Source organism: Bufo gargarizans, chromosome 10 (genome assembly GCF_014858855.1).
Source record: "Bufo gargarizans isolate SCDJY-AF-19 chromosome 10, ASM1485885v1, whole genome shotgun sequence".
In the NCBI taxonomy this organism is placed as follows: domain Eukaryota; kingdom Metazoa; phylum Chordata; class Amphibia; order Anura; family Bufonidae; genus Bufo; species Bufo gargarizans.
Window position 1 is genome coordinate 8,141,612 of NC_058089.1, and position 72,089 is coordinate 8,213,700.

General features: G+C 44.7%; 2 protein-coding genes across 2 annotated transcripts; one reads left to right on the forward strand and one right to left on the reverse strand.

Moving 5' to 3' along the window:
• Window positions 1–279: 279 nt before the first annotated feature.
• Window positions 280–40,912, forward strand: SLC22A18 (solute carrier family 22 member 18). Its single transcript, XM_044270224.1, has 10 exons — window positions 280–463; window positions 2,527–2,624; window positions 6,755–6,900; window positions 12,502–12,634; window positions 25,824–25,939; window positions 26,027–26,128; window positions 28,423–28,523; window positions 36,110–36,211; window positions 38,417–38,537; window positions 40,450–40,912. The coding sequence occupies exons 1-10, from the start codon at window positions 353–355 to the stop codon at window positions 40,635–40,637; spliced, it is 1,218 nt and encodes a 405-aa protein (XP_044126159.1). The 5' UTR covers window positions 280–352; the 3' UTR covers window positions 40,638–40,912.
• Window positions 40,913–47,883: 6,971 nt separating this feature from the next.
• Window positions 47,884–50,078, reverse strand: PHLDA2 (pleckstrin homology like domain family A member 2). The gene is made up of 2 exons (XM_044270293.1): window positions 49,505–50,078; window positions 47,884–48,289 (listed from the first exon to the last, which is right to left on the reverse strand). Exon 1 carries the CDS (start codon window positions 49,926–49,928, stop codon window positions 49,545–49,547), a length of 384 nt encoding a protein of 127 aa, XP_044126228.1. The 5' UTR covers window positions 49,929–50,078; the 3' UTR covers window positions 47,884–48,289; window positions 49,505–49,544.
• Between the last annotated feature and the right edge of the window lie 22,011 nt (window positions 50,079–72,089).

The window sequence follows — 72,089 nt, forward strand, 5'->3', positions numbered from 1 at the left end:
GTGCAGTGAGAATTTCAAATTCTCATAGAATACAATGTACATGAATGAAAATCCGCACGCAATCCTGACCGTGTGCATTTAGTCTAAAAGGTATCAAGTTACAACCTTGTATATTGTTTCTCACTACTGCTAACAGGGCACCAAACCTTTTTCTTCCTGCACAGCAAAACAACTGCAGCATTAGGAAGAAAGGGTTAAAATTCTGCGCGCTCTGCACTGTAATCCTGTCATGGAGGGCGGAGTCAGCTCTGAACTTTGCACTTAATGTGCAGGAACCGGAGTAAGAAACAGCGAGAGCCTGATGTATTCTCAGGAGTCACTGTCCAGCGGCTGCACCGTACGATAATCAGCAATGGCTGCTGATCCGGGGACCTCCAAGTCACAAGGCCGGGTCATCACGGTCACCTACCTACTGACTGCCATCGATGTCTCTTGTCTGTTTATGCAGTTTGCAGTGACCCCGGTAAGTGGTGGTGACTGTAGTGTGTGTAATCTGATGGAAAACCCTCTGGTCACTTGTAAAAAGCTGAATTAAATTATACAGTATATAAATTACATCCTGTATTATACTCCAGAGCTGCACTCACTATTCTGCTGGTGCAGTCACTGTATACATACAATACTTATCCTGTACTGATCCTGAGTTACATCCTGCATTATACTCCAGAGCTGCACTCACTATTCTGCTGGTGCAGTCACTGTGTACATACATTACTTATCCTGTACTGATCCTGAGTTACATCCTGTATTATACTCCAGAGCTGCACTCACTATTCTGATGGTGCAGTCACTGTGTACATACATTACTTATCCTGTACTGATCCTGAGTTACATCCTGTATTATACCCCAGAGCTGCACTCACTATTCTGCTGGTGCAGGCACTGTGTACATACATTACTTATCCTGTACTGATCCTGAGTTACATCCTGTATTATACTCCAGAGCTGCACTCACTATTCTGCTGGTGCAGTCACTGTGTACATACATTACTTATCCTGTACTGATCCTGAGTTACATCCTGTATTATACTCCAGAGCTGCACTCACTATTCTGCTGGTGCAGTCACTGTGTACATACATTACTTATCCTGTACTGATCCTGAGTTACATTTTGTATTATACTCCAGAGCTGCACTCACTATTCTGCTGGTGCAGTCACTGTGTACATACAATACTTATCCTGTACTGATCCTGAGTTACATCCTGTATTACACTCCAGAGCTGCACTCACTATTCTGCTGGTGCAGTCACTGTCTACAAACATTACTTATCCTGTACTGATCCTGAGTTACATCCTGTATTATACTCCAGAGCTGCACTCTCTATTCTGCTGGTGCAGTCACTATGTACATACATTACTTATCCTGTACTGATCCTGAGTTACATCCTGTATTATACTCCAGAGCTGCACTCACTATTCTGCTGGTGCAGTCACTGTGTACATACAATACTTATCCTGTACTGATCCTGAGTTACATCCTGCATTATACTCCAGAGCTGCACTCACTATTCTGCTGGTGCAGGCACTGTGTACATACATTACTTATCCTGTACTGATCCTGAGTTACATCCTGTATTATACCCCAGAGCTGCACTCACTATTCTGCTGGTGCAGTCACTGTGTACATACATTACTTATCCTGTACTGATCCTGAGTTACATCCTGTATTATACTCCAGAGCTGCACTCACTATTCTGCTGGTGCAGTCACTGTGTACATACATTACTTATCCTGTACTGATCCTGAATTACATCCTGTATTATACTCCAGAGCTGCACTGCACCCACAGGTGACTCCTCCCTCTCCCCACAGGTGACTCCTCCCTCTCCCCACAGGTGACTCCTCCCTCTCCCCACAGGTGACTCCTCCCTCTCCCCACAGGTGACTTCTCTCTTCCACCACAGGTGACTCCTCCCTCTCCCCACAGGTGACTTCTCTCTTCCACCACAGGTGACTACTCACTCTCCCCACAGGTGACTCCTCTCTTCCACCACAGATGACTCCTCCCTCTCACCATAGGTGACTCCTCCCTCTCACCATAGGTGACTCCTCCCTCTACCCACAGGTGAATCCTCCCTCTCCCCACAGTTGGCTCCTCCCCCCATATGTGACTCCTTCCTCCCCCCATGGGTGGCCCCTCCCATCACAGGTGACTCCTCCCTCCCATCACAAGTGACTCCTCCCACCACAGATGACTCCTCCATCTCCCCATAGGTGACTCCTCCCTCTTCCCACAGGTGAATCCTCCCTCTCTCCACAGGTGACCCCTCCCTTCCTCCCATAGGTGACTCCTCCCCTCCACATATACACAAGTGACTCTCTTCCCCCTCTTCCTATCCACAGGTGACTCCTCCCCCACCATTGACTCCTCCCTTCCACTGCAGGGAACTCCTCCATTCCTTCCATAGCGGACTCCTCCCCCACAGTTGACTCCTCCCTTCCATCCCTGATGTGTCTATTATTATTTATTATACTATGTATTTTTGCTTCCTTTACATGATACATCCCTTCTCTCTTCCCTGCAGTATCTGGCTAGGAGTCTGGGCTTGGATACGGTCGGATTCGGATACCTGCAGACGGTCTTCGGCGTCCTTCAGCTTGTGGGAGGCCCTGTTTTTGGAAGGTGAAAGAGAAAAAAAATAGATAAATATATTTCCACTTTATGTCCCCAGTCATACAACACAACTTTTGTATGCAGCACAGAGTATTTCAGGTTATGATATTGTGGGGTTAGTGACCTGTCCATTCAAGTGATGATGTTATTGACAGAAAGTTTGTATGTAACAGAGAAAAATGTGTGTCTGTGTGTGTGTGTCTGTGTGTGTGTGGGGGGGGGGGGGGGGGCAAAACTCCACCTCTATGATTGTCGGGGTTCCAATTGAGGTTTTGGTTATGAGCGCTCGGAGAGTGGACACAGACACACTGCTGATGCAGATTCTCGCTCTCCTTTATTCCACACAAGCGCTGCAGATAATCACGGACACATCTGGCGCACCACCAGAGGGGTGGAAAACAAAACTAATGATTTAATTTGTTACTCATAAAAGGCAATACTTCCGCCCCATACTAACAGAATTCTAATAATTAAAACGTTTCTGCATTATCTTATCTCAAAGTTGACATTCTTCAGCAGTACATCCCAAACTCAGAAGGAACATAGCTCTCTCCTGTGTGTCAGACTGGGGGGGAGGAGGGAGCTGCTTACCTTGGCCTTGAAGCTAGAACACATTTTAACTATATACACAGACACAGAGACTCCCGACATCCTTCCAGCTGGCTAATTAATTTTATATTTTCAACATATGCACAGGATGGAGGACATGTTTATTTAAAAATTGATTCTCATCCCTCACAGGGGGAAGGGGGGAATAGGGGGTGTAGTTCCCAGCAGCACAGAGTATTTCAGGATGTGTGTGTTAATCTTGTTGGAGGCAGGGCCGGTGCAAGGATTTTTGTCAACACAAGCGAATCTACATTTTGGCGCCCCCCATCATTTCACATTTCTGCCCCTCATGATTCATGTCCATTTCTTGCCCCCCCCATGTGCTAATATCATAGTGCCATCCTCTCCCCCTGCCCCCTAATGTGCCAGTATCAAGTGCCTCTCTCCTTCCCCCTCCATGTGCCAGTATCATGGCGCCAATAGCCCCCCCCCCCCCCAACCCCAGTAAAGTAACAGTCTGGTATAAAAAAAAAAAAACACCACCAGCCTCTAGTGTTGAAGATTTGGTGCTCGTGTTCTTATTTAGCCCACTTACCCACACAGCTATGAGAGCTTTATAGCCAGTTACTTAAAAAAAAATATATATAAGACTTCTACTGTAGATAACTTTAATACCTAGTGTACATCCATACACATGACAGCTGCCCCAGTACACTGTGTATGGATGTAGCAGAGCTGGGTGTGTTGGGGCAGCTGTCATGTGTATGGATGTACACTAGGTATCAAAGTTACCTACAGTAGAAGTATAATATATATATATATATATATATATATATATATATATATATATATATATATATATTTTTTTTTATTTTAAAGGGACACTGACAGGGCCAATAAGCATATTGAGGTATATATATGGCACTACAGGTCTTATAATGAGTATTACAATCATCTAAGTATCCCCCCTGTCCACATTATACATACAGTAAACTGAAGTTTTATAACCTGCTCCAACGGTCTTCAATCTGCCCAAGGGGCGGCGTTTCACCTCTCTTGCGCCCAGCCAGCCTCCCCCAACTGCCACTTTGAAGCGCCGCCCAGCTCATGAATATTCAGTTTGCTGGGCGGCTTCTGCGGTTCCCGCTCTGAAGCGCTGCGCTGAACAGTACCCGACGCATGCGCCGGATCTTGTGAAGTCCGGTACAGTAAGCGCCGCCCAGCTCATCAATATTCACTTCGCTGGGCGGCGCTTACTGTCCCCGACTTCACAAGATCCGCCGCATGCGCAGGGCACTGTTCAGCGCAGCGCTTCAGAGCGGGGACCGCAGAAGCCGCCCAGCAAACTGAATATTCATGAGCTGGGCGGCGCTTCAAAGCGGCAGTTGTGGGAGGCTGGCTGGGCGCAAGAGAGGTGAAACGCCGCCCCTTGGGCCGATTGAAGACCGTTGGAGCAGGTTATAAAACTTCAGTTTTCTGTATGTATAATGTGAACAGGGGGGATACTTAGATGATTGTAATACCCATTATAAGACCTGTACTGCCATATATATACCTCAATATGCTTATTGGCCCTGTCAGTGTCCCTTTTAAAGGTAACTGGCTATCCAGCTCTCATAGCTGTGTGGGTAAGTGCCTTGCCTCTGATGTGAAAGATCGCGTGTTCGAATCCTAGGAGAAACTTTTCTGAAAGACATGCTAAATGAGGTTTAAATACACCAGGGCCTTGAGAGAGAGAGAGAGAGAGAGACAGTGAGGGCCGGGGGGGCGGCCAGGCTGCCCGGCACACAGGCTCAGCGGTGTAAGTTAGCAAGTTAATTGTTTTCCGCCCCCCCTTCTCTGCGCCCTCAAGCAGCCGCCTGGGCTGCCTTATCATAGAGCCGGCCCTGGTTGGAGGCAGGTGTCATGAAAGGATGAGGGCGATGGAGACAAGTGGGAGGTTCTATATGAGAGATAGTTACTTAATAGAAGGAGCAGTATTAACAGCAGCACAGAGTATTTCAGTATAGGAGGGTTCTTTTCATGTGGGAGCCAGTGGTCTGTCAGTGTCATGTGATAAGTGGTAAGAAGAGGGCTCAGTCTCATTATGTCTTTTAGTGGGCACCCTGAATGGGGAATCAGGACTTTTAGGTGAGCAAAGTCACCCACTAAATTATATGAGGGAATCTAAAGGGGTGTGTCCCAATGGTAGTCAGCCGTGTCTTGGCTGCGTCTTTTATGATACTTCCGAGGCCGGAAAGAGATCGGACAGTGTGAGCGGCTTGTGGGTCGTTGCCCTGACTGAGATTTTATGAGGTCATTCACTTCCGACCTAGAGTCTTGTGTAAAGGGTCAGCAGCCTCATCCTTCACCCAGTCAAATCATTCATTTATTTAGAATGTCACCGTCAGGTGCAACAATGTTTCCGCTGGTTACAGGTAATAAAGCAAAAGGAAACATTGTTTCAAGGAGCAGATTCTATGGCAGATGTAGATTATACAGCCCCTTCTGTGTGCACACCCCGAAGCCTGAGACAGACACAGCAAAGATATAGCTATATACAGGCTCGGACTGGCCCACAGGGGGTCCCCTAGTCCCCCACCCCAGAGATTGCAGGGAATTGTAGTTTTATGATATCATTCAGGAGGAGGGTCCTGGGGGGGCAGCAGGTGGATATCTCCAATCAAAATGACTGCAGCATGACATAAAAGTGCCAAGGAAAGGGGTCAGGATTAGGGCTCATGCACACAACTGTACGTATGTGTGTCCGCAAAACACATCTGTGTTACATCAGTTGTTTTTTTTTTTTTGCGGATCCATTGTAACAATGCCTGTCCTTGTCTGCAAAACGGACAGGAATAGGACATGTTCTATTTTTTTGCAGAACGGACTTGTGGACATACGGATACGGAATGCACACAGAGTCATTTCCATTTTTTGGGCGGCCCCATGAAAATTAATGGTTCTGCATACAGGCCGCCAGAAAAACAGAATGGACATGGACAAAAAATACGTTTGTGTACATGAGCCCTTAGAAAAACATGCCTTCTTCCAAAAACAGCACCACCCTTGTCCACAGTGTGCGTGCAGTATTGCAGCTCTGCAGTGCTGTGATACCAGACACAATCCTTGGACGGCGGTGGTTCTGTTTTTTGATAGAAAGCAGCCACGTTTTTCTAATTCTGGACAACCCCTTGCTGGGGCGTAGCTATAGTGGAAGCAGGGGAAGCGACTGCTACGGGGCCCAAGCTCAGAAGGGGCCCACTAGGGACTAAAATATTTTACTGTCCGGACCCCCTCAACAGCATCATACAATGACATTATATACACTGACATGACATACAGTATATACATGTAGGAAATGGATAGATAAATAGCTACAGAAGTAGGGATTGCAGCGGAGGAGGGAGTTTCAAAGAAGTTGCTTGGCATTAAAAAATTTGCTGTGGCGCTCAGTCATTTCTAGTTAAGCCACTGACCCCATGAAGACCTTTCCAACATATCCTGCAATATACATCTATCTGGATTTGAGCGGTAATTTCACAGGATGACCAGCAGAGGTCACTGGTTACTGCTTCTATAATTTTCTATGTGCTGCTTCTCTCTTCCAGGTTTTCGGATCAGTATGGCCCTCGTGCAGCGCTGACGCTTTCCTTCCTTTCTGCATCTCTCTATTATTTGATCCTCGCATTTACCACCAGCATCCCCTTCTTGTTCCTGTCCCGGGTTCCATCCATCTTCATGCATGGTCTACCAGGTACTGAGCTTGTATGTGACTCCCATTAGCAATGCCATTCAATGTTACCAGCATAGCCCCTTACATAACAGTGCCAGCTCAGTGCTTCCCTTCACACCGCCATAGAAACAAATGCTAAGATTCTGGTTACCTGCAGCCACCACAAGTGGGAGCTCACTGCAAATATATTTATATGGATATTAGGAGCAGTGTGAATACAAATGGAAGGGAAGACCCTATATATCATAAGATATCCAATACCTGTCAATACCAGTGGTAACTCGGGAGTTAATGATATCCCCGGGGTATTATCACAAACGCAATCCCCATGGGTATAACTCCTTAAATTTGTTGCGAGAAACTGGGTGACAGAGTAATTACCATCAGTTGAACCTTCCATCTGCACAGAACAGTCGCCCTTGTGATGCTGTATATCGTTTGTTCACTACAACAATGTTGGACAATGGAATAATCAGCCATTATCCTGTGTCGGAGTTCAGCTCTGAAAACTTCTAAATTGTTGCCACCCTAGCGCCGATGCTGCGGCCTCAAGGCGGTCGGAGCGCATGTTGTTTGTCTGTGAGTCTGTATGTATCCGTCACTCCTGAAAACGCGTAGAGTGCACGAGAGGAGACAATTAGTCACTTACAGTTACAATTACACTGAACAAAAATATAAACGCAACACTTTCGGTTTTGCTCCCATTTTGCATGAGCTGAACTCAAAGATCTGAAAAATTTTCTACAGACACAAAAGACCCATTACTCTCAAATATTGTTCACAAATCTGTGTTAGTGAGCTCTTCTCCTTTGCTAAGATAATCCATCCCCCCCTCACAGGTGTGGCATATCAAGGTGCTGATTAGACAGCATGAATATTGCACAGGTGTGCCTTAGACTGCCCACAATAAAAGGCCACTCTGAAATGTGCACAGTTTTGCCTTACTAGGGGGCAGAAAACCAGTCAGTATCTGCTGTGGCCACCATTTGCCTAACGCAGTGCAACACATCTCCGTCGCATAGAGTTGATCAGGTAGTTGATTTTGGCCTGTGGAATGTTGACTCCTCTTCTGTGCGAAGCTGCAGAATATTGGCAGGAACTGGAACGCGCTGTCGTATACGCCGATCCAGAGCGTCCCAAACATGCTCAGCGGGTGACATGTCCGGTGAGTATGCTGGCCAGGCAAGAACTGGGATGTTTTCAGCTTCCAGGAATTGTGTACAGATCCTTGCAATATGGGGCCGTGCATTATCATGCTGCAACATGAGGTGATGGTCGTGGATGAACGGCACAACAATGGGCCTTAGGATCCCGTCACAATATCTCTGTGCATTCAAAATGCCATCAATAAAATGCACCTGTGTTCGTTGTCCATAACATGCGCCTGCCCATACCATAACGCCACCGCCACCATGGGCCACTCCATCAGCAAACCGGTCACCCACACGACGCCACACACGCTGTCTGCCATCTGCCCTGAACAGTGAAAACTGGGACTCATCCGGCTCTCCAACGTGCCAGACGTCATCGAATGTGAGCAGTTTCCCACTCAAGTCGGTTACGACGACGAACTGCAGTCAAGTCCAGACCCCGATGAGGACGACGAGCAGAGGAGCTTCCCTGAGACGGTTTCTGACAGTTTGTGCAGAAATTCTTTGGTTATGCAAACAAATTGTTGCTGCAGCTGTCCGGGCGGCTGGTCTTAGGCGATCATGGAGGTGAACATGCTGGATGTGGAGGTCCTGGGCTGGTGTGGTTACACGTGGTCTGCGGTTGTGAGGCCGGTTGGATGTTCTGCCAAATTCTCTGAAACGCCTTTGAAGACGGCTTATGGTAGAGAAATGAACATTCATTGCACGGGCAACAGCTGAGGTAGACTTTCCTGCAGTCAGCATGCCAATTGCACGCTCCCTCAAACGTTGCGACATCTGTGGCATTGTGCTGTGTGATCAAACTGCACATTTCAGAGTGGCCTTTTATTGTGGGCAGTCTAAGGCACACCTGTGCAATATTCATGCTGTCTAATCAGCACCTTGATGTGCCGCACCTGTGAGGTGGGATGGATGATCTTGGAAGTTTCCACAGCTGAACTCTGACACAGGATAGTGGCTGATTATTCAATTGTCCAACATTGTTGTAGTGAACAAACGATATACAGCATCACAAGGGCGACTGTTCTGTGCAGATGGTAACTGATGGTAATTACTCTGTCACCCGGTTTCTCGCAACAAATTTAAGGAGTTATACCCATGGGGATTGTGTTTGTGATAATACCCCGGGGATATCATTAACTCCCGAGTTACCACTGGTATTGACGGGTATTGGATATCTTATGATATATAGGGTCTTCCCTTCCTTTTGGTTTTAAGCTAGACACTCAATAAAGATTAATGGTTTTAGTTTTCCAACGTTCCTTTTGGCAGTGATTAGTGACATTTTTTTGGAGGGTAAATTTCTGCAGTGATTTGCAGCGTGAATACAGCATGTCCCCCCACTCCAGAGAGTTCTGGAAACTCCCAGGTAAGTCAGGGGAGGCACCAGTGGCTACTAAGGGGCGCACAGAACGGTGAAGCAGGAAGACTTCTCCCCGCTCCACCATTCAGCCTGCAGGCACAGATCGTGCTGCCGACATGTGTAGGCGGGGCCTGCAGCCCGGAAATCTGCATAAGCTCCGCCCACACAGTGCTGCAGAGCACTGAGGGCATTACTACTATGGAGGGGGCACAGAGCCAGAGGGCATTACTACAATGAAGGGGGCACAATGGGGATTATTACTTTGAAGTAGACACAATGGGGATTATTACTGTGAAGGGGGAACAATGGGAATTATTACTATGAAGGGGGCACAGTGAGGATTATTACTGTGAAGGGAGTACAATGGGAATTATTACTGTGATGGGGGCACAATGGGGATTATTACTATGAAGTAGACACAATGGGGATTATTACTGTGAAGGGGCACAGTGGGGATTATTACTGTGATGGGGGCACAATGGGGATTATTACTGTGAAGGAGGCACAATGGGGATTATTACTGTGAATGGAAGCACAAAGAGGGCATTATAACTGTGAAAAGGGCACAGAGAGGGAATAACTACTGTGAGAGGGCACAATGTGGACATAACTACTGTGAGAGGGCACAATGTGGACATAACTACTGTGAGAGGGCACAATGTGGGCATAACTACTGTTAGAGGGCACAATGTGGACATAACTACTGTGAGAGGGCACAATGTGGGCATAACTACTGTGAGAGGGCACAATGTGGACATAACTACTGTAAGAGGGCACAATGTGGGCATAACTATTGTGAGGGGGCACACATCTGTACAAAAATACTGTGAAGGTTGTACAATGAGGGCAATACCACTGTGAGGGGGTACAATTATTTTAAAGTATTGGGGGGGGGGGCAGAGAAAGGACCCGCCCCGGGTGCCAAACACCCTAGGCACGCCACTGGGAGGCACCAAATGTCCTCGGACTGGTCATGTAGTGGTGGGACCCTAGCACCAAGTTCAGAAGATGAATAAAAATGTGTGAAGCATAAGACAAGTTTTGAATATAAAACGATATGCATTAACTCAAGTAGAAAAGAAGTGCATGCGATGGTGGAAGGAGATATGCAGTATTAGTTGTGTCCACTAGATGGAGACACTGCACCATTGTTTGCTTAGGCTAGGTCTGTCTGCTTGTAGAGCACAGATCTGGAAATTCTGTTATCAGTTTCTCACAGTTTTCAAGATCTCTGCTTGCTGTCATTCAGTAACCTGCATTGTTTACATCCAGTGGGTAAAACTCCATGAACAATCCATACATACACAGCTACTTATAGTTAGACCGCTTTCATGTGAGTGTATTGAAATCCGTCAGTATTCTGGCTCTGGAATACACACGGATTCCAGAGGATACACCAGCAGTACTCTTCAGGATTTCATCAGGATTTAGGGCTCATGCACACAACCGTATGTATTTTGCGGTCCGCAAAAAAAAAAAGAATGACTTCTGTGTGAAGTCCATGTTGCATCCATTTTTTTTTTTTTTTTTGCGGCTCAGTTGTAACAATGCCTGTTTAAATGTCTGCAAAATGGACAAGAATAGGACACGGAATGCACACGGACTCGGTTCCATTTTTTTTCAAGCCCCATTGAAATGAATAGAACGGAAACGGAAGAAAAATACGTTTGTGTGCATAAGTCCTTACATGCAGATTCTTTCCTCCTTCCATCCAGGCTGCGGATTTCAAATACTGATGGAACTTATACGCCTATGTGAATATCTCTATTCATTACCATGAGCAGCGGATTCCGGTACATAAAATCCGGGCCATATACGGATTGCAAATACACTTGTATGAACGCGGCCTTACTGTGCAGATATCGGAGCAGCACCTGTGCGTCTATCACATAACCTGGACAGATTCTAAGCTGCTGAGAACATTGAAAGTTTCTTTTCAATAACAGCAAGTCAGGGGAGTGACAAGCAATCGTGGGGCCCCGTGGCAAAACATGGAAGGGGCCCCTAGTCTACTGTAACCACCTTTTGTGTCAAGTTCAGAAAATGAAGAGCTTATGATTATTTTGTTCTCCCTATTCCGCGCAGAAATATAATGAACACACTAAATAATACAGAAAATAAATCGGAAACTTTTATCACTTTTAATTGCACAAAAAAAAAAAAATAACGTATTTACTGAAAGGGGTTTGTCCAAGTGTTTCACAAAGCGTTTTTGTTTTCCGGGATTAAGTTCCGTCCTAGGGGCTCAATACTGGGAAAAAACTAATCAGTTTTATCCTAATGCATTCTGAATGGAGAGCAATCCGTTCAGGATGCATCAGTTCAGTCCCTCTTACGTTTTTTTGGACGGAGAAAATACCGCAGCATTCCGCAGTTTTTTTCTCCGGCCAAAAATACTGATCACTTGCCGGAATGCCGGATCCGGCATTAATTTACATTGAAGTGTATTAGTGCCGGATCTGGCATTAAGTGTTCCGGGAAAAAGGGATCCGGCTTTCCGGCTTTAAAAATGCAGAAAAAATTAATACCGGATCCATTTTTCCGGATGACACCGGAGAGACGGATCCGGTATTTCAATGCTTCTGACAAATGCCATCAGTTTTGCGTCCGGATGGCTGGATCCTGTAGGCAGTTCCGGTGACGGAACTGCCTGCCGGAATCCTCTGCCGCAAGTGTGAATGTACCCGTACTGATGACCTATCTTCAGGATCGGTGGGGGTCTGACTCCCAGTACCTCTGGCGATCTGTGTTTGGGGAGACCATGGCATTCCGGTAAACGCTGCGGCCTCTTCCTTGGCCAGTGACTTCACAATTGTGGGTCACATAGCCTACGCAGAGTTCTGTCCCATTCAAGTGGATGGCGTGGAGGTACAGTACCAGGCACCGCCACTACCCAATGGACGGCACCGCGCTTAGTAAGTTGTGCGGAGGCCACAGCGCTCACCAGACCGCCACAGCCTGATGAGTGGGGGTGCCGGGTGTCGGACCCCAGCAAATTTGATATCGATGACCGATCCTAAGGATAAGTCTGCAATATCAAACACTAAGAAAACCTGTCACCTGCCTTGTTACTATATGCTATATAGATGATTCTTCTCTGTCTGATAGGAGCCCAGATGATTGTAACGGACCTGACCACGGCCCAGGAACGCGCTGGAGCCTTAGGGAAGCTCGGCCTCTGCTTTGGATTAGGAATCATTGTTGGATCTTCAGTCGGAGGCTACCTGGCCACCAGATTTGGGTGAGGACTGGTTAATGTGATCATAAAATGTGTCTGATATCAGAACCTGCTCATAGCTTGTATACAGTCTGGACTGCAGATACATTCCACCAGCGCTGATACATTGTAGCAAAGTATCAGAACAGTAGAGAGTTTTGCGCTGATTCGTTTACCTTGACAGAAGATTTTATGGACTTGATACAGTGGTAGCAAACCCTCAGCTGTGAGCAGGACACGTTATGTGCTGGTTTTCAGACTCTGGATAGACTTAGAGGGGTTGTTTAGGATTAGAAAAACATGGCGGCTTTCTTTCAAAAACAGCACCACCCCTGCGTGGTATTGCAGCTCCGCTCCATTGGATTCAATGGGACAGAGAAGCAATACCGCGCACAACTTGTGGAGAGGGGCGGTGCTGGTAAATGTAAGAAAGCAGCCATGTTTTCCCAAGCTTGGACAACCCCTTTAAGAGTCATCCTTTCTGTTGACATGATGCAGAGATGGTGCGAAATTGAAACACAAACTGGGTTAGAAAGTTACAGAACTTTTCACAGCACGTCTAGGGATGCTCAACCTGCGGCCCTCCAGCTGTTGTAAAACTACAACTCCCACCATGCCCTTCTGTAGGCTGATAGCTGTAGGCTGTCTGGGAATGATGGGAGTTGTAGTTTTACAACAGCTGGTTGAGCATGCCTGGGTTAAACTACCAGAAGAGCCACCATGACACAGCTTTCCTTGAGTCCAAGATGGTGGATCCCCTGAGTTAGGCCTCCTGCACACGAACGTTTTTTTACACGGTCCGCAAAAACGGGGTCCGTAGGTCCGTGATCCGTGACCGTTTTTCCGTCCGTGGGTCTTCCTTGATTTTTGGAGGATCCACGGACATGAAAAAAAAGTCATTTTGGTGTCCGCCTGGCCGTGCGGAGCCAAACGGATCCGTCCTGAATTACAATGCAAGTCAATGGGGACGGATCCGTTTGATGTTGACACAATATGGTGCCATTTCAAACGGATCCGTCCCCATTGACTTTCAATGTAAAGTCTGGAGTTCTGTTATACCATCGGATTGGAGTTTTCTCCAATCCGATGGTATATTTTAACTTGTAGCGTCCCCATCACCATGGGAACGCCTCTATGTTAGAATATACTGTCGGATATGAGCTACATCGTGAAACTCATTTCCGACAGTATATTCTAACACAGAGGCGTTCCCATGGTGATGGAGACGCTTCAGGTTAGAATATACAAAAAAACTGTGTACATGACTGCCCCCTGCTGCCTGGCAGGTGCTGCCAGGCAGCAGGGGGCAGACCCCCCCCCTGTTTTTAACTCATTGGTGGCCAGTGGGCCCCCCCTCCCCTGTTGTTAACTCGTTGGTGGCCAGTGTGCGCACCCCCAACCCCCCCTCTATTATTTTAATACATTGGGGCCAGTGTGCGCGCGCCCCCACAACCCCCCCCCCTCCCTCCCTCTATTGTTTTAATACATTGGGGCCAGTGTGCGCGCGCCCCCCCAACCCCCCCTCCCTTCCTCTCTCTATTGTTTTAATACATTGGGGCCAGTGTGCGCACCCCCCCAACCCCCCCCCCCCCCCCTCCCTCCCTCTATTGTAATCATCATCGGTGGCAGCGGAGTAGAAGATTTTCATACTTACCTGCTTCTTGCTGCTGCGATGTCTGCGTCCGGCCGGGAGCTCCTCCTACTGGTAAGTGACAGCAATGCGCCGCACAGACCTGTCACTTACCAGTAGGAGGAGCTCCCGGCCGGACGCAGACATCGCAGCAGCAAGAAGCAGGTAAGTATGAAAATCTTCTACTCCGCTGCCACCGATGATGATTACAATAGAGGGAGGGAGGGGGGGGGGGGTTGGGGGGGTGCGCGCACACTGGCCCCAATGTATTAAAACAATAGAGGGAGGGAGGGGGGGTTGGGGGGGGGGCGCGCACACTGGCCCCAATGTATTAAAACAATAGAGGGAGGGAGGGAGGGGGGTGCGCACACTGGCCACCAACGAGTTAACAACAGGGGAGGGGGGGCCCACTGGCCACCAATGAGTTAAAAACAGGGGGGGGGGGGGGTCTGCCCCCTGCTGCCTGGCAGCCCCTGCCAGGCAGCAGGGGGCAGTCATGTACACAGTTTTTTTGTATATTCTAACCTGAAGCGTCTCCATCACCATGGGAACGCTTCTGTGTTAGAATATACTGTCGGAAATGAGTTTCACGATGTAGCTCATATCCGACAGTATATTCTAACATAGAGGCGTTCCCATGGTGATGGGGACGCTACAAGTTAAAATATACCATCGGATTGGAGAAAACTCCAATCCGATGGTATAACAGAACTCCAGACTTTACATTGAAAGTCAATGGGGACGGATCCGTTTGAAATGGCACCATATTGTGTCAACATCAAACGGATCCGTCCCCATTGACTTGCATTGTAATTCAGGACGGATCCGTTTGGCTCCGCACGGCCAGGCGGACACCAAAATGACTTTTTTTTCATGTCCGTGGATCCTCCAAAAATCAAGGAAGACCCACGGACGGAAAAACGGTCACGGATCACGGACCTACGGACCCCGTTTTTGCGGACCGTGTAAAAAAACGTTCGTGTGCAGGAGGCCTTATATTGTAGCCATTACTGGGGAATGTATCAGCCCTGAGCTCAGTGACAATCTGAGGAGAAAGGTAGGTGAGCGTGATGTGGGAGCGGGGTCAGGGGGAAGAAGAAGGGTGACCGTCCTATTGGATTTCACCCAGCTTTTCCAGAATGAGACAGGACTATAGAAATGGCTAAATAGAATAGAACAGAATATTATATATACACAATATAAAAGTAGCCAAGTTCTAAACAAAAGGTAACATTTCCAGTGCAAGATGTACTGACCTCTAGTGGTCACATAGGTAACTGCATCACAATGGCAGATTAGGTGGCCAGCTCATCTGTACGACCTGAGCTTTGTTAAAGAGGTAGCTCGCGGCTTCGGCTCTTAAAGGGGTTGTCCAGGATCAGAACAGCACAGCTGTCCATGGAATGTGTCTGGTTTTACTGTTCAGCTCCATTGAGGTGAATGAGGCTGAGCTGCGATACCGCACATAACCTGTGGACAGACATGGTGCTGATTCTTAAGCCGCCATATTTTACTCATCCTGGACAATTCCTTTAATTCCCTATCAAGGTGACACAGGCATCAATGTTACAGCTCCTTCTAGGAATGAGACATTCCTAAAAATCCACATCGGCCAAAGGGGTTTATGCTGCCAATTCCTATACAATTTATAGGAGCTCGGTACATATGGAGAGCTATAGTACTGAACTGAATGGGAAAATCTGTATGCAATGAGCTCCCCCTAGTGGTAACTGCAGGAGACCGCTATTTATGTAATATCCTAGAGCAGGCATGCTCAACCTACGGCTCTCCAGCTGTTGCAAAACTACAACTCCCAGCATGCCCGAACAGCCTACAGCAGGGCATTGTGGGAGTTGTAGTGTTACAACAGCTGAAGGGGTGCAGTTTGAGGATGCCTGGCCTAGAGGATTCATTCCCTGAACCTTGTGATCTACAGGGGCTGCCTACATCGTGGCTCATGTTATACAGGGCGTTGCTGTTTTATGTTAATTCCTTTGGGATGATTGTTCTTATTTTGATGGAACGCCCTGTTTGGGTAATTTGGTTTCTATTAATTTCCTAGCAGACATGTAATGCGTTTCTATAGAGAGCCTGTCAGAACGGCCATTCAGGATTCTGGAAAAGCTGGGTGGCTGCCCCTGTAACAGCAGCCATATTGGTTATCACCCCGTTCTGCATAGTGCACGTTTCCCCTTTAATAAATATACATTCGTGGAATGGTTTTCTGATTCTATGAATCATTCTATAGTGAAAGGGTGCCTGTGCTTGCTGTCAGTGAATGGAACACGTTTTTGTTTTGCATACAGAGGTCAAAAACCATTACAGACGTACCACTTCTCACTGCTGAAGGTCTGGCACAGTTGTTTCCAGCCCAGACCATCCTCTGTGGGCAAAACAGGATGCAGTCTAGGCTGATCCTTTTGACCTGCACTGATGCGATGGTAACAAAACCTCAGCTGTGAGGAGTTTCACGTCTGTACAGGTTTTAATCCAATTTGATTGTTTTAGGGGAATCTCTAATACAGGCTGCCACAAACAGTACAGATTCACAAGGCGATGCTATGTACAGTACGTATAGAGAGCAGGGATCGGCAACGTTCGGCAATCCAGCTGTGGTGAAACTACGACTCCCAGCATGCATACTGCCACGGGGCAGGAGGAGACAGCAGGGTTCTGGATTTTAATGACTCTTAGGCCTCATGCACACGGCCGTTGTTTTGGTCCGCATCCGAGCCGCAGTTTTGGCGGCTCGGGTGCGGACCCTTTCACTTCAATGGGGCCACAAAAGATGCGGACAGCACTCCGTGTGCTGCTCCGTTTCATGGCCCCGCAAAAAAAATATAACATGTCCTATTTTTGTTTGCGCTTTGCGGACAATAATAGGCAGTTATATTAAAGGCTGTCCGTGCCGTTCCGCAAATTGCGGAACGTGCACGAACGCCATCCGTGTTTTGCGGATTTGCGATTTGCAGACTGCAAAACACACCACGGTCGTGTGCATGTAGCCTTAAAGGGCTGTTCTATCTGGACATGTATGGCCTTTTTGTACAACATATGGCAAAGATCTCCAGTAGGTGTGAGTCCCACCTTTGGGACCTGCTACCTTCTCAAGATCAGGGCCTTGATACGCACTCTTATTTTCGGAAGCCCAGTGAATGGAGCACAGTCTTCAGATAGGAGTGGGTGCCAGAAGTGGGACCCATACATGTCGGACATTTATGGCATATCCTGCGGGTGCACCATAGATGTTCAGATAGGAATAACCCTTTTGTCATATTATGTGTTAGTATTTCTCCACTTTCAAGATGTCTGCTTGCTGTCAGAGAATGGTAACATTCTTATTTGCATCCAGAGGCTGTACACTTGTCCAGATCTGATACTTTTCACAGCTCAGGGTTTGTTACAATTGTATCCATTCTAGAGAATCCTTTGTGAGCTAAACTCTCCGGCAGCAGCACAGATCTATCTGCTGTCCTCGTGGATCGCTACAATGTATCAGGCTAATTACAGAAGATTGCAGAGACTGGACACAATTGTAACAAACCATCAGCTTTAGAAAGCCTTCATTTAGAATGTCAGAATCTGGACACAGACAAGAATATTTCCACCCACTTAGGCCTCATGCACACAACCGTTCCGTTTTTTGCGGTCCACAAATTGCGGATCTGCAAAACACGCAAGCCGCCCGTGTGCCTTGTGCAATTTGCGGAACAGAACAGGCGGCCCATTGTAGAAATGCCTATTCTTGTCCAGAAAACGGACAAGAATAGGACATGTTATATTTCTTTTGCGGGGCCACGGAACGAAGCCACGCATGCGGACAATACACGGAGTGCTGTCTGCATCTTTTGATGATAAGCTCCATTTTCATAAAACTGAAATACTCCACATTATACCCCATGAATACAGGGGGGCAAATATAGGGGTGAAGATTTTGTCTCCAAACCCAAGACTCCTTTTTCACATAGGAGGGCAGCAGTGCTGTATGACAGACGATGGCTGGAGGGGGGGGGGGGGGGGGGTCGTGGACACTTTCCCATGGAAAATGGTATCCTGTGAACAGGGCCTCGGTCTTCTGTGCAGAGCGGATGTGGTCAGACATGTCCTGGCAAGCTCTCTGCAAGCGTCACTGAGTGACCCCCGGACCCCACTATGAATGAGCATCCACCGGGCCTGTGACCTTGTACAATAACCCACATTCAGCTCTGCTATCTTCTGGTCATTCAGTGTTATGGCGCCTTAAAGGGACACTAACCTCAATGTGTAAAGTTCTAATAGCATGCAGCAGAGCCTATAGTCTACTAATTATATAGTATCTATCTATCTATCTATCTATCCATCTACAGTTGCAAGAAAAAGTATGTGAACACTTTGGAATTATATGGATTTCTGCACAAATTGGTCATAAAATGTGATCTGATCTTCATCTAAGTCACAACAATAGACAATCACAGTCGGCTTAAACTAATAACACACAAAGACTTACATGTTACCATGTTTTTATTGAACGCACCATGTAAACATTCACAGTGCAGGTGGAAAAAGTATGTGAACCCCTAGACTAATGACATCTCCAAGAGCTAATTGGAGTGAGGTGTCAGCCAACTGGAGTCCAATCAATGAGATGAGATTGGAGGTGTTGGTTGCAGCTTCCCTGCCCTATAAAACACACACCAGTTCTGGGTTTGCTTTTCACAAGAAGCATTGCCTGATGTGAATGATGCCTCGCACAAAAGAGCTCTCAGAAGACCTACGATTAAGAATTGTTGACTTGCATAAAGCTGGAAAGGGTTATAAAAGTATCTCCAAAAGCCTTGCTGTTCATCAGTCCACGGTAAGACAAATTGTCTATAGATGGAGGAAGTCCAGCACTGCTGCTACTCTCCCTAGGAGCGGCCGTCCTGTAAAGATGACTGCAAGAGCACAGCGCAGACTGCTCAATGAGGTGAAGAAGAATCCTAGAGTGTCAGCTAAAGACTTACAAAAGTCTCTGGCATATGCTGACATCCCTGTTAGCGAATCTACGATACGTTAAACACTAAACAAGAATGGATTTCATGGGAGGATACCGCAGAGGAAGCCACTGCTGTCCAAAAAAACATTGCTGCACGTTTACAGTTTGCACAAGAGCACCTGGATGTTCCACAGCAGTACTGGCAAAATATTCTGCGGACAGATGAAACCAAAGTTGAGTTGTTTGGAAGAAACACACAACACTATGTGTGGAGAAAAAGAGGCACAGCACACCAACATCAAAACCTCATCCCAACTGTGAAGTATGGTGGTGGGGGCATCATGGTTTGGGGCTGCTTTGCTGCGTCAGGGCCTGGACGGATTGCTATCATCGAAGGAAAAATGAATCCCCAAGTTTATCAAGACATTTTGCAGGAGAACTTAAGGCCATCTGTCCACCAGCTGAAGCTCAACAGAAGATGGATGTTGCAACAGGACAACGACCCAAAGCATAGAAGCAAATCAACAACAGAATGGCTTAAACAGAAGAAAATACGTCTTCCGGAGCGGCCCAGTCAGAGTCCTGACCTCAACCCGATGGAGATGCTGTGGCAGGACCTCAAGAAAGCGATTCACACCAGACATCCCAAAAATATTGCTGAACTGAAACAGTTCTGTAAAGAGGAATGGCCAAGAATTACTCCTGACCGTTGTGCTCGTCTGATCTGTAACTACTGGGAACGTTTGGTGGAAGTTATTGCTGCCAAAGGAGGTTCAACCGGTTATTAAATCCAAGGGTTCACATACTTTTTCCACCTGCACTGTGAATGTTTACATGGTGTGTTCAATAAAAACATGGTAACATTTATTATTTGTGTGTTATTAGTTAAGCAGACGGTGATTGTCTATTGTTGTGAATTAGATGAAGATCAGATCACATTTTATGACCAATTTGTGCAGAAATACATATCATTCCAAGGGGTTCACATACTTTTTCTTGCAACTGTATCTATCTATCTATCTATATATCTATCTATCTCATATCTATCTATCTATTGTATCTATCTATCTTTCTATCTATCTCTCTGTAGATGGCCGTCGGTCCCTGGCTTGTTGTCATTCTTTATTTAGCTGTAACAGTCCACTATTGTTGGTGGCGTCTTATTCCCCCGTGCACATGAGAAGGCGTATTATTCTGCGGCCAACATGATCACATTTTCTTCTGATTTCTGCATAGAATAGGGAGATTATTTCCTGATGTCATGCAAGAAAAATGTAACTCCACTGGTCGGCCCACGCCGCGTTACTGTAACTGGCGGAGCTGGGTTTAGGACCGAAAACCAGCTCAGTCTGTATAGATTACAGGGCTTTTCCCCTCAGCTATACTTCATTCTGGGAAAGCTGGGTATCAGCAAATATGACCGTCATTTTGGCTTCCCAGGGTCCTAAATGTCAAAAATGTCAAGTTGTGCAATAATATTTCCCTTCACAGGGATTTAAAGCAGTGGTTGTACCCAGGTCCGAATGCCCTTCTGCCCACTAAATGGCATATGGTAGGTGGGGACCCTGGTACTGGTTTTGCACTGGGCCCAGGAGCTTCCAGCTTCTTCCTTCTTTAGTGAGGTCTCAGGCCCCAGCTTTAGGGCCCCACCCTACAAATGACTGCTAATTAACACAATTAAACACAATAACATGAGCCTATGAAGCTCTGCAGTCATTATATGCTGGGATAATAAGGATGCTAGACAATCGCTGGGCAGAGTAACATCATTTGGTGACACCATCTGCCCAATTACCAGGGGTTACTTCCTGAAGATTACTGGGGGAGATGGCTGACAAGCAGCAGCCTCTGACCCCACGTCCCGCTTGTCTGACCCCATAACTTATTCATGAGGGGGACATTGTTCACTCTTTGATCTATATAACAATCAGGAGAGAGTTTTACCCTGCAACAGATTTTAGTGCAGTGGAGTGATTGGACAAGCCGAAACCTCGAGTTCAAGGCCCACATCCCACTCATACCGAGCAGAGATCGGGGCCTGGAATATCTGCATTTTTACAGCTTATTAATGCAAGAAAGCAGATTAAATCATCGAAATTTCATAAGCAAGAATATAGTTGCTATTATACTATCCCAATATGAAAGAAAATAGTCAGTGTGCAAGAGTATAACTACTATAATACTGCTCCTATGTACAAGAATATAACTACAATAATACTGCTCCTATGTACAAGAATATAACTACTATAATACTGCCTCCTATGTACAAGAATATAACTGCTATAATACTGCCTCCTATGTACAAGAATATAACTGCTATAATACTGCTCCTATGTATAGCAATATAACTACTATAATACTGCTCCTATGTACAAGAATATAACTACTAGAATACTGCTCCTATGTACAAGAATATAACTACTATTATACTGCTCCTATGTACAAGAATATAACTACTATAATACTGCTCCTATGTACAGGAATATAACTACTATAATACTGCCTATGTACAAGAATATAACTACTATAATACTGCTCCTATGTATAAGAATATAACTACTATAATACTGCCTCCTATGTGCAAGAATATAACTACTATAATACTGCCTCCTATGTACAGGAATATAACTACTATAATACTGCCTCCTATGTACAAGAATATAACTACTATAATACTGCCTCCTATGTATAGGAAATATAACTACTATAATACTGCCTCCTATGTGCAAGATTATAACTACTATAATACTGCCCCTATGTACAAGAATATAACTACTATAATACTGCTCCTATGTACAGGAATATAACTACTATAATACTGCCTCCTATGTATAGGAATATAACTACTATAATACTGCCTCCTATGTGCAAGATTATAACTACTATAATACTGCTCCTATGTACAAGAATATAACTACTATAATACTGCCTCCTATGTAGAAGAATATCACTACTATAATACTGCTCCTATGTACAGGAATATAACTACTATAATACTGCCTCCTGTGTACAAGAATATAACTATTATAATACTGCCTCCTATGTACAGGAATATAACTACTATAATACTGCCTCCTATGTAGAAGAATATCACTACTATAATACTGCTCCTATGTACAGGAATATAACTACTATAATACTGCTCCTATGTGCAAGAACATAACTACTATAATACTGCTCCTATGTACAGGAATATAACTACTATAATACTGCCTCCTATGTACAAGAATATAACTACTATAATACTGCTCCTATGTATAAGAATATAACTACTATAATACTGCCTCCTATGTGCAAGAATATAACTACTATAATACTGCTTCTATGTGCAAGAAAATAACTACTATAATACTGCTCCTATGTATAGGAATATAACTAGTATAATACTGCCTCCTATGTACAAGAATATAACTACTATAATACTGCTTCCTATGTACAGGAATATAACTACTATAATACTGCTCCTATGTACAGGAATATAACTACTATAATACTGCTCATATGTACAAGACTATAACTACTATAATACTGCCTCCTATGTACAAGCATATAACTACTATAATACTGCCTCCTATGTACAGGAATATAACTGCTATAATACTGCTCCTATGTACAGGAATATAACTGCTATAATACTGCTCCTATGTACAAGAATATAACTACTATAATACTGCTTCCTATGTACAAGAATATATCTACTATAATACTGCCTCCTATGTACAAGAATATAACTACTATAATACTGCTTCCTATGTACAAGAATATAACTACTATAATACTGCCTCCTATGTACAGGAATATAACTACTATAATACTGCCTCCTATGTACAAGACTATAACTACTATAATACTGCCTCCTATGTACAGGAATATAACTACTATAATACTGCCTCCTATGTACAGGAATATAACTACTATAATACTGCTCCTATGTACAAGAATATAACTACTATAATACTGCTCCTATGTACAGGAATATAACTACTATAATACTGCTCCTATGTACAGGAATATAACTACTATAACACTGCTCCTATGTACAAGAATATAACTACTATAATACTGCTCCTATGTACAAGAATATAACTACTATAATACTGCTCCTATGTACAAGACTATAACTACTATAATACTGCCTCCTATGTACAGGAATATAACTACTATAATACTGCCTCCTATGTACAAGACTATAACTACTATAATACTGCCCTCCTATGTACAGGAATATAACTACTATAATACTGCCTCCTATGTACAGGAATATAACTACTATAATACTGCTCCTATGTACAAGAATATAACTACTATAATACTGCTCCTATGTACAGGAATATAACTACTATAATACTGCTCCTATGTACAGGAATATAACTACTATAACACTGCTCCTATGTACAAGAATATAACTACTATAATACTGCTCCTCTGTACAAGAATATAACTACTATAATACTGCTCCTATGTACAGGAATATAACTACTATAATACTGCTCCTATGTACAAGAATATATCTACTATAATACTGCCTCCTATGTACAGGAATATAACTACTATAATACTGCTCCTATGTACAAGAATATAACTGCTATAATACTGCTCCTATGTATAGTGTAAAAATGGAGGCAATAAATAAACACTATAATGTTCCCTCTACATTACGGGATGTGCGCTGCTTCTGTAGGACACATCGTATATTTCGGCTCTTGCGTTGTCGCCTCCTCCTGTGACTTTCAGTATAAATATGTCGCTGCAGTCTTGAGATTTCGCAGACCTCGTTGTCACATTGTGGCCTTTTCTTTCCTTTACAGTAAGTGTCTTATTATCAGTCAGGAAGAGACACAACGTTCTCATTCTGACTCCAGGAATCAAAGCTTCTTCTTGTCTGTCACAAATATCGGAAACAATCCCCCCCATTGTCCCTGGTGAAATAGTTTGTGGGGTGAACCTCCAGTCTGTGCCAAGATACCAGTAGCACCCAGCGGGGGAGCCTTTATGCTTTCGTCCGGGGAAAGCCCTCTCCTCAGGGACCGGCAATAATTGCTACCCTGAAATGGATAACTTCCGTCCCAGAAGCCGCTTTGGCCTAAGGGCTGAGAGCGCTGGGGTCCTGGGACGTGGCCCCCACATAAAGGAGTCTTAGTTCTGGCACCGCAGGAGGCCGGCAATGTATTTTTAAATCTGACTTGTATTCCGGTGACCCTTTATTCTAAAATCTGTGATCCCACTTTAATCTGTGTGAACCTCGCTCAGACTGTTGTAATAGGCGTATGTGCCTTTAAGAACACCCCCACCCCGTCCTCTCCGAAATCACGTCGTTTATTCTGACATTTCTTAGTTTATCTGTTTCTGAGAAAGCTGAGTTAGGGCTCATGTTGTGTTGCGGTCTGGAAATTGCAGATCCGCAAAACACGGATATCGGCCGCGTGCGTTCCGCATTTTGCAGAACGGAACAGCTGGCCCCTAATAGAACAGTCCTATCCTTGTCCGTAATGTGGACAATAATGGGACATGTTTTATTTTTTTGAAGAACAGCCATGCGGACACACAGACACGAAACGCACATGGAGTCAGTTCCGTTTTTTAGCGGCCGCATTGAAGTGGAAAAAACAAATGGACAAAGAAAAAAAATAAGTTTGTGTGCATGAGCCCTTACAGTCATTTCACTTCTTACAGAGGTGGTCACCCAGCTTTCCCGGGATCCTGAATGGCATGTATCAAGTATTATAGAATAATTATGTTTAGAAGTCTGACAACCTCATTTAATAGCAGCTGTAAAGATATGGTTGTCAGCTCCCATCATCTGATCACACAGATAGCCACCTGGAGTCTGAAGTACTCTGGAATCCACCTCCTGTCTCATCAGACATTCAGGTTCCTATTTTCGCTCCCCCATGCTTCATACTGCAGCATTGCTTGTTCAGATTGGCAGCTGCATATAAGCGTAAACCCAGCATGTTGATATTCATTTGTTGAGTTCTCCATTTTCTATGCTCTAGGCCTCATGCACTCGGCCGTTGTTTTGTTCCGCATCCGTGACGCAGTTTTGGCGGCTCGGATGCGGACTCATTCACTTCAACGGGTCCGCGAAAAATGCGGACAGCACTTTGTGTGCTGTCCGCATCCGTTGCTCTGTTCCGTGGCCCCGCAAAAAAATATAAGCTGTCCTATTTTTGTCCGTTTTGCGGACAAGAATAGGCAGTTATATCAATGGCTGTCCATGCCGTTCCGCGAATTGCGGAATGTACACGGACGCCACCCGTGTTTTGCGGATCCGCAATTTGCGGACCGCAAAACAAACAACGGTCGTGTGCATGAGGCCTTACACTGCAGTACAGCTTGTTCAGATTGCATGAACCCAGCAAGAAATCCGTCATGTTGATTTCCTGGTCTTCTTGATTTGTTGCGATCTTCCATGCTTTACACTGCAGCCCTGCTTGTTCAGATTGTACAAACCCAGCAGGAAGTCAGCCATGTTGATCTCTTTTTGGGATGTTCATTCCTCCTCCATGCTTTACACTGCTCGTACAGACATCTCCTCCGCCCTTTGTGATGACTAGCGTTTCTGTTCTGTGATATTATTACTAATAATATTTAGTCTTGGCACTGATGCCCGCTTCTTGTGTTGGCAGACTGTACACCCCCACTCTGATCGCGCTGGCTGCCAGTCTCATTAGCTGTGTCATCGTTATGATCTACATACCGGCACAGACTAAAGCGAAGGAAGAAGGGCGTGCCCCTGAGCGAGGTAAGAGCAGGCCCCGTGGAAACTGCTGCCGACCTCACATGTAACGACCAATGTATCCGCGTCTCAATGTGACCAATTGTCTTCCAGGCAAACCCAGCGTCTTCAACTTCGGAGAACTCGTCCGGCTTTTGAAGTATCCAGGCGTCATGGCGATTTTAATCATCAAAGTTCTTTCTGGATTTCCAATAGGTAACAGCGTCACTTTTCGAGGTGCTCCGTGTGTTTATAGGGGAGGCGGGGAACATTGTGGTCAGTCAGATGGCAGCCATTGGAATTGTAAGACCAGTATAGGTGTCCCCCCCCCCGTCCCCCCCCCCATCCCAAATTCTCAACCTAACCCATTCCCTCCAGTCCTGCTGTTAAAGGGGTCGTCCTCTTTTTACTACTGGTGACCTGTCCTAAAGATATCAGACCGGCGGGGGTGCCGGGAGATCAGCTGTCTGAAGAGAGGGCAGTGCTGATATGAGCGCTGCTTTCACTGCTCACCGCGGCAGAGAAGGCGGCGCTCGTACGAAAAATAAAGAGGACAACCCCTTTAAAGACATACTTGTAAAACATGACATACAGCGCTACAGAACATACAGGGCCATACAGCGCCACAGATGTGCCTCTCCATCCAGTGATGTCTCCTCTGATGTAGATGTTCTCTTTCCTCATCTTCTCCTTCAGACCAGACCGCCATTGTGACTTCTTTCAGCCGCGTCTCGTCTCCGCAGAGTTTAACAAACAGACATCTTACTTTCCTACTTTTCCATCCTCCTCACCTTTTCAACACCCCATTCTGCCCCCCCCCCCCCCATACTATACTGTAGAAACAGTCCCCCTGAAAATACTGGTGCCACACAGATAGTGTGCCAGTACAAAAAATATCCCCTTACCTTTCAGATCAGACCCCCATATCAAACCCCAGATGAGACCCCCCCTATCTCGGAGGAGACCCCCTTTAGACCTCTGTCAGACCCCCATTGGACCTCAATGTCAGACCCCGCCCCAATATCAGACCTCAGATAAAACCCCCATTAGACCTCCAGACCCCTATATAAGACCCTCATTAGACCTCCAGACCCCCATTAGACCTTATACCAGACCCCCATTTGACCTCCAAACTCCCATATTTAACCACTATTAGACCTCTAGACCCCCAATCAGACCCCCATTAGACCTCCAGGCCCCCATTAGACTTCCAGAGACCCATTCAGACCCCCATTAGACCTCCAGACCCCCAATCGGACCCCATTAGACCTCCAGACCCCTAATCGGACCCCCATTAGACTTCCAGATCCGCAATCAGACCCCCATTAGACCTCCAGACCCCCATTAGACTTCTCTAGACCCCCAGTCAGACCCCTAATCAGACCCCCAATCAGACACTTCAGACCCCCAGTAAGACCCTTTAGGCTCTTACCTAATTAGACCCTTCAGACCCCTACTCAGACTCTTCAGACCCCTTATCTCACCCCCAATAAGACCCTTTAGACCCCCAATTAGACCTTTCAGACCCCCAATCAGATCCTTCAGACCCCCATATCAGACCTCAGATCAGACTATAAAATAAATAAACTCCCCTCTCCTGCTCTGGCGCTCTCCTCTTCCGGTCAGGCTGTCTCCTGCAGCGTCAGGTCAGAGTGCGCTATGTACGTCCTGACGCTGCAGGCAGCCAGGACACCGCAGCACCGGCCCCGGGAAGAGCGAGCAGGAGGAGGGGTAAGTACTGTACAGCACACTCTGGGCCCCCTGGATAGGGGCATGGTCGCAACTGCGACCGCTGCGATCGCTATAGTTACGCCAGTGCTTATGAAATTTAGGGAGTCATGGTTCAGCTCTGATCAGTGGCTCTGACTCAGCTGCATTGTCCAATGGGGTCCTGCGGTCGTCAGAATTATTTTTCTTCTTCTGAACCATTATACAAGTTTGTTCATTTCCTACCAAAAAATGATGTCACGTGATATGAAGCAAAGGGAATCTGTCAGGAGGACCCCTTTAATTAAGGAATTTTCTAGGAGGTGCTGAACCCATCCTCTGGTCCTCATTGGTGGTGCTAACCTAAGCCTAAATACATACAAGTTTGGGTCCGCGCTGAAAATTCACATGTAGAGAATGGTGCATAAAATATGTGTGTGATAATGAAATAAGAAATTTTGTAGGTACAATAAATGATTGCGAATATCCGGTCTCGCGGCTCTGCCCTAGAAGGAACGACATCAGCTCTGGACGCTGCTCGGTGCAGAGAGAAACAACTCCGGAAAGACCAGCAGCTTTTAAACCATTCTCTACATGTGAATTTTCAGCGCGGACCCAAACTTGTATGTACAGGCTTTTATAATATAGGGAGATTGGACCTACTGCCTTTAATTGTAGCTTTCCTAAATATTCCACTGGCTTTCAAGGCAGCTGACTGGCATTGTGCACTGTACGATCCCATGCCGAGTCCTCCATCCCACATGATAAATAATTCCTTTCACGGCCCCTTCATGTCTCTTCAGGTGTCTTCATGCTCATGTTTCCTATTGTTTCTGTCGACTTCTTTGGCCTTAACGCAGCCACGGCGGGATACCTGATGTCCTATTTTGGGATTCTCCAGTTGGTAAGTTCCCTCTTTTGATAGAAAGATAAAATATATTTTGGCCTCTGTAATTTAACAGGAAAATACTGGAATGCTGATTAGGCAGCTCAGCAATCCCCCTTCTATGCTTTACAGTGCAGCACTGCTTCTTTTGTGAGCTTCTGTCTGTGTTGCTCTCTTGGAAGGTTTTCGGCTCGTTACTCTTCTACCTTAACTATTTGCTTTTAACTTTTCCCCAAAGCAAACGGATCTATATTTGGACTTTTGATCTTCTCGTCTTTGTTTATGTTGTTACCTCGGAAATAATGACGAGGAAAAAGAAGAAAAATTATCTGTGTTTACCTTAAACTCGCCAATGTTTGGACATAAAACACTAAAATCTGTGAAGAGCGGAAGCAGCGGAGGGCGTGATGTCCTCCTGCAAAAACACAAACAGATCTGTCCGTGCAATAACATCCTATGGGGGCTTTCACCTGTCAGGAATATACATGGATGGCCTATCCTTAGGCTCTATGGGGGCCTTTGTCTGCCAGGAATATACATGGATAGCCTATCTTTAGTATCTATGGGGAGCTTTCACCTGTCAGGAATATACATGGATGGCCTATCCTTAGGCTCTATGGGGGCCTTTGTCTGCCAGGAATATACATGGATAGCCTATCTTTAGTATCTATGGGGAGCTTTCACCTGTCAGGAATATACATGGATGGCCTATCCTTAGGCTCTATGGGGGCCTTTGTCTGCCAGGAATATACATGGATAGCCTATCTTTAGTATCTATGGGGAGCTTTCACCTGTCAGGAATATACATGGATGGCCTATCCTTAGGCTCTATGGGGGCCTTTGTCTGCCAGGAATCTACATGGATGGCCTATCTTTAGTATCTATGGGGGCTTTCACCTGTCAGGAATATACATGGATGGCCTATCCTTAGGCTCTATGGGGAGCTTTCACCTGTCAGGAATATACATGGATGGCCTATCCTTAGGCTCTATGGGGGCCTTTGTCTGCCAGGAATCTACATGGATGGCCTATCTTTAGTATCTATGGGGGCTTTCACCTGTCAGGAATATACATGGATGGCCTATCCTTAGGCTCTATGGGGAGCTTTCACCTGTCAGGAATATACATGGATGGCCTATCCTTAGGCTCTATGGGGGCCTTTGTCTGCCAGGAATATACATGGATGGCCTATCTTTAGTATCTATGGGGAGCTTTCACCTGTCAGGAATATACATGGATGGCCTATCCTTAGGCTCTATGGGGGCCTTTTGTCTGCCAGGAATATACATGGATGGCCTATCTTTAGTATCTATGGGGAGCTTTCACCTGTCAGGAATATACATGGATGGTCTATCCTTAGGATCTATGGGGGCTTTCACCTGTCAGGAATATACATGGCTGGCCTATCCTTAGGCTCTATGGGGGCCTTTGTCTGCCAGGAATATACATGGATGGCCTATCTTTAGTATCTATGGGGAGCTTTCACCTGTCAGGAATATACATGGATGGTCTATCCTTAGGATCTATGGGGGCTTTCACCTGTCAGGAATATACATGGATGGCCTATCCTTAGGCTCTATGGGGGCCTTTGTCTGCCAGGAATATACATGGATGGCCTAGCCTTAGGATCTATGGGGGCTTTCACCTATCAGGAATATACATGGATGGCCTATCCTTAGGATCTATGGGGGCTTTCACCTATCAGGAATATACATGGATGGCCTATCCTTAGGATCTATGGGGGCCTTTATCTGATAGGAATATACATGGATGGCCAATCCTTAGGATCTATGGGGGCTTTCATCTGCCAGGAATATACATGGATGGCCTATCTTTAGTATCTATGGGGGGCTTTCACCTGTCAGGAATATACATGGATGGCCTAGCCTTAGGATCTATGGGGGCTTTCACCTATCAGGAATATACATGGATGGCCTATCCTTAGGATCTATGGGGGCTTTCACCTGTCAGGAATATACATGGATTGCCTATCCTTAGGATCTATGGGGGCCTTTATCTGATAGGAATATACATGGATGGCCAATCCTTAGGATCTATGGGGGGCTTTCATCTGCCAGGAATATACATGGATGGCCTATCCTTAGTATCTATGGGGGGCTTTCACCTGTCAGGAATATACATGGATGGCCTATCCTTAGGATCTATGGGGGGGGAAGGGGGGGGGAGTCTTTCATCTGCCAGGAGTATACATGGATGGCCTATCCTTAGTATCTATGGGAGGCTTTCACCTGTCAGGAATATACATGGATGGCCTATCCTTAGGATCTATGGGGGGCTTTCACATGCCAGGAATATACATGAAAGGCCTAGCCTTAGTATCTATGGGAGGCTTTCACCTGCCAGGAATATACACGGATGACCTATCCTTAGGATCTATGGGGGCCTTCACCTGTCAGGAATATAAATGGATGACCTATCCTTAGGAGCGGATGAAAATTCTATGGGGGCTTTACACTAATGGCATATCCTATGCTATGTACACAGTCCTGTGACAACTAAGCTTTTCCCATGGCCAGAAACTGTAGAAACTGATATGCCGCAGACATCTCTAAAATGATGAAAATAAGTATATATTTCCGGTTGACAATTTCAGTTTCCTTTCTCGCTAGTCTTCGACAGGCGATCATTGCTGTAACATAAGATGATATGTGGAGCAGCCCTTTAACTAAGTCATTAGTTCCCAAGAAACTAATGGTCACGTCTGGATTTATTTTTACAGATCTTAAGGTGTAATCTGGTCTCAGCATTTACCTTCTGTGTCAGTTTTATACAAGATTTTGTATCCACTGGAACAAAACAAGGAAAGTTCCTATAATATGACAGCAAGCAAAGATCTTGAAAACCATGAGGAATTAATACAGAAAGCAGAATTGAAACACTGTATCACTTTTCATTATACAAAAGATAACATTTATCTGCTGAAAGTGGAATATTCCTTGAATTTTTCCAACGGTTCATCCAGCTTGTGCTTTGGTGGGCCATTAGGTTGACCTCCTCTGTTTTGTAGCTGCGCCCCTTACTGTGCTGTGGGTGTCCTCTTCATGAACGGTCCTCTGAAAGGATCATCTGTTCTCAGAACCATGTTGCCCCCGGCGTATAAACAGACATATGGGTGGCTGTTATTTCACCTGGAAACTATTTCCTTCCTCTTTGGTGCATGAATGACAGGACGGATTCCTACAAGCTGCTGCTTTACTTTGTACTGATCTTCAAAGATGACGAGAGGATAAAGTTCAGAGCTGTCACATAAGACCTCACTGATCGCAGTTGTGTGATCTCAGTATACCGTGACACCGGTCGCTGATCTATATGTATATCCCCATAAGGATGTGGGGGTGAGGCTGTAAGAACTTGTCTAAGTAACTCATGCCTCTGTACATGTCACAAAAGGGCCTGCTTTTCTCTTTTTGGAACACAGCTTTACTCTAGCGCAGTGGCTGTGTGTGGCTCTGCAGCTCTATAAACCGATATATCCGTAAGGATCCATTCGCACAACCGCAAACTGCAGATCTGCAAAACACAAAAACCTGCCGTGCACGTTCTGCATTTCCCCTTCCGCATCTCCCTATGTTACAAATGCCTATTCTTTCTGCAAAATGAATAAGAATAGGACTATTTCTAGATGATTTTTTTCTGCAAGAATAGAAATTCAATAAAACTACCTTCTATGTATAAGAATAAAACTACTATTATAATGCCTCCTATGTACGAGAATATAACTACTATAATACTGCCTCCCATGTACAAGAATATAACTACTATAATACTGCTCCTATGTACAAGAATATAACTACTATAATACTGCTCCTATGTACAAGAATAGAACTACTATAATACTGCTCCTATGTACAAGAATATAACTACTATAATACTGCCCCTATGTACAAGAATATAACTACTATAATACTGCTCCTATGTACAAGAATATAACTACTATAATACTGCTCCTATGTACAAGAATATAACTACTATCATACTGCCTCCTATGTACAAGAATATAACTACTATAATACTGCTCCTATGTACAAGAATATAACTACTATTATACTGCTCCTATGTACAAGAATATAACTACTATAATACTGCTCCTATGTACAAGGATATAACTACTATAATACTGCCTCCTATGTACAAGAATATAACTACTATAATACTGCTCCTATGTACAAGAATATAACTACTATAATACTGCCTCCTATGTATAAGAATATAACTACTATAATACTGCTCCTATGTACAGGAATATAACTACTATAATACTGCTCCTATGTACAAGAATATAACTGCTATAATACTGCCTCCTATGTATAAGAATATATCTATTGTCCTACTACCCTCCTATGAGATGAAGATGTCTCAGGACTAGCACACCCTCATCTACAGACCATGGATATGGTATTTTAGACCAGAGAAATCTGGACTGGAATGCTGTCCTATTATCTCACCTCATTGTGTTTCTACAGCCACAAGGTTTCCTATAGGCTTTTAGGCTTTTTGTGTGACAGGAGTGGCCTATAGTCACCTTCTACGGGTGGTATTACGTAGGTTTTATTTTCTGAGCGTGCACGCTGTCTCCTGTTCTCAGGGCTGGTTTTATGATGTGCTCAGACCTGTCATTGAGGTGGGGTTCCCCGGCCACTCATTGTTTCGCTTTTTTTTCTCACGCTTTCTTTTTTTTTTTTTTTCACTTTGGAGACTCTGAGAAAAGGTTAACATTTCATATTAGTAGTGGAGAACCGAACCTGATATCTAGGATTGTGGCGGTATTTTATTTCATGGCAGCCTCTAATGAAGCCGGGGATATTGTAAGAGCAAATAATAAAGGTACTTACCTTTACATATGTGGAACAATGAGGAGGACATTCCCAAGCGGAGGGGATTTCGGAGACCCCGAGAAGGACCTCTCCTCCTTGAATGTCCCAGAACATTTTCATGGAAACTCAATATGGCACCTATAGGTGACTGTACTGTAGAACCAGCTTGGACATGGGACTCAGCTGGTGGGCTTAGGCACTGGTACAATAATTGGCCCCTTAATACAACAGACCCAACAGAAGATAATCCCATTTGGAGTTGACTTTACAGCCAAACATCTTCTAGTAGTCTACTGTATACATGAACATGTTCTCGGTTGATGAACGATGAGCTATAAAAATTATCTCTGCTGGGGGGTCCAAGAGCTACCAGTCCAAAACTGGAGGAAACCCCAGACAGTTTAGCCCCATAGATGGGGAACATTAATCATGTCTCCTACAAGGGATGGATGGGGAAGGTGGATAAGTGGTCATGCCCTCCTAGTCTGGTGGTGAAGGAAGGTGGGTAATGTCCTCCTAGTCTATGTAAGTTCCTGTTGCTTAGGATTAGGGCAGTTTTAAGATAAAAAAAAAGGTCTGGTGGAGGTTCTCTGGATCCTGTTGAATAACTTAACCACCAATAAGGACCCCAACACCCTCTTATCACACAAGTGGACATGCCTTCCTCTTATCCTAAGTCCATCACAAGGTCATTATGACCATAATGCCGTCATAGCTGGCAGCCATAGCCTGGTATAGTCACTATGGAAAGCACATATCTGTGCTGTATTTATAACACTTACCCATGGAAACTGGAGCTGAAGGAGCGGGAACTGTATTACAGGGTTTATTTTTGTAACTGAAGGAATTTTTCAACAGTCCCAATAAACGTCTCTCATTGACTCTGTGAAATTTGATGATGCCACTAAACCTAGAGGCCTGTTTTGAGGTGTCAAGGATGATGGCTCAAATTTACATTATGGGAGTCAGTCTTAGGTGTGTTCCTTTGTTCCTTCGACCTTCATGGAAGCAGAACAGACTATAATGCTTGTAAGTGCTAGGTCATCTGTATTTTCTAGCTTCTATAACTGTTTTGCTTATTCAGTGTTCTTGCATGGCAAGACCACTTACTGTTATCTCACATATAAATTCTTATTATAGCCAAATTTACCACCCTAACTCCTCTCACAGCTTTTACACTACATAGACAGTAATATACCGAAACGTGTGGATTGTTCCCGATTGGTGTGCTATTACTTTGTGGAACATTTCGCCGAATGGTTCACGAAATATCGGTATCGTTTCCGTGGCAAAATTGGTCCCATAGGAATGAATAGCGGAATGTTCAAAACTAGAGTGGGAGCTGACAAAAGCTAGAGCTAGAGCTGAAAATTAAGGACATGATTTCTAAACTGCCACCACTCCCTCATTTTCAAGCCCACCTACACAAATCTTATATCAAAACGTTCAGCTATCCCTGCTGCCACTAAAAATGTACACGGCTAAGCCATAGTGCTGATAGTTTTCACAATTTGACCATTTGTTTGCAACTTATGCCGCCAATTGACGTTCATTGAAACTCCACTCTAGCCATCTCAAATTTGAAGGGCAATTTCTAAACTGCGACTGTGCCTTCATTTTTAATATTTTAGAGACGTGCATCAAAATGTAGGTCTGGGTCTTGTGATTCTCACACTATAAAGCTCTTCGCTGTAGGATTTATAATTTTTAAACTACAACCGTCTGAAGATGGCAACCGCCAGTGAAGTGAGCAAGTTGGAGCAGTTTGTTTTTAACCGCTCTTCTCTGCCCTTGCTGTAGAGTGAGTTGCCATAGGAACCCAGGTGTGTGAGCAGCCAGCAGAGTGACAAAAGCTAGAGTGTGAGCTGAAAAATCAGGACATGGTTTCGAAACTGCCACCACTCCCTCATTTTCAAGCCCACCTACACAAATCGGCTGCTAATGTTTCTACAAATGTATGTTTTAATGTAACTGAAGCACTTTGGGCAACAACATTGCAATTAAATGTGCTATATAAATATATAAAAGTTAAAATGCATTTCTCACTCTATCACGCTTGCCATGTGCACTTTTTAAATTTGATCAATCAATTGGTCAGTGTAATGTTTACTATCTTTACTCACTCCATAAAGTTACTCTGCCCAGTCAAACCTTTCCACAGTTACTCCAGCCACTCCAACCACACAACATTTACTCAAGCCACTCCATCCAGTTACTCTGCCCACTCCAGTTGTAGATTACTGGTAGAGGCAAGAACACTTCACACAATTTCCCCAGAAATTGTAGCTTTTCTAGTTTTTTTTAATATTTTCTTTTGTCTCTTTTTTTCCAATTTTTACACATTGGACTTATTCTATTAAATCTTAAAACTTTAAAGGTGAACGCAATATTGAGTGAGTAGATGTCACATCATGTCCTGGCATAGTGTGTCTGAGACAACCCCATTTACCTCTTATTTTGGCCCTTTTATACATTATTATTTAAATAATGTTCTATATAAAGATTAGAATTTCATATACATTTTGTATAAACAGTATATTTTGCAGGTTATAGTTTTGTTCTTGTCCTAGTGGGAGATATATATAATTTCACAAAAAGTTTCCTAATGTGTCATTTGGGACTGGTAACAATTTTACAGGTTTATCAAAATATTTTTATTTACTTGTTTGTTTATATTTTTTTTTATTATTGTTATTATTTTTTCTTTCTTTATTATTTTTTCCCCTCACTAGTTTTACATTGTCTTTCCCATGTCTCTTTATTTTCTAGGTTGTCCAGGGATTCATGGTTGGACGTCTGACCAGCCGTCTCTCAGATGACACCCTGCTCCTGTTAAGTGTGGTGGTTGCTATGATAGTTGGATTGGGCTTGGTAAGAACAGAATCGGCACCGATGACCCTTGGGACCCTTTTAGCTGTCTGACATCCTCTATCCCCCGGCTCCTTCGTGAGGAGGAGGCTTGTTTATTTGCGTGGCGCGTCCTCTAAATGTTACTAATTATACACAATGAGGAGAAGAATCTCGCTCTTCACCGCCACTTGTGAAAAGAGTCCTAGAAATAACATCCTTTATTATTGCTGTACTGTATGGGGCCTTAATACCGCCCTGTAATAACAAGGCGCAGCACGAAAGCAGATCTGTCGCTTGTGCCGGCGGCTGAATAAATAACGTTTTCTGCGGAATATTTTCTCATGCTTTGTGTCAGTAAGTGTGTTTTATCCTCGGATATCTGTGCACACATGAAGAAGCTCCAGCGCATGCCTCGCCTGTTATGTCTAAGACGCCATTTTTCTTGTCCGGACTAATAACAAAAAATAACAATTGAAAAAGTTCAGACATTTAGCTGTTTATGTGACATACTGTATATGACGTATTTTATTTCAGGGCTCACTACTTTTCACCCCCATCAGCCATTAAATCATCATACATGAGCCCCATGGTTCAGCATTAATAAAGGGGCACACAACTGTCAGCAGCAGTGCTCCCATAGCTGTTCCTATCCAGGTACCCTCATAACAGTGCCAGTAACTGCCCAGTAACTATTCCATCCAGGTGCCCCTATAACATAACCATCCACAGAGCACCCATAATAACAAAAGATGTAATGACAAAAATACACAGAGCCAACCTGCCCTTATACCAGCACCCCATACAAGTGACCCTATAATGAGAACTAGCCATAGTGCCCCCATAACAGCACCAGAATTAATATCTCCTTGACAGGTGCCCCTATAACGGAAATGGCTACAGTACCCTCATAACAGCACCGGACCAGATGCAGTGCCCCCTTAACTGATCCATTCTGATACTCCTACATCCAAGCCAACCTGCCCTCATAACAGCACCAGATACAGTGCCCCCTTAATTATCCCATCCAGATACTCCTACATCAGAGGTATCCTGTCCTTATAACAGCACCATATTTAATGTCTCCTTGACAGGTGCCCCTTTAATGGAAATGGCTAGAATACCCTCATAACAGCACAGATACAGTGCCCCCTTAACTGTACCATCCAGATACACCTATATCAGAGCCAACCTGCCCTCATAACAGCACCATATATAGTGCCCCCTTAACGGTACCATCCAGATACTCCTATATCAGAGCCAACCTGCCCTCATAACAGCACCAGATACAGTGCCCCCTTAACTGTACCATCCAGATACTCCTATATCAGAGCCAACCTGCCCTCATAACAGCACCATATATAGTGCCCCCTTAACGGTACCATCCAGATACTCCTATATCAGAGCCAACCTGCCCTCATAACAGCACCATATACAGTGCCCCCTTAACGGTACCATCCAGATACTCCTATATCAGAGCCAACCTGCCCTCATAACAGCACCAGATACAGTGCCCCCTTAACTGTACCATCCAGATACTCCTATATCAGAGCCAACCTGCCCTCATAACAGCACCATATATAGTACCCCCTTAACTGTACCATCCAGATACTCCTATGTCAGAGCCAACCTGCCCTCATAACAGTACCAGATACAGTGCCCCCTTAACTGTACCATCCAGATACTCCTATATTTTAGAGCCAACCTGTCCTCATAACACCAGATACAGTGCCCCCTTAACTGTACCAACCAGATACACCTATATCAGAGCCAACCTGCCCTCATAACAGCACCATATATAGTGCCCCCTTAACTGTACCATCCAGATACACCTACATGAGACCCAGCCTGCCCTCCTAACAGTACCAGATACAGTGCCCCCTTAACTATACCATCCAGATACTCCTACATGAGACCCAGCCTGTCCTCATAACAGCACCATATATAGTGCCCCCTTAACTGTACCATCCAGATACACATATGTCAGAGCCAACCTGCCCTCATAACAGCACAGAGACAGTGCCCCCTTAACTGTTCCACCCGGTTACCCTATAAACAGAGCCAGACACATCCCTGTGCCCCTATAACAGTACTACTCTCTGTGCCCCGATAACAGTACCGCCGTGATTTTACATGACGGTAGAGGTTGCATCATGTACTAATGCCCCCCCAGTCCGGCCGCCCTCACCTGACTCCTTGTGACACGTCTTTCGGTATTCCCTCCTTTAGGTTGTGATGACCAATGTCTACCACTTCTGCATCATTGCTGTCCCGATGGTTTTCACCCTGTGCGTCTCAGGAGTCATCACTGACAGCATCTTAACCAAAGCCGTCCCTCCATCAGAAACTGGTATGTATTGAGGGAAGGTTATGACACCATTAAGACTCCAGACGGGTGTTTTAATTCATTCACAGCAAGCAGCAATATTGAAATCTGCAAAGAAATGAAACAATCAAAAGTTTCATCACTTTTCATTCTACAGTAGTTTTTATTTACCCCAGAAATGCCTCCTTTTCCACTTTCCAGCTCGATACCTGGACCTTCAGATTTTGGATTCGCAGGATGTTTCTGGTGTACGTTGCGCACCTCCGGACCTGTAGTTACATACGTTTTCTCTGGGGGATATCTCATTGCAGGGGTCTCAGGTGTCAGACATGAAACCGCACATTCCAAGCCTTTTTGTCAAGTTTTGAATTACTTTTAGTAGGAGTTTTAAATTCTCGACCTTCCCAGAACCCAAGGAGCAGAGACGGAGCCCCCGGCACCTGTAAGGAGATACACAGAGGCTTACAACTAAGAATAGATTAGGGGAATCTGCCCTCATTCCTTCCCCAACTTTCAGATGGAGGGAATTTTCCTGAATTTTCTGTGTGGGAAATGTTATATCAGCCACGATTCTTCCAACATGTGCGTCATGTGCAGCCTTGTCCCTCGTTAACATCACCCCACGAGTAGACAGGTCATTGCCCTCAATGTCACCTCTCCTCTAACACTCTGTGCTGCTGGATGACCCTTTAATTTCTATCTTGCCTAAGTCCCCCTCCTCATCATTATGAAACCTCCCCTGTGACTTGCAGCCTTGCCCTCATTAGCATCATCATGTGAGTCAACAGGTTGGCGCCTCCAATATAATTAGCATATTGCGGTACTGAAATACTCTGTGCTGCAGGAGCAGCCTGTTCCTTTCACCTTGTCTGAATCCCCTCCTCACTAAGGGCTCATGCACATGAACGTATTTTAGTTTCCGTGTCCGTTTTTTGTGTGGACCGTGTGCTCAACCATTCATTTCAACGATTCATTCCGTTTCCTTATGTCCTATTATTGTCCGCATTATGGACAAGGATAATGCTGTTCTATTAGGGGACAGCTCTTCCGTTCTGCAAAACACGGAATGCACACAGACGTCATCCGTATTTTTTGTGGATCCGTTTTCTGCGGACCGTAAAATGCATATGGTCCTGTGCATGAGCCCTAAGTCACTGCCCCTGTGACATGCAGCCCTCTCCTCACTAGCATCATATTGTGAGTGGACAGGTCACTGCCTCCAACAAGATCAGCATACGGCTGTACTGAAACACTCTGTGCTGCAGGAGGACCCTGATCCTTTCACCCTGTCTCAATCCCCTCCTTCACACCCTGCCCTCATTAACATCACCCTATAAGTATATGCTGCTCCATATAATATCACCTCTCATGAAATACTCTGTGCTGCTCGGGGAACCTGCTCCTTTCACCTCGGTCATATGTAGATTTTGCTCCTGGGCCCCAGTGCAGGCTCTATAATAGGACCCTAAAATTCCCATGTGCCATTTATAATATGTGATAGATGGGCCTTCGGGTCCCCTCAGTCCATAGGGCCCAGGCGTGACTGCTGCCTCTACACCTTCTATAGCTATGAACCTGCTGTCAGCCCATGACCTTTCTTCGCTAGTTCTCATTAACCTTATGACACTGCCCTGTCCTTGGTATCATCATCCCTTAAGAGGACAAGTCACTGCCTTGTATCCCTCTCCTGAAATGCTCTGTGCCGCTGGGTCACTGTCCCTTCCACTAGGTAACTCTCAGTCTGAATGGAGCTATTATCTCCATCCCCCTCCCTCCCCACATTATAACACTCACTAACATTTTGGTATTAGTGGACAGGTCACGGCCCCCCTCTGGATCATCACACTCCTCGGACGGGTGGTCTCCGGGGGTGTCTTCTATAGGTGCTGCTGCTACAAAAAGCTCATTTTGTCTTTTTTTTTTTTTTCTCTTTTAGGAGCGATGCTGGGGATCTGCGCATCTATCCAGCCCCTCACAAGGACCATAGGACCCACCATCGGGGGGTATCTATATAAACACTACGGGGTGCCGGCCTTCGGCCTCTTTGATATTATAGTTAGTCTGCTTTTATTATTCTACCTTGTAAATAGACAAACAAAGCAAAATGCGGCGAAGAACAACTAGAGCTTCACATCCCAGGACTTTATCTAGATTTTTGCTATATATATTAAATTAATGATTGTTAATCTAGACAGTCTTAAAAGAGACCCCCATTCTCTCAGGAGAAGCCAATATATTATTTCGCTTCACCTCTGGAAATCTCAACCGAAGAGAACAGCGTGAAGCCTCATTCACACGACCGTCTTTTGGTCAGTGATTTCCATCGGTATTTATAAAAATATCTATTCTTGTCCGCAAAATGGACAAGAATAAGACATGATTTATAATTTTTGCAGGGCCACGGAATGGAGCAACGGATGCGGACAGCACGTGGAGTGCTGTCCGCATCTTTTGTTGCCCCATTGAAGTGAATGGGTCCGCACCCGAGCCGCAAAAAATTGTGGCTCGGATGCGGAACCAAACCACGGTCGTGTGAATGAGCCCTAAGGATTAAGGCCTCTTGCACACGAAAATTGTGTGCCCATAGCTCGCATACGGCAGGTCCGCAATACACTGTCACCAGCCCGTATGCACTCCGCATAGCAGATGCGGACACATTCAATTGAATGGGTCCACAATCACAGAGATGCGGAATGGAAGCACGGATTGGAACCCCACGGAAGCACGACAGAGTGCTTCCGTGGTGTTTCTGTCCGTTCCTCCGCACCGCCAAAAAATAGAACTTGTTCTATTTTCTTTCAGTGTGGATGGATCACGGACCCATTCAAGTTGAATGGGTCTCGATCCGTCCCGGCAGCCGCACGGATGTTGCCCGTGCATTGGGGACCGCAAATTGCGTTCCCCAATGCACAGAACGGATGCACAACGTTCATGTGCAAGAAGCCTAAGACTGAGGTCTCCAAGCTGTAGCTCTCCATCTTTTGAGAAACTACAACTCACAGCATGCCCCTGACAGCCACAGATTAGTAGTATACAAGCGGTGGCTCTCCAGTTCTTGTGGAACCACAACTCCCAGGTCACAGCTACAGGACCCTTCCGCTACCTTAGTGGTCCACAGTTCTGCTGGTCGTCATTGGAAGCTGTCGATAATAACCTTGTTGTCGGACACTCCGCCGAGCTCCTATAAAGTAATCTACCTCGATACAGACACTTTACCTTTCATCCAGCAATCCTCACAGGGGTCCTTTAAGCAGAATGCAGATTTTAGAATTGTGTTATGATTGTATATAATCTGTCATATTTGTGCCTAAACAATAAATGTTTACATAATAAAACGTGTCTGTTTGTGTGTGAGAGCCCAGGTTTATAACATAGAACTGCCCTGACTCGATACAATTGTAACAATCAACGGTAACTATCATTTTGTACAGGTTTTAGCCTTGGAACCTGCATAGAAACAAGCATGTATTCATTGACAACAAGCAGAGATCTTGAAGATGATGAGGAAATGGAATTAAAAATGTAGTAATGTATATTATATAACTTGCACAATACTATTAAATAATGTATAAATTGTAGATTTGCAATCAATGTCCGAGACCCTTTAGATTTGGCCCAAGGGGATTTGCTATGATTTTTGTGATGCAGTTTTTACTGCAGCTTTAGCCGTGAAGCGCATTACCCAAATATTTCAATTTGCAATAAACCAGTGGGTTCTTCCCGCACTGATTTTGGTGTTGTGCCACCAACCACTGAGCGTTATCCTTAGCATACTGAGACATATACACAGGGACATAGCTTTCGGGGTGCAGAGGTAGCAGTCGTTACCAGGGCCTATAACCTGAGAAGGGCCCAGAGGTCCCTTTGCCACAATAATGGTAGATGGGTGTGGGCTGTTACAGCTTTTGCATTGTGGCCCTGGATCGTCAGTTTACACCTGGAATGAGGCGACTTTCACCTCATTTACAAGGTCGTATACATTTTATTGTTTGCTGAACCTGAGGTTGCTCATCCTCAACAAAGAGAACGCCACATCTGCTGCAAATGCTGTAAACGCTGCATGAAAGGCCGCGACCAAATTTATGGAACTTGCCACCTGTATAATACAAGTGAATCACACAACGAAACTACGACCCACAACTCCCAGTTTATTTTATATGTTGTCCGTGTGCAGGAGGGCTGCAACATAGTTGCAAGAAGAACGCAAATGTAATAGTCGTGTAATACTTCACTGGTCCTGCGGGGGTGCTGAAGGGAAAATGAGTATTTATATTGTACGTCTCTGAACAAGAGCAGCCGGATCCTCATCAGCTATACCCATATACATTGTAACATGAGGGCTGGTAAAGTACTGGAGGGGGGGTGTATCTCACCCAGAATGCTTAAAGCACCCAGGAAAGGTGGGTTGTTTCAGAAAAGTGTAGTTTGCTGAGGCACTTTTCTTTAAAGTGTTTTATGGGCTTGAATTTTTATGGATTGGCAGGTAGGTTGATAGAAGGAACTGTAATTCCCTTCCACTCCAGTACAAGATTTTCCCTTAGCCTGAAGTAATCCCAGGTGTAGATGATGAGCTCGTTACTGTGTCGAGAAATACATGGCTGAAATGCTCATTCAGTGTCAGAGCCTGGAAGCGGCTTGACCTGGTGGGAAGCCCGATCTCCCTGTATTGGTGGAGGTACCTAGGTGAGGTAAACTTCTGTATAGTTAGCGCCCACGCAGGCCGGTGTTTGCTTTCTGTTTGTGTGCCTGTGAACCGGTTCCCAAAGTGAGTGTTCAACCTTTACTGTTTAGAGAAAAATAAAGGGGGTCATTTATTAAGACTGGCGTTTTAATAACCCCTATATGAGGGGTGCCAGCCTCTTCATAACTTTGGCGCATCCAACGCCAGTCTAAATGTAAGACAGCTTTCTACCATTTTGTACACCTAAAACAGACGTAGAAAATGATGAAGGGACAGGACGGCTTCCCTGCCCACAACACACACCTTTTTTTTTTTTTAGACCGCTGTGCCGTAATCTGCGCCTGAAATATGCCAAATATAGGCGTATTTCAGGATAATAAATGACCCCCAAAGTTGTTTTGGACTTTTTACCCCGAAGTCTGTGAAATCTACGCCCCCTCCACGACAACTCCCAAACTATGAAATATTTTAACAACCCTAAAAAAGTGAATGTCTGCCTGTAACACTGTCCAACTTTCTGTGCAGATTCACTTTTGATAAATCTTTATAGAGGAGAGAGCTTTTTTTTTTTTTTTTTTTTTTTAAAGAAAGACCAAAATCTCTGCTTAGACATAGTTACATCATAGAATTCAGGTTTCCATCAGTCACCACTGGAGGGTGGTGCATACTGGGTTCCTATTGAGTTCAATGCATAAACAGTATTCAGTAAGCTCCTGAGCTCCCTCTAGTGGTGACTACAGACAGCCTGAACTTTAGACTTTACCTCTATGCAAGGAATTGGAAAAATGAAGCTTTGATCACTGCAAAGATATAATAAGAACTTAATCAGAACAAAATGCTGGACCTACAAATGACATGATTATAGAAGATAGCCATTCCCCTTATGTGGCTACATTAGTCCTTGAAATAAACATCTGTACATAGTGTGTAGCTATTTCTATCCACATGGATACAATTATCAGGAAAGCAATAAACCTCAATGTTATGTAGGCGCTGAATAGAGTTTTCTCATATAAACCTTGGGTTAGGATTTAATATGGTCAAAGAGCGTTTTTTTTTTTTTGTAAAATAAAATAATTGTCCTGGGGGTATAGATCCTTCTACGAATATGTCTGAATTATCCTCTCTCCTATTCCCTGCCTCATTGGTGTGTCACAGTAACTTTTGCAGTTTTTGAAATTTACGAATTTTATTTAGGATGAACAATACAATGCGTTCTCCAGCAGAACTTATGATTGTACAATGAAGCTCCATCGTCCGGAGCAGGACACACGGCAGCTTCAGTAATGGCCTGGACTGTAGAATGTGTCAACGTTCACTAATCTTAGGCCGCGGCGATGATCGCTCCTGTAGGCTTGGAAATCGCTGATTACATAATACTCGTTCCTGCAATTACTTTATAAGACATGACCAAAGTATTACAGGGCTTTCTACTATTTCCTTGTCATACTGTACAAGATCTGTGAGACCGCAGATGGAGCGGAGTTTATTGCACCATCTTGATGGGTTTGTCATAGGTTTACAACAGATACCAAAGCCTTTCCACGGATGATCAGATTTTTCACTGCAATAGATACTACTCTGTACAGGATTTGTATGATAAAGGTGAGGAGCAGTGTGAATATGCAGTTTTTGTAGAACTACAAGTGTCAGCATTGTATTGCACTGTGGACATTAAAATGAACAGGTAACCATGTAATATATGATCACCTTAAGCCAATAAGAATGGAAGTCACTCTTTCTTGGTAGCTGCCTGGCTTATAAATGGTGGTCATAGATGGTGTGGGGGGAGGTGGGGGGGGGGCTACCTGTATGATATCCATATGCCCTAAAGGAGCATATGAAAAGGGGTTAACCAGGTTGGCTCATGAATAATATGTATCTGCTGTTCATGGGATAGGTGATAAATGTCCGGATCCCCACCAATCACAAGAACAAAAAGAGCACTAGTGCACGTGTGTGTAACCACCACTCCATTTACTGCCTATGACACTCAGCTACTTCTGGTTGTCACATAGAAGTGAATGGACTGGTGGTCACACACATGCACTACAGACCCATTCACACAGGGGACTCGTGGGGCCCCATGTCTCAGAGGTCAGACTCCCAATGATAATGCATGTATCACTTATCGCTGTGGACCAACCCCTTAAGAAAAGTTCTACAATGATACTTTGTGTTGCGCAATCCCTCGCTGTTTTTAAGATCTCCAACTGGCTGTCCGTGAATTAAGACATTCCTGTTTCTATCCAAAGTCTGATAACCTACTTCTATACAGACCAAATACATCTCACAGCTGAGGGTTTGCTACATCTGTGAAGTAAGCACATCTGCAGCACAAATCTCTCTATTGTCCTGATTGCTACAATGTATCAGTGCAGGTAAGGCTACTTTCACACTCGCGTTTTGTGCGGATCCGTCATGGACGGATCCGTTAAGATAATACAACCGTCTGCATCCGTTCAGAACGGATCCGTTTGTATTATCTGTAACATAGCCAAAACTGATCCGCCTTGAACACCATTGAAAGTCAATGGAGGACGGATCCGTTTTCTATTGTGCCAGATTGTGTCAGTGAAAACGGATCCGTCCCCATTGACCTACATTGTCTGCCGTTTGGCTCAGTTTCATCAGACGGACACCAAAACGCTACAAGCAGCGTTTTGGTGTCCGCCTCCAAAGCGGAATGGAGGACGGAACGGAGGCAAACTGATGCATTCTGAGCGGATCCTTTTCCTATTCAGAATGCAAACTGATCTGTTTTGGAACCACTTGTGAGAGCCCTGAACGGATGTCACAAACGGAAAGCCAAAATGCGAGTGTGAAAGTAGCCTTAAGTGTATCAGTCTGGAGTCCGGAGCGTTCGCTGCAATGTGTCAATGTATGTAAAGTGTTGGCTACAATGTATCTGTGTAGGTAAAATGTATCAGTCTGGAATCCAGATAGTTTGCCACAGTGTATAACTGCAGGTTGACTCCATACAGTTTGCTACAGTGTGTCAGTGCAGGTAAAATGTATCAGTCAGGAGGCCAGATAATTTGCCACAATGTATCAGTGATGGTTGGACTCCATACAGTTTTCTACAATGTATCAGTGCAGGTTGGACTTCGGACAGTTTGCTACAGTGTGTCAGTGGAGGTAAAATGTATCAGTCAGGAGGCCAGATAATTTGCCACAATGTATCAGTGCAGGTTGACTCCATACAGTTTTCTACAATGTATCAGTGCAGGTTGGACTCCATACAGTTTGATACAATGTATCAGTGCAGGTTGGACTTCGGACAGTGTCAGCGCAGGTAAAATTTAACATTCTGGAATCCAGACTGATGTTACATGTAGCAAAGCTGGAGCTCCAGTGAATCAGACCTCCAGTCTTTACTTGCACTATATGAAAATGATCAGTATCTTGTCGGCCATTTGTTTCCTTGTAACACTTTCCAAGAAGGTCCTCGCAGGTCACAGTGGGTAATAGTGGGAGTCCACTGCCCCTCTGTGTGTGTTTCCCCTTTAAATACACAAATAATCAACAGGACGGCAGTCACTTAAATGACCATTAAATATGTATATAATGTCAATTCTATGGATTTATGACAGCAGTACAATATATTACAGTCTATTTTATGGTACGTGATTCATTCGTTATCGCCTCAAGGCGTTGTGGAATGCAATCAAGGAATTTCCCTTCCTTTGTGATGAGCTTTGCACGGTGACGTCACGTCGTATATTCGCTTCTGCCGTCCTCTCATGTGACACAGTAGTTTCACAAACTGCCATTTGTCATACCCCTCCCTGCTTCCCTGGATAACTATATAATCACTGCTCATTAATAATTATTATATTAATTGGCATGAGATGAGATGGCTGAAATCTCCAGAAAACTTTCAAGATATCAATCACGGCTCAAAGTTATGGAGGAAATTCTACTTCAAAGAGAAGGGATTAAAGGTCAAAGTTTGGGTGTATACTGGAAAGTATGAGTCCTGCTGGAAGTCGTCACCTTATAATGGTGCAGGGGCGTTATAAGAGGAGTGGCTGATCTCGGTCACACATATGGGTGTAAATGGAGCTTAGGGCTGTAGAAGACATGACTTTTCTTAACTGATGACTATAGGTTCAATGGACTCCAACCTGTGGCTCTCCAGCTGTCCTGAAGCTATAACTCCCAGTGTGCCATGGCAGCCTCAAGCTGGGAGAAGTAGTTTTAATATGGCAACAACCTAAAAGTGTTTTCAATATAATATTTGTGTGGGTCCGACACTCGGCACTCACACTGATCAGGAACAGCCACTGGTTCTGTAAGGAAACAGCGCATGGATCTGATACACCACAGCGCCATCCTCTCACTAATGGCCATTCTTGGGTACTGCAGTTGATGCTCCATTCAAGTGAATGGGAGCAGAACTGCAGTACCTAATAATGGCCTCTACACAGAGGATGGCGCTGTAGTGATCCACCTCCACACATTGGTTACTTCTGCAATCTGCAGTAGCCGCTACCAGCTGATTAGTGGGCTGCCAGGTGTTGGACCCCCACTGATCTCATCATATGGACAGGTCATCAATATGTTGGTCCTGGAAAACCAGGCACCATAATGGGAACCCAGTTTGGTCCTTGCTATGGGCCATTACAGTCCCATTTTAAGTTGAGACCCTCTTGATCGACGTCTGAGATATCAACCAAACACTTTGTATAGTAAAAAATTATTTTTAATATAATAATAAGTTAACATCTCAAATTACATTCATTCAGAAATTACCGGCCTTGAAATGAAACAATATATATATATATATTAAGAGGGAAAGCTGCGGAAATAAATAGATACATAGACGAGAATATCAAATAAATTATCCGACCCAATCCGGCCTGACATTGCATAAGGCTTTTCCTGCGGATAAATAAATACCACTAAGCAAATAGTAAAGGGTCTTCCATCATCATATGGTTGCTCAATCGTCAGCTCCTCTGGTTAGGCTCCAGCGATCAATGCTCAAACAAATCTTGTTCAACCTGCTTTGTCCTTGTGAGGAAGTGACTTCCTGTCTCCAGAGCCAGCGCTTTAGCCTCTGCTTTCTTGTTTGGTCCATAATTCATGGGCACTGCGAGGGGAAAAAAGAGGCAAAAAGTTAATATAAGCTCTATGGGGTCATGCTTGTGTGATCCCATATAGATGGGGTATACTGATATCTGCTCATATACATCTCACTCGCATCATTACATAACAGCCTCGACTACGGATTGTCTATTCAATGAGTAATCTCGTGACATAATTGTAATTAAGCATTATAGGAAACTAATACAGAACCACTATATATCACATTTTTCTGAATATAAGGGCTCATCGGATCGACTGGTGCATCCGACAATAAATAAATTAACTAATTAATACAGTCAATTTGATTCTAACATTTAACAAAACAATCTTTTTTTAAAAGTTAAATATTTTAAGCCATTATAATGTAAGCCACTTTGAAAAATCAGAATTTTTAGATTGCTGTTTAATAAATCTAAAAAAAAATATTTTTTTTATATATATATTAATATATAATCCAAGCAGTTCAACTGGAATAGAAAATGGTATCCACATTTTTCTAGACATGAAATTAATTTCATTTCTAAGAAAAAAATATATAAATCACAAAAAAAAGTTAATTCTGTTTTTGAAAATATCCATACTGAACAATATTTTTTTAAATATCTAAAAAATAAATCCTAAACATTTAAGAATCACATGTCGGGACCTCTCCTGACCAAAAATCATGAGAAAAACTGGGCCAAACCATGCTAAATACGGCACATATGCCTACAGTCACATGGCAGCAGAGCAAGAGATCCTTTCAGTTGTCTATTTCCTTAGACCTTCACTTCTGACTTTGGATACTCTTAGGTCAAATCCTATCTGGTTTTATTAAAATTGCCACCCCGCTCCTGTCTTATACATGTACTACCTATATCTATCTGTATATATACATTTACCCATCTATCTAGAAAGGTTTAATCTAATTTATTTAATTCTGGCCATTATTAGTACTTGTATCACATTTTCTGAAAAGAAGATACTTTTTAGCCAGCAGGTAAGTTGAGAAAGTCACAGGAAACCTACCACCGTACTGGCAGATGATCAATAAGATTCAGCTAATCAGTGGAATCCATACATTTTCGGAATTATAAACCTAGATTTATATGATTCTCAATGCCAGATGATAGCCCAAAAGCCCATGCTTGTGGCTTCATGAGAAGGGACATGTGCCGGCATGTTGGGCCGCCTTCTCTAGACTAAAAGCTTGGCAAGAGTAATGTAGACCTGTCTTTACCTGTATGGTAAGGTGCTCTTGCATTCATCCAGTCTCTGGATCATACACATGGGGCCACCCTCCTCTCGCTGTTCTGGCGCGACCGAAAATGTTGGATGGCCTTCTTGTTCTGGAACTCAATCAAAGCCAAGCTGATAGCGGCGTTCCAACAGCTTTCTTCTGAGCAACGGAAATCTATCTCCTTATTATCAGTGGTGACAATAGTGAAGTAGACGTATTTGCCCGTCCGCTCAACGCAATCCAACTTCTTGATGGACTGGAACTTGAGTTCTTTGCACTTGGTCTTCTTCTGGCCATCAGCGAACATGTTGAGGCTATCCTTGGTCAAGACGCATTGCTTCTTTCTCCAGAACTGTAGGAGATTGTCGCTCCTTTTTTCCAGCTCTCCTTCCATGATCACGTCTGTGTTGACCTGCATTTTCATTCTCTGGTGGGTAGGGAGTCTGGTAGACAATGTGGACACTGGTCCTACTGGTTGCTGCTTGAAGGGGTCTTCTTAGCCGCTAGGGATAGTCCTAGGCACAGGATCTTGAGGCTGTGTCTTTGGCTGTGGCTGGGAGCCTGAATGAGAAGAATGAGGAGCTATGTTAGAATTTATGTCTGTTCCCTCCCATCCTTCCCAGTGACAGGCTTTGGAATGCAGTTCCGCCCAGAGCTTAGTCACTGGTTTGGCCCAGTGTCTGGGTTTGAACTCACCACAGGCACACCCACTGCTGCTAACCCTCGCTTCATTCATAACTGCAGTCAGGCAAGAAGGAACAGCTCATGTCACATCTCATAGGTTGCATTGACACTTAACAACCATTCTGCCGGTATATGTTTCACAATTGTAACAATTCTTAGCTTGAAATTGCAACAATTTTTAAATAAGAACTTGCAACAATTGTAACAATTGTTTAATTAGGGAATTGTTCTGGTTGATCGCAGGATCTACTTCAAGGGCTCATTCACACTGTCCACGTTCTCTACGGAGAGCACATGTACCCATTGTGTATTCACACATCCGTAATTTACCATAGTTCAGGGGTCTGGGGTTACACCATGGAAGCTTGTCCTATTAACGCATTTATTTTTTATTTATTTATTTATTTTAAACAGTGCCAATACATTTAAAGGGTTTTATTCACATTATTTTTTTTTTCACACATAGATTTTTCATACGGTCAGGTCAACTTTCCAATGGTATTTTTTCTGAAAGGGTATGTGGACTACCACTACTGTTCTATGCGACCTCTTTTGTTCTATTGCTCTGGTGAATCTAGAATAAAATTTTGAACAGTTTCACAAACCGTCTTGATTAAAAATCTCCTACTGTTTTGTGTATACAGCTTCCTTGCAGGCCAATGTGTCTTCGTGGCTACAGACTACAAACACACCATATGTAGTCCGATGCTGCAGTTGTGTCTTACTCCACTGCTGGTCTTTCTACATTGGATCTCTGGTTACTAGAAAACTACACAGTCGGACATACAGGTACTTGTAGTTCTACAGAGACTGAGGAGAGCCATGATATAGCTTACTGGCAGCCTTTACCCTATAAGAGATGGAACAGCAATACATGCTGAGGCTTGTAGTCCATAAGAAATTTCCGTTGTAGCTTTCATTCACTGGCTTGACCTATGACCATGGAGGAGAGGCTTGTTAGTGCCACCCCTGGCACCCAGTGCCCCCTACTGCTGCTCCACTGCAGATGGCAGAACCCAGGGGTGTAGCTATAGGGGAAGCAGCTGCTTTGGGGCCCGAACTCAGAAGGGGCCCACCCAGGAGGAGGAGGACTAAAAGATTGTATTGTCAGGCCCCCTCAACAGTATTATAAAATGACATTATATACTATAACACTGTAGGAAATGGACAGAGCGGGTGCGGGGTTTCATCTTAGAGAGCGATTTTGACTAACCAAAGAAGTGAGGGTTGCACGAGAGGAGGGTGTTGAGAATAAGTTGCTGGGGGGAGGGTGGGGATGAGTTCAAAAATTGGCTGTGGGGCCCAGTACTTTCTAGTTACACCACTGGTAGAACCCATAGCAGCCACCTGTGTTGGGACTTGTGCCACAGAAGCAGAAATACCAGAGTGGCAGCAGGGCATACTGAGACTTGCATTACTGCTACAAAGTTAAAAAGCAAGCTGAAACTTGTAGTTCTACAAGAGACCAAGTCTGCAGTAGCTCGAGCAGTCTTGCACTGGGAGTCCATTCATTTGTGGTGGTCCTCTGGAGTACACACGTGTCCACATGACAAGGCTGACACCCTGCCGGGACAATGTCAGTTTTATATAATCTGAGCAGGTTTTCCCTGTTTTGTTAAGCAGCAGAGATGGTGCATTGATATCTGCAAGCATTTAAAGGGGAATTCCAGCATAACATAGAACTGTACAGAAGGTGAAGCTCCTGGGCCCCAGTGCAAAATCTGGAACTGGGCCCTCAGCGATCATGGGCTATTTATAATACTGAGGCCTTCCTATATGACAGAGAGGTCTTTGGGCCCCCTCAGGCACCAGGGCCCAGGTGTGACAGAGCCCCCTATAACTGTACCCCTGTGGATACTGTGTGAGGACATCTTTCTGCACCAAATAATGCTTCCATACAAAGTCGTGGTCATGCCCTGGCTCCTACACTCAGGTGGGTGGTGGAACGTGCGCTGCGTCCTTTGAAGGTTTTTTTTTCTGTGGAAGGCATCAATGTCACATCACAAACTTCAGAGCCCAACGAACTGATTTATGTCCACCTGCCCAATGTCTGACGGGGCAGCACTTATCTCCTGAGCACAGGTCCTTTCATCTTCTGGTCTGATAGCATCTGAATGGCCTGGGGGTCGGTGATTCCCCTACAGGATGACTGCGGCTACACCTGCCCCTAGGAGACCTGCGTCCTCATGGCTTCTATACAACAAGTATCTTCTGAACTTCAAACTTTCAGGAGTCGGGGGAATCTGGTGAACACTACATGTAGAGATACAGTAGCAGCCATATTGGTTTCCCAACATGGATCCTCTGCCTTTGAGGCAAGAGCAATATTATAAATAGAATTCAGCACTTTGTGTGTGAGTGTGTGTACGTGAGCGTGTGTGTACGTGAGTGAGCGTGTGTACGCGAGTGAGTGTGTGTACGTAAGTGAGCGTGTGTGTACGTGTGTGAGTGTGTGTACGTGAGTGTGTGTGTACGTGAGTGAGCATGTGTGTACGTGTGTGAGTGTGTGTACGTAAGTGAGCGTGTGTGTACGTGTGTGAGTGTGTGTACGTGAGTGAGTGAGTGTGTGTGTGTATATGTGTAAGCGTGTGTGAGTGTGCATGAGTGTGTGTGAATGTGTGAGTGTGTGTGAGTGTGAGTGTGCATGAGTGTGTGTACGTGAGTTAGCGTGTGTGTGTGAACATGTGTGTGTATATGTATGTGTGAGTGTGGATAAGTGTGTGTGTATATGTATGTGTGAGTGTGGATAAGTGTGTGTGTATATGTATGTGTGAGTGTGGATAAGTGTGTGCGCGTGAGTGTGTGTGTGACTGTGTGCATGTTATTATCTGAGTGAGTGTGTGTATATGTATGTGTGTTAATGTGTGAGTGAATCTGTGAGTGTGTGTGTGCGCAAGTGTGTGTGAGTAAATGTGTGAGTGTGTGTGCATGAGTGTGTATACATGAGTGTGTGTGTGTATATGAGTGGGTGTTGGGTAGAAACTTTGCATTGGGGTCCAGATGCCTTTAATTAAGGGTATGATCTTGTGACCCCCCCCCCCCCCCTTCTTTTCCTCTTAAGAAATCAGATTTAGGCCTCATGCACACGACCATTGTTCGGGTCTGCATCTGAGCCGCCGTTTTGGCGGCTCGGATGCGGACCCATTCATTTCAATGGGGCTGCAAAAGATGCGGACAGCACTCCGTCCGTGTGCTGTCCGCATCCATGGCTCCGTTCCACGGCACCGCTAAAAAAATATAACATGTCCTATCCTTTTCTGCGCTTTGCGGACAAGAATAGGCATTTATATTGCTGGCGCCTGTTCCGTTCTGCAAATTGCGGAAGGCAACACGGGCGCCTTTCGATTTTTGCGGATCCGCGGTTTGTGTACCACAAAAACGGCACGGTCGTGTGCATGAGGCCTTAAGCTGCAATACCAGGCACAGCCTATAGACAAGAGTGGCGCTCTTTTTCGAAGGAAGCACCTTCGTAATTGTCGACAACCCCTTTAAGTCATGGATGCCCTTTCCATCCAAATCTGTCAGGGTAGACGCCACACATCGTGTAATTGTTCTGTGGCTGATAAATTGTTATCTTTCCGTTTCCTTCGCTTTAGGTGTCAGTAATTGGGTGGCGCGCACCTATAGACTATTGCTGGCAGTGAAGCATTCGAGAAGTTTCCCACGCGCCTCCCATTGTTCACGGGACACTCCTTGTAGCACTTTCCAACGCAAGCAGAACTGAACCAGACTGAGGTGGATACAGAAAGGCTGCCAATACCTTGCTGATATATTCACCTTATACAAAACATACACAAACTGATACAATGTAACACTGCGGAACCCAAATCACCGGCCAACTCCTCTACTCCTACATTTGAGAGCAAATACTTCTTATAGTCCAGAACTTTCTAGAGTTTTTGGACCATCAATGCAAAAAAAATGAAGTCCTGTAGTGGCCGTCGCTTGAGGAGGCTGTGAGGGGTGCCACGGCGTCCTTGCAACTTACTAAGCACAGCGCCACCCATTTGATAGTGGCTGTGCTTGGTATCGCAGCTCAGCCCCATTCTCTTGCATTGGCCAGGTGACCGATGAACGTGATGTCACTAGCCTAGGAGTAGACCAGAGAAACGGCTAATTGTCAGGGGTGTCAGGAGTTAGATCCCCGCCGATCAGGTATTGAATGGTTATCATGAGGATAGGCCATCAATATGCAAATCTCAGAGAACCCCTTTACAGATCGGAGGCTTTGTCCAGCCCGATGTTTCCCTTGCGTTGACCACAAAGATGTAGCATTTCATGAACGGATCAGGTCCGCCACGAGTGGTCGTCCATTGTGGCACATGAGCCCTAATGATATGGGCAGAGGTTATCGTTAAGAAATAGGATTTATTTTCTATGGAGAATTTTTGGACTCTCTAAGGACCCCACCATAGTGTTTCTGTAAGGCTCTGCCATTGATGGGGGATGCGTGGCAGTGAATAGAATGCGAGCTTACAGGAAGTAAGATCATCCCATAAATACGTATAAACATCGGGCCCACGTTTAGCAGAAATATTGCGCAGATCTATCTCGTGTTTACACACAATCCATTAATGAATAGGCAAGAGCCTGTTTTTTTTTTTTTTATGACTTTTCCTATGTAATGTCTGCGGCATTTCGTAAATTTCTCGTCAGCGCGTCCGCAGAGCTAAACAATGGGGGCCTGGTGACGCTGCTTCTATAGGGGACACAGGGCTTTGCACATGTAAGGACATGTCCCAATGCAGGAATTTGCCTTCTTCTTCTGTAAATAAATGTTACTCCTACGCCTCGCTCGCTCCCTGATGAAATCTGATATGTGCCGGAGATGTAATCTTAAAGGACGCCCAGAAGAGCTCATTCTCAATATTATGGGCGTTTACTGAAAAAAAAAAATTGACTCAAGGCCAGTTGTTCCCACACACCCTTTAAGTCCCTTTCTGGTAATAGAGGAACAAGCCAGGAATGGAAGGAATATGAAGGGATAGGCTTCATCTATGGCAATGGCCGCCCTTTGTTCCTCTGTGCCAGAAGAAGGGAGCACAGATGAGGACATGCCTATGGAGAGCCCTTGGGCATCTGCTCATCATGGCGCAATATGACGCCGTCTGTGATTGGAAGAGCCATCTGTTGGTGTCTATCCTTGTCCAATTTTATCTCTGTTGTCATCTGTGCCAAAAAATCAGGTCCAGGAGATCATGCAGAAGAAAAAAAGACAAAAAAAGCTCCCCTAATGATAATGTAATCCGTAACTGTAGGGGAGGTGAGGGGGTCTAGGCAAAACTAAAAGGGTGATACCATCTCATGAATTGATGACATGCCTCTCAGATATGCCTTCACGTTACGATCAGCTGCATGGTTTGTCTGTATGGTCCATCTGGCACCCAGACTTGAAGGGTCATTCCATCCTCAGATTCTAACCTTGTTGGTTTCTGTTTGGATGAACAATGTGATTGCCCAAAGCAGTTGGGTGGACTACAAAGAAGAAGACAACCAGACCGGCGAATGAGTTTCCTTATCGTAAGGGATATGAAAGGGTCTATGGGTAAATCAGCTCATTCTCATATATAATCATCATGGTTGATTTTCAGACTTTGCTCAAGGTGCCTTAATGCTACCATCAACTCTGTAGGACAAGGTTCATAAGCTATAACCTTGACTGCAACCAGATTTTTTTTTATCCAAATCAAGTGAAAATTGGGCCACTTAGGGGGAAGATAACAAGGTCGTCCAAGGTTGTAAAGGAGATATTGAGGTTCTCCAGAACCAAGATAGATACATGGTAATACTGTGCAATAAGCAGATGTGCAAGACTACCTTACAGAACACCTTCCTTGGATCTCCTGCAGATAGATAACATCCCTCATAGTAGTAGAAGAAGATAGCTGGAGGAGGAACTATACTCTTCCCCCAACCTGACATGTCACTTATCAGGTGGAGGAGCAGCAGTAAACTTGTCTAGTGCATGGCGCCTCTCCTCTGTATGGGCTTGGTGTGGTCCTGTACAGGTAGCATTTACTCCTCTTTGACTTGACAGCCCATGTGCATCCAACCATGCTTTGTCCACCCTTCAATGCCTTACCTCAATAGACCTTACCTCAATAGAAAGAGGACTAAGTCCTTATACAGCTTTGATGCTGAGAAGATCTAAGGACTAAAGTTGGCCATACCCTGCGAACAGCTATTCCCTTCAAAACCACCATACACATGCATGCTCAGCCAAGCATGCTTGAAGTAAAGTTGGCCATACACATGAGGTTAATGTTGACTGAACCTCTAATGTGTATAACTTTGCCCTGAAGGATCGTTCATGCATGTTCTCAGGGGAGATAAGCCACCACCATGTTCTGTCAGAATCTTATTCCCCTCTCCGCATTCAGAACACATGCATGCTTGGCGAAGCACATATGTGTTTGGCAGACATCCAACCTTATCTGGCTTATGTCCTCTGAGAACCTAACCCCCCCCCTATCCCCAACATCTGCCATTAGGAGAGTTGTGAAGCCCCTATTTATATTAGATGGTCAACATTAAGGTGTATGCGCCGCCAGATTAGTCCCAACAGCAACCACTGCCTGTCCTTGTCTTCCCCTTAGGTCAGCGCGTGAAGCCCCATGTTCTTTTAATTATTCAATGTTAACAAGATTGAATCCAGGTAAATCAAGCACTGGATGAAGGCAGTGGTCCCAGTCCTTCCATCATGGCGGTTCCCTTCCAATGAAGTTATATGATCCCTGATTCTCTTTGTTCTTTCAAGGTCATCGCCCCAGCCTTATCTACAGGTGAGTCCTGAATGACGTGTGATGGTGACAGGTCTGTTTATCACAGCCATAAAGTATGAATTCCGTAGATATCACTGCATAGACTCACAGGAAACCGCAGCCCGTCATGACAGAGGAGCATCCATGTACAGCTAGATACTGGATGACATGTGCTGATGGCAGTCATCGTAGGGGTCCTAGGGGTACTCACCCAGCTTTCCACTGACTGAATGAAATAGAGATACCTCCCGCTTGCTGGCTCGCTCTCCTGGACTGCTGTGCCATTGTAAATTTTCACTGTATATGGAGGTTCTGTGCATGAACCAGGAGTCTCAGGATGAATAAGAGCAGCGAGACCAGGAGGGCAGAACCGGTGGAGAAGAGTGTTTGTGGCAGTGAAAATTATGGGGGTGGTAGGCCTGACCCTGGATGCATATGTTTAGGAGGTCTGGTCTGGGCTCTGTATTTCTTTATGTGGTCTGGGTTCTGTATTTATTTAGGAGGTCTGCTCTGGGGTCTGTATTGGTTTAGGAGGTCTGGTCTGGGGTCTGTACTTATTTAGGAGGTCTGGTCTGGTCTGAGTCTGTATTGGTTTAGGAGGTCTGGTCTGGGGTCTGTATTTGTTTAGGAGGTCTCCACTTATTTAGGAGGTCTGGTATGGGTCTGTATTGGTTTAGGAGGTCTGGGGTCTGTATTGGTTTAGGAGGTCTGCTCTGGTGTCTGTATTTGTTTAGGAGGTCTCGTCTGGGGTCTGCACTTATTTAGGAGGTCTGGTATGGGTCTGTATTTGTTTAGGAGGTCTGGGGTCTGTATTGGTTTAGGGGGTCTGGTCTGGGGTCTGCACTTATTTAGGAGGTCTGGTCTGGGTCTGTATTGGTTTAGGAGGTCTGGTCTGGGGTCTGTATTGGTTTAGGAGGTCTTGTCTGGAGTCTGCACTTATTTAGGAGGTCTGGTCTGGGGTCTGCAGGTCTGCATTTATTTAGGAGGTCTTGTGTCTGTATTTTTTTAGGAAGTCTGGTTTGGGGTATGCACTTCTTTCGGAGCTCTGTATATGTTTAAGAGGCCTAGTTTGTGGTCTATATTTGTTAAGGAGGTCTGTCTGGAGTCTGTATTAGTTTAGGGGGTCTGGTCTGGGGTCTGTATTTGTTAAGGAGGTCTGTTTTGGGGTCTGCACTTCTTTAGGAGGTCTGGTATGGGGTCTGTATTTGTTTAAGAGGCCTGGTTTGTGGTCTATATTTGTTAAGGAGGTCTGTTCTGGAGTCTGTATTAGTTTAGGAGGTCTGATTTGGGAGTCTGTACTTGTTTAGGAGGTCCGGTCTGGGGTCTGCACTTATTTAGGAGGTCTGGTATGGGTCTGCACTTATTTAGGAGGTCTGGTCTGGGGGTCTGTATTTGTTAAGGAGGTCTGTTCTGGAGTCTGTATTAGTTTAGGGGGTCTGATCTGGGGTCTGTATTTGTTAAGGAGGTCTGGTATGGGAGTCTGTATTTGTTTAGGAGGTCTAGTCTGGGGTCTGCACTTATTTAGGAGGTCTGATCTGGGGTCTGCATTGTTTTAGAAATTCTAGTCTAGTCTGTGTTGATTTTGGGGGGTCAGGTCTGGGGTGTATAGTCATTTTGGGGTGTGAGGGAGATATGAACTCCTTGCAATTCAAATGCTTTGGGTTGGGAGAGTGAAACTATGCCACTTTTGAGAGTCTCCCCGATTCTGCTACACAATAGTTCACATGTATAAGATTAGTCCACAGGTAATAATTAAAACAATCAATTAGCATTTATATTGGCCGTGAATTTCTCTGGGAATGTTCTACAAACACCATTTGTTTTATGTGACAAATTCCCAGGAGCAGCCTAAACCAGTAAAGTCGTGGCCACCTCCAGAGCCCGGGCTCCTGGCCGTTCCCACACTCGGATAAGGCAGGGTGGATATCGCCAGGATCCTCCCTCCTATAATCATGTTGTTAAAGAATAAAGAGGTTAACGACTCGAGTTGTGCATAATCAGGTTTAATTAAACTGTAAATGGCTCGGGTAATCTGACTCCTCGCAGGACTACAGAGATTCATTTCCAGCATATTATATATTGATTACAGTGTAATACTGTAGGATTCTACTCCCATAAGTCTATGCCCGGGATGGACTCATTTGACATGGTGCCCTGTGCTGTACCTTATGTTGCCCACACCATACACTGTACTGTCATGCAGTGCACAAGTAACCAATCCATATGGCGCTAATATATATAAGTTCTATACTGTATGTTTCACAAATGGCGGTGCGATACATTGGCCAAATAAAACTTTGTTACAAAACTGTACCGTACTTCAATCACCATACACTGCAAATATATTATACTGATTATGTCAATACCGTCATAATGTGCACAAATAATACTACCATACAGTGTATAAATAATACTACCATACAGTGCATATATAACACTACTATGCAGTGCATAAATAACACAATCCTACAATGCATAAATACTAACATACAGTGCATAAATAATACTACCATACAGTGTATAAATAATACTACCATATAGTGCATAAATAATACTACCACACAGTGTATAAATAATACTAACATACAGTGCATAAATAATACTACCATATAGTGCATAATTATCACTATCATACAGTGTATAAATAATACCACCACATAGTGCAAAAACAATACTACCATATAGTGTATAACTAATATATAGTGTGTATATATATATAATACTACCATACAGTGTATAAATAATACTACCATACAGTGTATAAATAATACTAACATACAGTGCATAAATAATACTACCATACAGTGTATAAATAATACTACAATACAGTGTATAATACTACCATATAGTGTATAAATAATACTACCATACAGTGTATAAATACTACCATATAGTGCGTAATTATCACTATGATACAGTGTATAGATAATACCACCACACAGTGCAAAAATAATACTACCATACAGTGTATAAATAACACTATCACACTGTGAATAACTAATACTACCGTACAGTTAATAAATAACACTCATACATTTATAAATAATACTACCATATAGTGCATAAATAACACTATCCCTTACAATGCATAAATATGAAAAAATAATCGGAAGTATTATCACATTATACAGTTAATAATATAATTCATGGTGGTCACAAGGTACCAGTACAAGGACACTTGTGCGCCTCCTGCGGTGGAAGTGGCTGGTTTCAGAAGTCCATCCTGGTTTAGAAAATTGTATCATGAAGCACCTTTGCCAGTAGTCTGGATTAAAGCTCTTCTACCCGTTTGTGTCTCCATGGTAACAGACTACAATCAAACCCCACGTAGTCTGATCCTGCAGTCACGTGTTATTGAACTACCTTTAACCTACACATAGTAAAAGAAGGGAGCAACGCACGACTGTAGGACTCCATGGACCCACATAGATCTGCAAACACAAAATAGGGGTGGGGGTTAAATGTAAAGCAATAAAAAAAAAAAAAAGTTACCATGGTATAAATTCCCTTTAAGGCTGGGTTCACGTTTTATGCCTCCACCACGTCCGGTAAAAAATGTATACTTTTTCTTACAATTTTTCAGGGTTTTTTTTACAGTGGAACTCTATGGTAAACGGATGCCACCGTATGGCATCAGTCCGAGACATACGTTTTTTTAAGTTTTTTTGTATATGTTAAACAGATGGGAAAAACGTGATGTGAACCCAGCCTAACGTACAATTCTTGTAACAAACTACGATCCCAAAACTGGAACTTGACCCCAAAAAGGAGTCAATGGGCTGCAGAGTCCGCCCCCTCTGTTTGCCGCATACCAATATCATTACTTAAGATACCTTTTAGGGGATTTTAAACAACACCTTCACTTGGAATAAGTAGATCAATCCTCTGGTTGTTTCCCGTTTGGGGATTTTTTTTTCTGAAGCTGCGAATAACTCACATCCTCCACAGAAGTCGTTCTGTTTCTTATAGTTTTTTTTTTTACATTCTATGACCATACAGAGTTACAGTACAGGGGCCGGGAGGACACATCCTATAACTCTGTATACGTGTACTGCGGGGAACTGTGCAACACAGGAGCCTCCAGTATGGGATGTTGGGGGAGTAGTCATCACGCAGGGAGGCATAGGGTTAGCAGATACCAGTATTATAATAGCACATCGCAGAGGCCGGAAACATTTGTGCATTGGAGTCCAAGAGCTTTAAAAGGGTTTTCAGTACTGCTGACAACCCTGACAACCGAGGGAACCTCTCCACTATATTAAGCTTAAAGCAGTTCTCCCATGAATAATGTAAAAAATGGAAATCAGACGTCATATAGTAGATAACAACCTCTTTCTAACAAAGCTAAACCCAGCCCTGCACCTCACATGGATCCAGAGATCTCCCCATTCAATAAAAATTTTCTGCTAGATTTTTTTCAAGCTGTCAGCTAACGTGGGGGGCATGCCCTTGCTTAGAGGACGTGTCCTGTCTGCTGCAACAGGTGGCAGTAGAAGGATGGAACTGAGCATGTGCTCTGTGAGCAGGACAGAGAAATTAGAAAAGGAGCAAACAGCAGGTGGCGCTCTACAGAAAGGTTTCATTGAATAACTCAGCAGCTATAATTTATTTTTAATTACATGCAATTACAGAAGTATTGAGATGCAAGTGCTGGTTTGCAAAATGTAGAATATCTTTCGTGGGACAATCCCTTTAAGTCCCACAAAGCCCCTTTAAACTATGACTCTGGACCTATGGTTGAGTAAGAGAAGATATATCTGCCGCCAGATACAGGTGTTTGATGATGGTTGGTGGATTCCATCAATCATCTAAGGTCAGTGTAAAACTGCGTTATTTCCTCTTTTACACGGGCCGATGATCGGGTGAAATTTTTGGAAAATTTGGAAATGAACATTGTCCCATGAAGAAATGTAAAAACTGCTCACTGGTCGGCAGCACATCTTCCCGTGTAAACAGTAATCGATACAGAAAGTATTTTGATACATTGTATTACTTTTCATTATACAAAAAAATAAAATAAAATGTATTTCCTCAAACTGGAATACCCCTTTAAATGAACAATGTCATTGACGCGGGCGTCCGTTGCTTTTATGAATGCAATCTATCCTGCAGTTGTAGACCTGATGGCGGATTAGATACGCCGCTCCGAAGCGGAAATAGCTTTTGACTGTTCCCTGCACAGATTCTATTAAAGGCTCAGATAACATTATGTGGCCGTGTAAATCAAATTAAATTTCCAGTTATCTCCAGGTTCTTGCCTCAAGCTGTTTATACAGAAATGTCCGATTGTCTAATGTACCCGGTGTGCGCGACGCTTATCAGTCCTCCATTCACGAGCTCCTGTTTGCTTTGCAATTTGGACACTTTAAAGAGTAAGTCCTGAATGGACGATTTACTGGCCGATGTATCAATGGCGCATTGACGCTGCTATATCAGCTTCCCACAAATTGTTCAGAACTGACAGATAAGCTGTAATCTCGGAGCATTTGTTCTTGGCTGCAGCATGATTCTCTATGATTTTACAGTGTCCAATGTGTTGTGGCGACTGGTGTAGTTGAGCCAATGGAGCTGACATTGTGCCGACCTTATCCCGGGTTTAAGGTTCCCCGGACTAGGGTCTGGGCATTTCTTAGATATCATCCTTTTGCTCCAAATAGTCTATGTTAGGGCTCAGCAACCTCCGGCTGTTATGAAACTACAACTCCCAGCATGCTCCATTCAGGTCTATGGAAGTTTGGAGAAAAGCCAAGAATGCTGGAGGCTATGGTTTTACAACAGCTGGAGTGCCGGACCTCGAGTCTATGTGCATCCTGCCTTGTAGTGGGATATAGCATGCATTAGCCAATTAGATCACTGGAGGGAACACAGCAGCAGCAGCAGCAGCAGCAGAGGAGTGTGTTGATTTTGTGTGAGGGAGTAACCTGTCCACATATGTGACTATGTTAGAGATGAGCGAATTGAAGTTGACCAAGTGGAATTTGCACTGAATCCTAATTTCCTCACGCTTCGTGGTAACAAATCACATTTTTTCCTAAAAATGGCTGCTGCACATGTGAGGACATAGAGCAAGGAACTCTGGGTACGGGGGATCACCCATAATGCCATGCATGCAGCCAATCAGCAGCCAGCCAGTCCTGTGATGTCACAGCCCTATAAATACCCTCAGCCATCTTGGATTCAGCCATTCTCCAGTGTACTTAGTGCAGGGAGAGACGTGACAGGCGCTAGGGACAGTGCTAGGAAAGACTTCATTGTGCTAAAAAAAACAAAAAAACGTTTTACAAGTTCAGGGAAAGGATAGGGAGGAATCAGTCCACAGCATTTATGTAGAACAGGGTTCAGTCGGGAGGTTACAGCCTGGGTAATGGGAACAATCCTATTACACCTTGCTGCACTGACTGCGGATCCAAATTGCCATTGTTATTAGGATGCAAGTGCTGAGTGATACGGCCAATAACAGGGGTTATTACAAGGAAATATTTATACGTCTTATTTGCCCTTGTGCGGTGCGGTTATATGTTCGAAAGCATTTTTTGGCTTGTATTAGTGGGAAAAGAAAATATATTTGCCATTCAGCGGTGCAGTTATATGTTCTAAAGCCTTTTTTGCGTGTATTAGTGGCACAAAAAAAGTATTTGCCGTTGTGTGGTGAAGTGAGAAAATTACAGACTTTTTTGGGGTGTTTTAATTTCCTTTTTTTTTTATTAGCGTGGGCAGTTTTTTGTTAAGCCACCGGAGGCAGTGAACATGGCCATATGTAAAATCTGTGGGCAGAAGGTGAAGCGTGGCCAGGGTGCCAATGTTGGCACCACGGCCCTACGTCAACATATGCAGCGTCACCATAAAGTGGCCTGGGAGAACCGTGGCTCCGATTTGGTGGCCCAGCCTGCCGCAGCAACCGCTGCATCACCCAGTGGCACACACCAGATTTCAGACAGTCAAGGCTCCACCAAATCAGCCGAAGGGAGCTGTCTGTCCTTCCCATCATCTACCGGTCCTGATGCTCCTGCTCCTCGTCAGTCATTCCGTCAGCAATCGATCACCTGAAGCGATTGCCAAGAGACAACAGTATCGGTGCACTCATCCAACAGCGCAGAAGCTAAACGTGCTCCTGGCCAAGTTGCTGGTGCTGCAGTCCTTCCCTTTCCAAGTGGTTTCAGAGAACTGATGGCTTGTGCCGAGCCGAGGTGGAGAGTCCCAAGCCGTCATTTCTTTGCCAAAAAGGCAGTACCAGTCCTGCACACATATGTAGAACAGAAGGTGTGCCAGTCCTTGAGCCTGTCGGTGTCTGCCAAAGTGCACGGCAGCGCCGACGTGTGGAGCTGTAACTACGGTCAGGGACAATACATGTCCTTTGGGTGATTGTGGTTCCTGCACAGCCACACCAACAACTTGGCCAGGTGACGCCGCCTCCATGTTCTCACACAGTTGGTCCTGCGACAATGTCCGCCTCTGCCTCCTCATCCTCCGCCATGTTCTTAGCCTCCACTGCAGGGACAATTCACAGTGCCCCACCAGCATACCACATGTGCAGGGCACGGCGGTGTCACGCTGTTCTGCACCTGACTTCTGGCTCTCCACCTTGTTGTGACTGTTCATTACCGTGATTACTGCTTTTTCCCAAAGGCAATTACAAACTGATATTTCAACTCCCCACTCTATCTCTGAAACGGGAGCTACGTACCGTTGGGGTCGCCCATTCCACCTTATCATTCGTAGAAATGGCCTCTCTTTTGGCCTACATTCCTCGGATCAGGCTGAGGATCTGGCCCGATTTTTGGAGGTACCTTGGGTTGAGATTCCGGACAGGCTAGAGATCGCGGTTTTCATGCCCTTTGTCAACATGACATCTCGCAGCTCCCGTGGCAAGTCTTCCCAGGAACTCTCCCAAGGATCACAATCAACAGCACAGGATCCTCGTGCAGAACCTACCCTGATAAATGAAGACTAAAGCTATATAACACATATTTCTAAATAAGTGATATTTTTTGCTCAGGGAGTCACCGATTTAACTTTGACTCCCTCTCCCTACCTTCTGAATGGCAGAATTCGGCCCTTCAGTGGTAGGACAGTTACTGGCTATACCCTCCCCGACTTTCTAAGAAAAATACCCGGTGTACTTAATACACTGGGCCCAGGGAAAGGGAAGCAGTTTTAGTTGCTCGGCCTCTCCCCACGTAGGAAGGTGGTTCTGGGTGGGCCCACTGTTGAGCTCACCCTGAATTGCTAAGTGAGGTTTTTGTTTACTCCACTGTATTAGTATAATTACCTTTGTGTGTTTTCCGTTCTGGACTAGACGGAGCGGACATTTAGCCTTTAGAGCTACCCTATTGTAACCCCTTGTTGGTTTCCCCCCCCCCCAAGTGTTCCTGTGCCCCCCCTTCCCCTACATCTTCTATCTATCTTCTGGCATTAGGACTAAAACATGTCTACCATCAAGTTTGCTTCTATTAATGCCAACGGTCTCAACACACCTGAGAGAAAAGGTACTCCATTCTTCGGCAAGAAAGTACAATTTGCTTTTATACAGGAAACAAACTTCCGTAGGGATGCCCTTCAAACCTGCCCAGGTACCCAGACACCTATCACTGCTGCTACCCTATTTCAAAATCAAGAGGAGTGAGTATTCTGATATCTAGGAATGGCCCCCTGGGAACTAGTAGATACCAGAACAGATGAGGAAGGCAGATTTCTATTTGTAAATGGTCGGATCACCCAACAGCTCTACACCCTGGCCAATATATACCTACCTAATAGCAATCAATATAAGCCACTAGCGAGAATGCTATCCAGATTGGAAGATTTTACGGAGGGTACGTTATTGGTCGGAGGGGATCTAAACTTTGCCATAGACCCACTGGTAGATGTCTCTAGGGGAGCCTCCCATTTAGCTTATTCTTACCTACACCGCATTAAGCGTCTACTATACTCACACCAGTTGGTGGACGTGTGGAGGACTCTAAACCCGAACGCTCGAGACTATACCTTCTACTATTCCCCAGCAAAGGGATGTATACTCTAGACTACTTTCTAATCAGACACGCAGCAATGCCCTCCCTCAACTCGTCCACCATAGACCCCATGACTTTCTCAGATCGTGCAATGTTGCATGTATCTTTGAAAAACCCCCTAGCACTGGAGACTAAATGAATCCCTGATACAAGACATAGAAATTTCACAAGACATCCACATGGTTCTCAAACGTTACTTTGAGGAGAATCAGGTGGGCGACATTTCCCCCCTGACGGTATGGGCGGCCCATAAATGCGTGGTCAGGGGAGCTCTTATGAAACGTGGAGCCAGGCGTAAAAAAGAGAGAGCGGCCGAAATTTCAGACCTTCAGGGCCGACACATAAACAATCACACGCTATAGTTTTCCACATAGCTCTGTCACTAGCAAGGGGGAAACTTAAAGAAAAACTGGACATGCGCACCAAAACCCTACTAACTAAGGGCAGAAGGCACTTCTTGGAATACGGTAATAAATGCAGTAGGACGTTAGCTCGATCATTACGGGAACAAAAGGCGAGAAATTATGTTCCATTGATTGTCTCCCCCAATGGTCCCAATCTTAACAACCCTTAAAAAATAACAGAAGCTTTTGCTCTTTATTGTAGGGACCTATATAACCTCCCTGTCCCGAACCAAAGTGACCGGACCCTGACTCTAGCAATGTCAAATATCTAGCGGACTCGGGATTGCCAAAGATCTCACGTGAGGCTATCGCGGCCCTTAATGAACCCATTTCAGAGGAGGAATTAGTGGAAGCCTTAAAATCTATGCAACCAAGTAAAGCCCCTGGCCCAGACCGTCTAACTGCTTCCTATTACAAGAAATACCTAAACTTTTTGAAAGCACCGCTCACAAAAGCGCTGAACTCGATCTCTCTAGGCCAGCGTCTCTCCAGAGACATGACACATGCCCATAATATCAGAAAGGATCCAGCAGCCTGTGCAAGTTACCGGCCGATCTCATTGTTAAATCTTGATCTGAAATTATTCTCAAACATTTTGGCCAAGCGCCTGGTCCCCCTTTTACCAGACCTAATTCCCACAGACCAAGTGGGTTTTATACCATCCAGAAAGGCCAGAGATAATACGACCAAAGTATTAAATTTGATATACCAAGCCAAATTACAACGCTCACAGTTGTGTCTTCTGTCCACAGATGCCGGAAAGTCTTTTGACAGAGTAAGTTGGCCTTGGTTATTCGAAGCCTTGAATTACATAGACCAGTGATGGTAAACCTTTTAGAGACCAAGTGCCCAAACTGAAAACCAAAACCCACATATTTATCGTAAAGTGCCAAAACTGCAATTTTACCTTAATGCTACAGTCCAATATAGTATATCTTCCGTGTACTTTATCATTTAGCTATAATATCCTGCCTGCATTCAATGCGCTGCCTGCTCTGTTCATAGTGCGCCCTGCGCTGATGAATGGCAGGAAAAGTTTAAGGCATTTTGGTACGCCATATACTTTTTCCAGGGCTTGGGTGCCCACAGGGAGGGCTCTGAGTGCCGCCTCTGGCACCCGTGCCATAGGTTCGCCACCACTGACATAGACATAGGTGACTCTATGACGACCTGGATTCGGTCTCTCTATACCTCCCCGACTGCAGCAACGAAGGTCAATGGGGTTCTATCTGCTGATTTCGACATTCGAAATGGCACTTGTCAGGGGTGCCCTCTTTCACCCTTAATATTCGTACTCTACTTCGGACGATTCGGAGGAATCAGGCCGTCACAGGCATCACAGTTGGCACCCAAGAGATTAAAATAGCGGCCTATGCAGACGACTTGTTCACCTTAACCAAACCCCCGATCTCATTCCCAAATCTAACTGCGGAATTTAACACATACAACACTCTTACTAACCTGAAAATGAACTTTAAAAAATCAGAAGCATTGAATATATCGCTGACAGATACACAGGAATCAACCTTGGCCGCTGCTTTCCCTTTTTAATGGACTAAGGGTGCAATCAAATACCTGGGGACATGGATTCCAAGTGATCTGAAAGAGATCTATAGCAGGACTTTACCCCCCTTCTAAGTCGGATCAGAGAAGATCTGAATAGATGGTCTAAAGGACATGGTTTGGCCGCTGTGCCATCTACAATATGAATGTCCTACCACGTCTGCTATATCTCTATCGGACACTGCCCGTACATCTGCCTCCGAACCTCTTTGCTGTAGCTCAACGAGATCTGTTCAGGTTCATTTGGGGAGGACGAAAACCGAGACTATCCCACTCTTTACTCCATGTTCCAAAAGAGCAGGGGGGTCTGGGGATACCAGACCTCAGCAAATACTATGCCGCCACCATGATACAGCGAGTCCTGGACTGGTGCCGTCATGCCCCCCATAAACAATGGGTTACCATTGAACAGCTAAGCTCCCGATCCCCCCTGGCTCTACTACCCTGGGCAATGACTAAAACTCCTCAGGCGCTATCGACTCATCCGACCATAGGAACGTCTCTTCTCCACTACCACACGAACGCTAATAAGAAAGGGATATCACCAACCCCCTCCCCACTATTTCCGATCCTTGGTCACCCGGACTTCCCGGCGAGCTGGGCATCTGGTCCTTTTAACCAATGGCAACAGGCGGGTAAATATCGAGCCCCAGTGGACATCCCCTCTGACCAATGGCCTAAACTGTATCATTTCACACATAAGTCATCGATACCCAGTACATTTCAAGAAGCAGGATACAAAGTGTTATCTAGATGGTACTATGTCCCGACCCGCCTTCATAGAATGTTTCCTTCTACCCCCTCGCTATGCTGGCGTTGTGACTTAGCACAAGGTTCCCTGATCCATATTTTCTGGCACTGCAGCAAACTTAGACAATTTGGGAGTCGATACATAAGATCATGTCTTCAATCCTTTCATTCCCTATTCCGAATACCTCCGGTTTCTTTTCACTGTCACTCTAAGACCTGCCATTCCGGTTGCTTAACAAGTCCATAGTCCACTTAACAAGTCCATAGTCCACTTAACAAGTCCATAGTCCACTTAACAAGTCCATAGTCCATAGGCCAGGGCCTGCATACCGGCAAGAGAATGGAGGAGCTGACAGCTACTTTGAGAAACACTCACAAAGTGTTTATCACAGCATGGACCCCATGGTTTGTGTTCCAGAACTCCCCAGAGTACCAGACCTTATTGGCTTGACTCCGTTCCACACACCCACTCGGTCTCCTTGTCCCTATACCCATCCTCTCGTCTCTCATCCCCTCGTTGTATATTGTATACCCTTCATTAACTTTTTATTAGGTTATGTTATAAGAATTGTTGATGCTAGAAGGAATCTCTCCTACTCGGAGTATTAGGTATCTCAGATGGTTGTTGTGGACAATTCTCATCCTACTTTGCGTGATATTTGCAATGATGTACATTCTTATATTGACCAGATACCTGCGATATCTATGTTTTCTCACTAAGTAATGTTACCTTTATATTTGTATTTTCTAAATATGATAAATAAAGAATAAAAAAAAAATATATATATATATATATATTTCAACTCCCCTTCTTGACTTTAAATACAGTGCTTGGCATCCAGCTGAAAAGGACACGAGAGGGACATTGTGAGTGGCTCTCACTCATCTGTTCCAACCAATCAGATTCAAGGTAGTGTTTAAAGCATTGCATGTATCAACCATTCAGGATCAAGGGAGAGTTTAGAACAGGGGTCAGTAACCTTCGTCACGCCAGCTGTTGTGAAACTACAATTCCCAACATGCTTCATTCATTTCTATGGGAGTTCCCGAGAAGAAAAGAGCAAGTATGCATGCTGGGAGTTTCGCAACAGCCGGAGTGTCAGACAATGCTCATTAGCTGATCGACTGGGTTCTTCTCACAATACCCCCCCTCCAAATGTCCTTTTCATCTTGATACCAAACAGAGTGCACAATCCCCTTAAACTTTATTTCTGGAAGCTACAGAGGAGACGTTCTCAGCACCCGCTATTTAGCCCTTTATGTTTCATATGGATGTTGTTGTTGAAAGTCTCATAACAAATGTAGTTTTTATGTTCATTTTTGACTGCCTCGATCACAGCGGGGATCTGTTGGCATTGTAGAAATAAAGGATAATGATAAGGAGTCTTCCAGCAGTGCACAGCATGGCGCTCCCTTGTTTGTTCTTCTGTGGTCTTAAAATGAATCTCTCTGCTCATTGTTCCGCTTGTGCCAGATCCTCTCTCAATTTATGATTGTTCTAGATTAGTTATTAGCCTTACCGGTGACTTGGGATTTAGTGTGAACCCTGTTTCTCCTCCCGTGATACCAAACTCACATGGTGGTAGGAACTACATGTCAGGTAAAGACATGTCCCCTATAAAAATGCATCTGTCCAAACCATTGGCCTTTGCCAAGAGCAGTAACGGGGTTAACACTATGATCCTGGTTAGCAATTGGCTTCAAGGATCTCTGCCCAGGATATCGGGTCAAATGTCTCCAAACCATAATCATGATCTGGGGAGGCATTGCTTCAATAACCATTGTCCTGGTATTGGAGTGGTTGACACTCAGTGGTTGGCATTATTTGGGGCCCATGTGGCTATGTTATGGGGAAAGCAGTTGCACTTTGGCACAATTATAGAGCATTTTGGCTGAAACTTAAATGGAGGATTTGTAATGGAAGCACAGACTATCAGCGGCAAGTGAATGCTTGTACAAATGCTCCTCTGTGCATCTCGATCTATGCTCCATAATCAATAGAAATTCAGACAAAATCCTATATTCAACTCTCAACTCCAAATATGCTGGAATGGTCCTAAAACATGACTATAACTTCCCGCTCAAAAGACACAGTTAGAGTAAATGCTAAAAGATAATTTCCTACTAGTTAGGGGTGAAAGTCGTGCCCATCACGGTTCCCCTATACTCAAAATATAAATGTTGGAGATCAGTACAGTGAAAAAAAAAACAGCAAACAACCTGACTGTGTGAAACCAGGAAACCCCCACACAGGGACGTAGCTATGGGCTCATGGGCCCTGGTGCCAGAGTTCAGCTTGGGCCCCCCTTTAGCTCAGTGCTTTGTGGCCAGGGGCAGGGAAGCAAATAGCCTTCGTACTGCCGGAGGCAAAAACCTCACCCTCACCCCTGACATGCCAAATTCTTGGCCTAACCCTTCCCTCCAGCCAGAGGGGTAAATTGACCAGCATGCACTTTTCATAATGCCAGTGTTTTTTTATGTGGCACAAGGGTCTTTGGGCCCCTTCAGGCTCCTGGGCCCGGTAGCGACTGCTACCTCTGCACCCCCTATAGCTACGCCCCTGCGCACCCCCCCCCCCACTACTGCGATAAACGTTTTGCAAATTCCCAGGGACTTCCATTCTAGTGGTTTGGTGCACCTTCTGCCAACAAAGGAAGTCTTATCCTGATGCATAATCATGAGTAATACATATATCACATAATGGCCGATATGTTGCTGACTGTAAATGATCCCTGGAGAAGGTGCGGCCGGAGATGTAACCACAAATTAAACAAAAGGAAATTTGTTTTCCGATTGAAAAGCCCCATAAAATAGTCACAGTGTAGTCAGGAGGTCATACAGAACATGGCGCCAGTTATCTATGGGAATTGTTGCACCTGGGTGACATTGCGTGAGCAGAAGAGTTAAAAGAGTTTTCAGTATGTGATCAGTGGGGGTTTGACACCAGCACCGCTGCTGATGAGCTCTTCGAAGAGGCCGCAGCGCTATTCATTTGATAGCGGCTTGCTTGGTATCGCAGATTCGCAGTTCAGCCCTATTCACTTGAATGGGACTGAGCTGCGTGAAAGTCATGTGACTGATGAATGTGACGTCACTGGCATAGGAGGAGGCCAAAGTGTCTCGTAGTGCTTCCGTCGGCTTCCGTTCCGCATCTCCGTTCTGCACCACGGCGTATCTTGCAGATTGAAGACCCATTCAAGTTACTGTGTACGCATCCGTGATTAACAAGGCTGGTGCCCCTATATTGCGAACCAGCTGTTTATGGTCGGCAATAAGGGCACGGACGGTCTACAGTCATGTGAATGAGCCCTAAGGCCCACAAAACTCCTTGTCCTGATGGGGTTTAATAAATATTAAAAAAATATATAAAATGTAAAAATAAATAAAATGTTTTATTGCAATGAATTTGCAA

Bases quoted from the DNA above. Each gene is read 5' to 3' on its own strand.
- SLC22A18 (XM_044270224.1), top strand. From the start codon at position 353: ATGGCTGCTGATCCGGGGACCTCCAAGTCACAAGGCCGGGTCATCACG. The intron at 25,940-26,026 runs GTAAGAGCAGGC...ATTGTCTTCCAG, and splicing joins AGGGCGTGCCCCTGAGCGAG to GCAAACCCAGCGTCTTCAAC. The intron at 26,129-28,422 runs GTAACAGCGTCA...ATGTCTCTTCAG, and splicing joins TCTTTCTGGATTTCCAATAG to GTGTCTTCATGCTCATGTTT.
- PHLDA2 (XM_044270293.1), bottom strand. From the start codon at position 49,928: ATGAAAATGCAGGTCAACACAGACGTGATCATGGAAGGAGAGCTGGAA.